The 72089-nt window shown below is 38.8% G+C and overlaps 4 protein-coding genes and 1 long non-coding RNA gene across 5 annotated transcripts; 2 read left to right on the forward strand and 3 right to left on the reverse strand.

Annotated features, from left to right (window-relative positions):
* Nucleotides 1-649: 649 nt before the first annotated feature.
* On the reverse strand, nt 650-10536 carry LOC109154746 (ATP-dependent DNA helicase pif1-like). Its single transcript, XM_019302474.1, has 2 exons — nt 9607-10536; nt 650-931 (listed from the first exon to the last, which is right to left on the reverse strand). The coding sequence occupies exons 1-2, from the start codon at nt 10534-10536 to the stop codon at nt 650-652; spliced, it is 1212 nt and encodes a 403-aa protein (XP_019158019.1).
* A 2-nt stretch (nt 10537-10538) lies between these two features.
* On the reverse strand, nt 10539-16101 carry LOC109154747. Its single transcript, XM_019302475.1, has 10 exons — nt 15960-16101; nt 15732-15866; nt 15081-15197; nt 14586-14702; nt 14094-14210; nt 13813-13984; nt 13606-13704; nt 12533-13458; nt 11212-12429; nt 10539-11128 (listed from the first exon to the last, which is right to left on the reverse strand). The coding sequence occupies exons 1-10, from the start codon at nt 16099-16101 to the stop codon at nt 10539-10541; spliced, it is 3633 nt and encodes a 1210-aa protein (XP_019158020.1).
* Nucleotides 16102-18622: 2521 nt separating this feature from the next.
* Nucleotides 18623-21676, forward strand: LOC109154836. The gene is made up of 3 exons (XR_002049800.1): nt 18623-18697; nt 18812-18923; nt 21594-21676. It is a non-coding gene; the product is annotated as an uncharacterized LOC109154836 (long non-coding RNA).
* A 775-nt stretch (nt 21677-22451) lies between these two features.
* On the reverse strand, nt 22452-27612 carry LOC109154835 (serine/threonine-protein phosphatase PP2A catalytic subunit). The gene is made up of 7 exons (XM_019302580.1): nt 27417-27612; nt 27006-27311; nt 25322-25436; nt 23515-23623; nt 23356-23433; nt 23033-23224; nt 22452-22933 (listed from the first exon to the last, which is right to left on the reverse strand). The coding sequence occupies exons 2-7, from the start codon at nt 27256-27258 to the stop codon at nt 22760-22762; spliced, it is 921 nt and encodes a 306-aa protein (XP_019158125.1). The 5' UTR covers nt 27259-27311; nt 27417-27612; the 3' UTR covers nt 22452-22759.
* Nucleotides 27613-70365: 42753 nt separating this feature from the next.
* LOC109154748 lies at nt 70366-71919 on the forward strand. The gene has a single exon (XM_019302476.1). It carries the CDS (start codon nt 70366-70368, stop codon nt 71917-71919), a length of 1554 nt encoding a protein of 517 aa, XP_019158021.1.
* The last annotated feature ends 170 nt before the right edge of the window (nt 71920-72089 follow it).

Below are 72089 nucleotides of genomic sequence, written 5' to 3' on the forward strand. Positions count from 1 at the left end.
GATCCCCAATAAGGGGACTATGCAGAGGTTTTAATAAAAAGTTGCCAACATGGAAAGGTAATAATGTGGAGAAAGAAGCCTAGAGTGCTTCCTGCAAATATGGAGATTTTGCAAAAAAAGTGGGACCCACTCATTTTAATGGCTTCCGTCTCTGTTCGTGTGAAGGTCACAATTGGCGCCCGTTAATGACACTCCTTAATTTTTTTATTTTTTTAAAAATCAGCATTTGTTTTTTTTTTTTTTTTCACTTTTCTACCATTTTTTCTTTCCTAATCACACTTACAAAAACTCCTTCAAACTCACACCAAAATCCCTACTATTAAGGATGTCCTTATTGGGGTTGCTCTTAGAGATTAGGATAATGTTGTCTATAAGCCTACCTTTGGGCTATTGGTCCCACAATCAAGGATTTAGCTTATAGGCCTAATTAATTTCCCAATTCGACTTGCCTACTCAATGCTTAGGTTGAAAGACTGAAATGGAAATAAAATTAAATTTGATTACAAAAATGGAAAGGTTTTGAAATTTGATTAGAATGGGAGAAGAGCGTTTGACACGTGTTTCATGTAAAAAATGCATGCCCACATGCATTTGTAATTTTTTTCTCAAAAATTGACCACAGACGCAAGTAGGGCTTGTGTCTGTTGTATTATACTTGCGAGCAGAGACGCAAGTAGGACTTGGGTCTCTGCTCGTCGGCCGCCATGAAAATGACAACGAAAACAAAAAAGCATAAAAGATCATACTTTTGGCTTGAGATCTTATTCAAAATTGAACTTCCAGTCCCTGCAGTAAGGAAAAGTCGCCAAATTCGGACGGCCAAGCAGGGAGCAATCCAAGGAGTGGCCAAAGACGACCTGTCCATTCCTGGAAACTTGCGCAACTCCTCGGGGAACCACTGCAAGATTGGATCATCGACTCTCCCGTCGCACTATTGGAGGACAAAGGCAAAGAGCGCAAGAGAGAGGGGAAATAGAGTGAGGAGGAGAAGTAACTTAGTGGCGAAGGAGTAGGCGGAAGACACTTTCATTTGTGGGAAGCACCTATGGCCATGAGACGCAAGTGGGACTTGCATCTCATGTATAATACATCCGACGCAAGTCCCACTTGCGTCTGTGGTCAATATTAGAGAAAAAAAAATTACAAACGCATGTCCCAAACACTCTTTTCTCATTCTAGTCCATGTTTCAAAACCTTCCGTTTTTGTCAACAAATTTAATTTTATTCTCAGTTCAGTCTTTGACCTGAATGCCTAGACCCTAGTTCAAGGTTCACGTAAAAGTCCCATGAGAACCATACTCCAAGTGAAGACCTGTAGACAAATTCACAAACTATTGATCTAGTAGATCTAACCATTCAAATTTCAAAATTGAAAAAATCAAAATCAAACCGAACTTGAAAAATGTCATATATATATATATATATATATATATATATATATATATATATATATATATATATATATATATATATATATATATAATTCGGATCAAATAAAAAATGTCAACAGGTAAAAAATGCAGATAGTTTCCAACTACCCTTAGATGCAATCTAAATCAACAGTGCAAAATGAATTTTAGTTAAAAAATATGTGGTGGCATATTTATAATTTTGAGTAAATAAATCAGCTTATCTTTTGTATCCGAGTGCACATTTGTCTTCTTTGATTGTACATTTGTCATGCTTCGAGTGTACATTTTTCCTTCTTCGAGTGCACTTTTTTCCTTCTTCGAGTGCACATTTTTCCTTCTTCAAGTGCATCATTTTTATTTCAGTACTTAGTTTCTCTTTTAAGTGCACATCTTTGTGCCTTTGAGTGCAAATTTTTTGACCTTCAAGTGCACGTTTATAGTCTTCAAATGCATGTTTTCATTTCGAAGAGTGCATAATTAATTTCCTTCAAATTTTCTCTTTTAGTGTCCTTTTTTTTTCTCTCTCTCTCTCATGCCTTCTAGTATCCTCTTTATGCTTTCAAGTGCTCAATTTAATTCCTACAAGTGTATGTGTGTCTTACTATTGTGTAAAAATTTTAAAAAACAAAAAAAAAAACAAAAAACAAAAAACTTAGCATTCAAGTGAACCCTTTTTTTCCTTCGGTGCAGATTTTTTATCTTTAAGTGCACAGTTTTATGCCTTCAAGTGCATGTTCTTTTGGGCCATCAAGTGCAAAACTTCTGGGCAGTATTTTTTTATATAACTAAATTTCTAATGAAATTTGTGAGATTTACAAACAATTTGTATGGGTAATTGGTTTAATAACACTTAAGTTGAATAACCTCCCTTTTTGGTACCATAAATTGCATCAATTGCATATCTATTTACCTTCAAATGCAATTTTTTTGCCTTCAAGTGCATGGTTTTGAGCCTTCAAGTGCAAGTGGCATGTACACCATATCCTAAACATATATATATATATATATATATATATATATATATATATATATATATATATATATATATTTATATATGGGCATGCTCTAATGCGAACGGACGCCCAGGAGAAAAATAAGAGCCACTCACAGTCGTTCATGTGTCCATATCAACAAAATAGATGTAATTTTAAAAACAAGATGCGGTGGTGTTTGTTTTATGACAGTTGTTATATTATAGACCGCGGTGCATAATCGATTATGCACCGCGGCCCATATACGGCGCCGTTTCTTTAAGTAAAGAAACGGCCCGCCGTTAGAGTTAACGGAGTCCGTTTGTTTGGTGTATTAAACACCAACTGACACTACAGTATATCCAAATCGACACTGCAGTTATATCAAAATGATACTGTAGTTATAGTGAAATGAAACTGCAGTGTATATAAACTGAAACTGAATAACATTTCACATATTTGAGTGTATATTGTACAATGAATCTGTAATTACATCAAAATGATCATGTAGTTGTGCTTTAATAAAACTATAGTGTATATAAAATAAAATTAAATAACATTTTCACATATTTGAGTCTATAAATATCGAATGAAACTATAGTTATATCGAAATGAAATTGTAGTTGTGTTCAACTGAAACTGCGGTGTATACAAAATGACACTGAATAACAGAGTTACTTTTTGTAAAAGAGTGCGAAACGACGGAAATAAACACTGTTAATTTTCATTTTAAAAAAAAAAAAAAAGACGCGCGGTGCATAATCGATTATGCACCGCGGTGCATAATATAATTTGCCGTTTTATGACCTTTGGGCCGTCAACGGCAGGCCAACACTATCATTAGAATAACCAGAATATAGGAGAAATATAGGGAAAATATATGGAGAAAATATAAGAAATTTATATTGATGAATATTGTTATGTGAATACTGAAGGTTGCCTACTCTCCTCTATGTGAAGGTCTATTTATACATATTTTGGGCCTGCAGCCCTTGAAAGAATATGAATTCTAGACTGCTTCATATTGGTAGTCTTATTTACATAATGAGACCTAATTCTATTGTACTAGAAATAATGAGGCCAATTCTAATTATATTGGGAATAACAGGCCCAATCCTTGACGAACTCTTAGGTTGCTCCGTGTCTTGTATCTTTCTTGGGCTTCCTTGATCCAATTACTTTCTTAGGCGGGTTCATGTGTCACAGGCCTAGTATACTATCCATCATCTTGTCCCCTACTTTCTTGAGATTTCGCGAAGTTGATGTCTGAGGAAAGTATATGAAAAATATTATCCAACCAGTTCTCCGCTTTCTTGAGATTTCATCAAGTTGTTGTCTCAAGAACTTAAGTTAACATGTAAATTCACAAAACGGCTGAGGTTTGTGATCTTTAAAAAGTTATTTATTTATTTATTTATTTTTGTTTTTATTCATTTGTTTTTTTTTTTGTTTTTTTTTTTGTACAACTAGGTGTTGTAATAGCAACTTCTATTTTGCTTATTTTGCTTTCTTTTTCCTTTTTTGCTCTTTTTTTTTTTTCGTTTTGTGCCTTCATTTTGGTTGCGCGTTTGATAATGCTTTAGTGATTCCTGAGAACGTATCCAGTTCTCAATTTAATCCCACATGTCTAGCATGTCGATCTGCCAAATATTTTTGACAACTTGTCCAGTTCTCAAGTTCGTCCCATTCATCCAGTACACATCTCCACCATGATTTTTGAGAACGTCGCTCATTCTGCTAGTAATGCCCAACCACCGAATGATTTTATTTTTTTTAAGAACGTCGCCCGTTCTCTGTCAGTATGCCAAACCGCCGAATGATTTTTTGAGAACGTCTCCCGTTCTTTGTCAGTATGTCACTCCGCCAATGGCTTTTGAGAACGTCTCTTGTTCTCTGCCAGTATGTCCAACCGCCGAATGATTTTTTAGAACGTCGCTCGTTCTCTGTCAATATGCCACTCCGCCAATGGCTTTTGAGAACGTCTCTCGTTCTCTGCCAGTCTGCCCAACCGCCGAATGATTTTTGAGAATGTCGCTCGTTCTCTGTCAGTATGTCACTCCGCCAATGGCTTTGAGAACGTCTCCCGTTCTCTGCTAGTATGCCCAACCGCTGAATGAATTTTGGGAACGTCGTCCGTTGTCTGTCAATATGCCACTCAGCCATTGGCTTTTGAGAACGTTGTCCGTTTTCTGCCAATATGCCCATCCGCCAAATATTTTTGAGAACGTCTCCCGTTCTCAGCCAGTATGCTCATCCCCCAAATATTTTTTGAGAACGTCTCCTATTCTCAGATTTATGATATCACATACTCCTTTTGACCACTCCCTGTCGATTATTGTTTATACCCTGATGACTCATAGACTCTGCCCTAGACTTTATACAGACTAGACTTCTCTCCCATAATTCCTAGACTCTACACTAGACCCCTCACCCATGACATCCTGTTATCTATTAGACTTTCCTTCACCTGATATCGTCAGCTTCCTTCTTCCGAAAATCATCTTTGTTTCAATATTAGTTTCAATTGAATAAGTTGAAAGTGGGAGACATTAAATAGTTGATAAAAATAACATTAAAAATAAATTAATAATAATAATAACAGAAATACTAATCTTTTATTTTGTCGGTGGTTCAGTCCCTTCCTTTGTCGTGGTATGACCAGCATTGATATTTCAATAATTGATTCCTACTGACTATCGCTTCCATGTAATTAATGATTTTTTACCGTTGTTGATACTTGATATCACATTTTCCATGTCCAGCCAGCCCACGGCTGTCGTCTCTACTTCGCGATGGTTGGCCACCTTGAGAAGCAGTCTGTCGTCTGGTCACCCTTTCGATTTTGTAAGATTTTTCTTCTTTTCACATAATTTGTGTGAACGTACTAGCGCAAGGAGGATAAGAGCTGTCATAGGATGGGATTATTAATTTCCAATCTCAATTTTCTTTGCCTTTGATAAAACTCATGCGCGTATGAAATGTCTCCATCTTCTTCTCGCTGGACACTCCCCACAGATTGCTGGCAGTTCATGTGCTGTTGCCGTGGACTAATCTGCTGCCATCAACGGTTAACTTGTTGACGATGACAAGAGCCTTTTCACCGCTTCAAAATCGAAATCACGTCTGCTGTCCAGTAATTCTGCTTGCCGGACGAAGAAAATCGCACCGGTTGTAAACTCTGCGCTGATGAAGAATTGTTGCTGCTGAGATGAAATTGCCACCATGGATTAATTTGTTGCCGCCGACTAGAGCTTGTTCACCGCCCGGAAACCAAAATTGCAGTTGAGATGAAACTCTGTTGCTGCTACTGCCAATTTTATATTGTTGTCGACTGCCAAGATTGTCTTTTATTCTTTGATTTCATGCGTGTCTACCCCTCAGAGTTTATTTGCGAATTGTTGTTTCTATAATATAAAATACCAAAGATATCTTTTAGATACATTTATGCTCCATATTTGTTTTGAACTGAGATCTACATGCTTTTGCCCATATTATTGCCACACATGAGGGATGCATGCAACGAAGAAATCACATGCAAGGCCTTAACCTCACGGTCAGTGTATACGTGTAGCTGGATTGATTCTGGATAGATGTACACTCGTTTGATGCGTGGTTGATGCCTCTGGCTGACTGCAAATCCAACTTTGGGGACTCGATGCAAGTTCGATTTGGGGACTCGACGCAAATCCGAGTCAGGGACTCGATGCATGTCCAAATCATTTTAGGAGAATTTTGTTTTCTAACGTAATGATCACGGGACCATTTGTATCGATCCCACGGACGACGTCAATGTTGGTTTTATGACTTTTAGACAGTCAACGGCAGGCCAACGAATAACCAGAATATAGGAGAAATATAGGAGAAATATAGGGAAAATATATGGAGAAAATATAGGAACTTTGTATTGATGAATATTGCTCTGTGAATACTAAAGGTTGCCCACTGTCCTCTATTGTGAGAGGTCTATTTATACATATTTTGGGCCTAGAGCCCTACAAGGAATAGGAATTCTAGACTACCTCATATCAGGAGTCTTAGTTACATAATGAGACCTAATTCTATTATACTAGAAATAATGAGGCCAATTCTAATTATATTGGGAATAACAGGTCCAATCCTTGACGAACTCTTGGGTTGCTCAGTTTCGTGTATCTTTCTTGGGCTTCCTTGATCCAATTACTTTCTTAGGCTTCCTTGATCCAATTAATTTCTTAGGCCGGTTCATGTGGTCCAAGCCTAGTATACTATCCATCAGGTGGTATTTTTGTAAATAACTTAAACTTTGGTGCAAGTAATTGTGTTATAAGTGCCAGTAGCTGGTGCACCTTTGCAAGTAAAATCACTTACAAGTGTACATATTTTCACGTACAAATGCAAATAATTTACCTTGTTAACATTCGTGCTCCTAAGTACAACTAATTATAATGTTAGGTGCACCTAATTATAACGTTAGGTGCACTTAGTATTGATGCTCACTTGCTCATAGGGCTGTTAACGAACCGAACATAAACGAACGGAGGTTGTTCGTGTTCGTTTGTTAAGGAATTTGGAGTGTTCGTGTTCGTTTGTTAAGGTTTTTGAAAATCCTGTTCGTATTCGTTTGTTAAGCGTTCGTTAGTGTTCGTTAACGTTCGCGAACACGTTCACGAACGTGTTCGTTAACGTTAACGAACATGTTCGCAAACGTGTTTGTTAACGTTCGTGAACACGTTCGCAAACGTGTTCGTTAACGTTAACAAACACGTTCACAAACATGTTCATTAACAAGCACGTTCACGAACATATTCATTTACGTTCATGGACACTTAATAAACAAACATCTTCACATGTTCATGATCACAATTCGTTCGTGAACAATAAATAATCTACGTTCACGAACAATAGTCAAACAGACAACACAACTACAAAACTAATATAATATATATATATATATATATATATATATATATATATATATATATATATATATATATATATATATATATATATATATATATATATTTGTGAACATGTTCGCGAAGATTATTAAACGAACACAAACGAGCTTGTTCACGAACATTATTAAACGAACATAAACGAGCTTGGTCACGAACATTAGTAAACGAACACAAACGATCTTGTTCACGATCTCTTAGCAAACAAGCTTGCAACTGTTCAAGCTCTATTCGTTTATTAACCGAGCTCTAAATTTTGTTTGTTAATGTTCGTTTACCTTAACAAACGAACATAAACGAATGCTTACCGAACACGAACACGAGTAGTTTGCCGAAAGCTCTGTTCGCTAACACCCCTACTTGCTCAGTGTAAATTTTACTTACACCTGTAATACATTTTACTTGTACTGAACTGCACTATATGAAACTGCTATTTGCACCTGTAATACATTCTACTTGCACTGAACTGCACTATATGAAACTGCTACTTGCATTTGTAATACATTTTACTTGCACTTCGATGTTCAATTATTTACAAGAATGTCATCGCATTTTTTAAAAAAAATAGTATTTTTCATCCATTAAATCTAGACACATGGACAAATGGCATGCGTTCTCATTTCTTTCCTGGGCGGGTAGTTCGCACCTAAACGCGCGCCGCTATATATATATATATATATATAGAGAGAGAGAGAGAGAGAGAGAGAGAGAAAATTTCAATTTTGGTCCACTGACTATTGGGGTTGTGTTAATTGCAACACTTGACTTTCAAAAATGTTAATTGAGTACCTTGACTATGCAATTTTCTTTCAATTTTGGTCACTCCGGCCAAATTACCGGTCAAATCTCACCGGAAATTTTTAATAGGTTAAATAATGAGGGCTTTTTTGGTCATTTTACTTTTTCCCTTTCTTCCCCGGCGAGCACCTCCATTTCCGGCGAGTATGCCGGCTCAAAAAAAATATTCTCATATGAATACACATGATGTGTTCTCACGTTCTCACCTGAGCACATGTTCTCATATGATCCTATATATATATATAGTCTAACCATTAGTTACCACTAATTACGTATTCCTAGTTACTTTGTAACTTATGCTCCTTCAAATACCATTTTTTTTATACATTAAGTTTCTCAATTTATGCTAAATTAATTTTAAACCCTCAAAACTCCTTCCAAAAAGAGTTGAAGAAGGTAAATCACAAATCGATAAATCAATCCTCAATTTCCACTCTTGCCTGTACATTCTGCCGCACAATATGTCTCCATAACCTCTAATTAATTTTTTGAGCTTTGAATCTCCTCGTAACCCCTCATATGTCTTTAGTGGGAATCAAACCTCCAGCCCATTTTGCACTTGGTGTGTAATGAATCTGCCACTTATGGCTTCATACTTGCGGCTTTATTAGACACACAAATCCATCATCTCAGAATAATTACAATCTGTTTTAGGCAAAAACCAAAAAAAAAAAAAAAAAAAAGTTGCAACATCCAAAACCAAAGCTATTAAACGCCTCAGATTAGCATTTTGGCACATCAACAATACTAGAGAGCCAATCATGCCTTTCTACTGTCACCACCACTATTATTTCTTTGCTTAATGGGGATCAAAACCCATAGAACACTGAACAAGAGAATCAACAATAACAAATGAATGGCTAACATAACCCTAATCAACAGAAAAAAGATAAATTCAAGTTTAATTTCATTATAATGTCGGAACATTATATTGCAATGTACTCAACATTTAGAATTCATTATTGCTTAAAATTGTGTGTAATCATTGCGAATTTGGTTATGCTTTCTCACACTCAAGGTTGCAAAACTCGGCCGCCTAGCCGCCTCACCGAGCCTTAGAGTTTTGGCCTAAAGGCGGCCAAAACTCGGCCGATTTCGACCAATTTTGACCCTTTTTGACTGATTTTGACCAATTTTGTTCGATTTTGACCGATGTCGTCTTTCATTAATTATTGATTTTAACTAGTATTTCACCCGTGCGATGCACGGACATATATTTGGCAATATTGCAATTATGTTAATAAATTAAAAGTAATTTTATTTGTTATTATAGTGGCTATATGCCCTGTTTTTCTTAATTGGCAGCATTTAATAATTTTTAAAAACTGTTACATATATACAAAATAATAATAAAATTATGATATGACATTGAATATCAGTATAAAATTACAAATTATTGAAAATTTCTTTGTACACTACATTTTCTGTAGTGTTCAAACCCACATTCGAGTCTCCACATATTAAGATTTTCAGCCCATCTGGATTACTTACCCGAGATGCTGCTACATACAACTGTCCATGGTTAAACACGGGTTTCTTTAATAGTAGTCCGACATTAGATAAAGTTTGTCCTTGACTCTTGTTTATTGTCATAGCATATGACAACATTATTGGAAATTGCTTCCTCTGAAATTTAAACGGTAGTCTTGGGTCAGAAGGAGTCAATCCCAATCTTGGTATTAATACCCTGGTGCCTGCATTGTTGCCACACAGAATTTGAGCTTCAATGACATGGTTTCCTAATTGTGTAATGATCAACCTTGTACCATTGCACAATCCCAATGAGTGGTCTATATTTCTGAGCAGCATAATTGGCGATCCAACCTTTAATGTTAAAGAATGGTTTGGAACACCGGAGCATCTCAAACTGTTAAGGAACTCTGTAGTGTGAACCTCCGATAACATATCAGAACTTGTATCTGACTTGCAAACTGAATCACAGCTCAAATATGTCTTGGAAGTTGCCTCATTCATACTGTTCATGTATTCATTCACCTTGTCCACAACATCTAATGTTGGAGCTAATATAGCTCGGGACTCTAAAAATTTATGATCAAATTGACCATGACCGTATGAAGGAAATGTGCTTTGGACAATTTCTGCTATGGGGTCAACTTCATTTCTTAAAACAAAATTATCTGGAATCCTTATATTGAAGACACCATTTTTCTCTTCTCCTAAATTTCCATCTCCTAGATCAGCAATCCATTTTGCAAAGCTGTTTAACTTAGCAACTTCTTCTGCACTTGAAATTCCACGCAACCTAAGATTCTTGGTTAAGCGTAGTACTTCGAAATTACTCCACAAGTATAATGAGTTTATACTTGCTTGTACTATTTCTTGTCTGCTGCATTTTGGTATAACTGGTAGTATTTGTCTAAAATCACCTCCAAGTACCACTGTTTTTCCACCAAAAGACATTTCTAAGCTTTTTGGATTGGTGAATCGCAATAATGTTTGTGCATCATCGGAGCTTCATCCCATATGATTAACTTAGCTTTTATAATCAATTCAGCAAGTGGACTACCTTGGCTAATGTTGCAAGTTGAGTCTTCATTCACTGCAATGGGGATAGAAAATCTTGAGTGTGCAGTCCTTCCACCCGGTAAAAGTAGCGAGGCTATACCGCTTGATGCTACATTCAAAACAACTTGTCCCTTTGACCTTAAAGCAGCCGACAGTGTCCTCCATAAAAATGTCTTGCCAGTTCCACCATATCCATAAACAAAGAACAAACCACCTTTATTAGATTCAACATCCACAATCGCTTTGTTGTATATGAGTAATTGTTCATCAGTTAGTTTAGAAAACAGAGATTCATGTTCTAGCTTTAAAGCTTCTTTGTCGTACGCCAATTCTTCGTACAACAACCGATTACCGAAATAGTATTCATGACTTTCCACTGGCATCGGCATTGGTGGATAATCACTTAGAGACTTGTTCCAAGCATTCAACAACTTTTCCACTTCCATTAGTGCCCCATTTTTCTTCTGTTCGTCATTGAGCATCAAATCTACATAATTTATAAACAAATTAGTTGAATATATAACTGCAAAAAGTACATTTAAGTATGTGTTTTGAAGAAGAATTGTTTACCTGGATTACTTGTATTTCTTTTAGCATTGAACTCAACATCATCAGCTAGGTATTGCCAAACAATATCCCACACTTTCTCTGGTTTCGCCATTGAATTTGATGTCAATAAGGTTACAAACAATTTACGTAAAGAATGTGCTGAGGACCATATCGCTGCTTCACTAATCGCGTCAACATACTCTTTATCATCCTCGATTAAACCATGTGCATAACAGGCATCTCTAAATGAAGTATACTGCACCCCCTCAAAATATTTAATTTCATCAAAGGACCTTGGTCCACGCACAATATTAAGTAAACATCTAAGATAGAAGATTTCTCCGCTATTTGGCGGAACATAAAAAATACGACCAATTGCAAACTTCCTTTGCCTTGGATGCCACTCTCTCTTATCTTTTTTCCATACAAATTTTGTTGGCATTTCAGCGTAAGTCAAGTTTCTTGCCTCGCTATATTTGCTGTTAGCATCAAACCATGCCGTGAACATACTTTGTCTCACAGTTGAACGGTTAACAACATCATTGACAACATCATCATCATTAAATATGATTGATTGCTCATTTGGTAGATGAAAGCTCAAGCGCTCTACAGACGGATCCCTCATCTGTATATCAAAGGCGAACATCCTCCATGCTGCCTCACAGGGTGAAATATACCTACAATCATAATACATCTTGATCTCATCGATTACCTTTCCATTAGCTTCATCAGCAACACTGTTGTAGAATTCAGTCGTAACCCGATCATTCCCCTTGTTCACATACTTAAATAAGTACTTAATTGATCTGGATTGATTGCACCACTCTACATTTATATGAGCCCTATACTTCACCAATAAATGCCTGTTGTGTGGAACGACATACCTGCTATCTAGATCAATACCATTTTTCTTTATGGTCCTACCGTTGTCACTCCTACGGTAAACAGGATAACCCTCTTCATCCATTGTTGATTTCTCTACAAATTTCTTTGGATAATATTTGGAGCATCTACCATTAACCATGCATGGTGAATTCTTCCTACACGTACCACACGGACCGTGCATCATAAATTCTTCTACTGCTTTGTGATACTCTGGGTCGCACAACTCACTTGGTATATCTGCTGAAATGAAGTTGTCTAAATCTGTTGCAGCCACAGACCCACGGTGATTTGCCAGAAACAACAATATGTGCGCATGCGGTAAACCTCTTTTCTGAAATTCAATGGTATAAATCACTACAATAAAAAAACATTAATAAATTCAGTATTCTGAAATATAGATCAAAGGACTTGTTAAAAAATAAATAATTTTTTAAACTTTAACATATAAATTCTTTACCTGCTAGAACAGAACCAAATATGTTTTCTTTACGAATCTCCTTGATTAGAGCATTTAACTTCATCTTAAAGACACGACATATTATATCTGGCCGATCTTCTGCCTTTAACCTTCTCTCTTCCAAAAATCTGACAATTTCAGGCCATTTTGGGTTACATGTGAATGTAATAAAGAGAGTTGGATACCCAATCCATCGACATATTGCCATCGCATCCTGGTAATTTTGGACCATATATCTTGCACCACCTGTAAAAGTTGAAGGCAAAATAATTCGACGGCCTTGGGCAGATGGATCAAGTTCACCACGGGTCAGAGCATCTGTCAAGCATTTATAAGACTCACATCTCAATGATCTTTGGTGGGTCCTAACATATACTAAACGCCCATATTCGATCATAGTGTATGCATCTACCAGGAATTGTTGTAACAACCTTCTTGCGAACAACAATGTTGACATCTCATTTTTTCTATCCTGAATATAATAGGAGAAGTATTCTCTAGGACTAATCCTAATACGACCAGGTCGGCCTTGTTGTTGAACACCTGAGAATTGAATATCCTCTCTATATCCGTCTTCACCAAATGGGAATAACAATGGGTACTGCAGTGGTAGATAGGCCGGGTTTAATTCACTAATCCTTTTAAAAATACCAGATCTTGATTCCACCAAGATATCACATTCTCCCATATTTGGATCTAAGTCTCCCACTATCAAAGCCGCCACTTCACTGACTTGTGGTAAATTATACGTTCGCGCATCCTTATTCCTCTTTCCTATTAATTTGATCTTAATCTCTGCCATCGGATTTGTTTCAATCTCTGTTCTTGCCATGCGAAAACTTTTTACTAAGACATTGTTTTGATCTAATGCGTCTTGTATGTCTTGTACTATCTCTGCATGTAGTTTATTGTGAACATCATCTTCTCTGTATATTTATGACAAAATATATTTAATTAGCATAATATAGTAAAAATCGAACAATGCAATTTCTATATAGAATGGAATTGACATACCTAATTGCATCGATGCGAGTATTTCGTTTTGAGTATCATATATGTACAATTGAGCAAACTTCGGTCGAGAGCCAAATTCAGGCATTAGGCTTCCCAAAAGGTAGAAATTCTGACCGTGTAAGCGGAAAACAGGTGGTGCAGTACCATTATTCAAAGTCCTATCAATTTTTCCACCCATTGAAGTGAAGCAAAACATATTGTTGTAGGACCTAATATTTTTTAAAAAATGACCACTCTTGTTGTCATTCTTAAAAAACAAATCAAACAATGCAGCAGGCAGAGTTGGTTTAGTAGGCAACTTGATTTTTCCATGAGTACAACAAAGCGAATACTTTGGTCTTGAAGTTCCCAAAATTTGGTTGATCATTTCTTCCATCCAAAACACCGCACCACAATGGTCACATGAATATATTGGATCACCAAAGTCTAAATATGTACCTATAAAATTTTTTGTGAATTAATGTTATGTTCTTAATTGAATATACACAATCAACAAATCAAACAACATATATATTGAATTCTACAAATTTGAAAATAATATACTAACCATTCTGCAAAGATGTAACATAAGTTGATCCTCTAGTGACCGTGTCAAACTCGGACATTAACAACCTATTCAACCGTACATTGCCTTGATTTAAGGTTGGATTCACAACACATGAACCTAAAATGTTTTAAATTGAGATTTGGAAACAAAGAAGATAAATGACATGAATGTAAAAATGATTAAAAATTCCAATTATTGAGTATTATGAGATTTACCGTTTCTATTGTCTTGAAAGGGATGACGAAGAATATTTTGATTAACATTCGGCACTTCCCCTATTGTCTGTTGGCATATTGTTGAATTTGTATAATAACTTGGGACCATTGGAAAATAAGAATTTGAACGATTAATTATAAAATTTTAAAACATAAAATTTTACAATTAATTACCTTTTAGCGGTATTTAACAATGGTATAGTCTTAAAAATCAATTAATCAAGCAATCAAACAACATATATATTTAATTCCTAAAATTGTAAAATAATATACTAACCATTCTGCAAAGATGTAACAGAACTTGATCCTCTATTGACATTGTCAAACTCAGGCATTAAGAACCGATTCAACCGTACATTGCCTTGAGTTAAGGTTGGATTAACAACACATGAACCTAAAAAATGTGAAATAGAAAAAATTAAAAAACTAAGATGAATTAAATGAATCTCAGAAATCATTAAAAACTGTCGAATTTTTGAGTTGTATGAGATTAACCGTTTATGTTGTCTTTAACGGTTTGACAAATAATATTACGGTATCCATTCGGCACTTCCCCTATTATCTGTTGGCATGTTGTAGAATTTGTATAATAACCTGGGACTATTGGCAAATAGGACTTTGTAACATTAATTACAAATTTTAAGAACATAACATTTTACAAATGATTACATTGTAGCGGTATTTAATAATGATCTAGTCTTTAAAATCAAGCAATCAAGCAATCAAACAACATATATATTTAATTACAACAATTTTAAAAGAAAATACTAACCATTTTGCAAAGATGTAAGAGAAGTTGATCCTCTAGTTACAGTGTTCAAATTTAGCATTAACAACCGATTAAACCGTAAATTGCCTTGAGTTAAGGTTTTATTAACAACACATGAACCTAAAATGTGTAAATTGAAAAAATTATAAAACTAAAATGAATGACATGAATGGAAAAAATCATTAAAAAAAATCAATTTTTTCTATTTTATTAGATGTACCGTTTATGTTGTTTTTGAATGGTTGACAAATAATATTTTGATTAACATTCGGCACTTCCCCTAATGACCGTGGCATGTTCAAGAATTTTTATATTAGCTAGTACTATTAAAATTTTTAACAACATTTAATTTTACAAATGATTACATTGTAGCGGTATTTAACAATGATATAGTCTTAAAAATCAAGCAATCAAGATATATATAATCCCTAAAATTTTAAAATAATATACTAATCATCCTGCCAATGGTTACATTTTAAAAATAAATGATTAATTACAACTTACAAATTATTAAAATATAACATTTGACAAAGGATTACATTGTATGAGTATTTAACAATGATATAGTCTTACAAATGTAAAAAAGATTTAACATAATATATAAAATGTTTAACGAACAATTGAAATAATAAATTAATAACAATACGCCAATACCATTAGTCACGGTGCTAGATGGGGTTTCCATATTGTTACGAAGAGGCCTAAGTACACGCCTCTTATTCGTTGTTAAAGTGTTGTTGCATGTCAAAATGGACTTTGAAGTGCTTGGCAAATGATTGTTTTGATTACCTGAACAAAATAGCAAGAAAAAGCAATACTTCAATCTTACACTAAAACTAAATTTCATTCTCCAAAAACACACTGAAAAGAAAAATTATTTACCATTCATTTGATTGCTTGACGGGGTGTTGAATTCTTGTAATGGTATTGAAGTGTCATGATCTCTAAAATTGATATGATTCTCTTTATCAAAATGGATTTCTAGATTGGTAGATTGATTTTGTCCAACTTCATCTTCTGCCATATCAAATACGCAATTAACACTTAGTTTAGCTAAATATATCAATATATATATATTATAATTGGAACTCTAAGTTAAGAAACATTCGATGAATACATCAATTTCTTTAGTACCAATTCAACATATTATGATTTATGCAAAAAATGACATTGTAAGCAGTTAAATGTTATAAAAACTAAATAAATAATTATTTAGTTATTGATCAAAGTGTAAACCCTATGTGATATACTAAATAAATAATTATTCTATATTTTTATTAATCAAAGTCTTCTCTGTACCAATATATAAAATTTAAAAAAAAAAAAAAAACAATATGCCAACCTCGGCATACACGTGTAATGTACCCATGATCCATTTAGCTAGGTAAGACTTCCTTTCTCAGAAATGAAGAAGAAATGTCGAGAAGAAGCATTCTAGACATTTCCGATCTTCTAGCTATCTGTGTTACCATGGACCTATCTAGACAAAGCACTGAATCCTTCTATATTTCTTCATCCTACTTCACTGACTGCACCTTACCTCTCTGTTCTACTGTTGTCAATTTCTATTTCTACGCATCAAGATTACATAGAGTATTAAGTTGTAATGTTTTCACAATCCAGATCTGGAAACGTAGAATGAGTATCTGGTTTTATTTTCCTTTGAGTTCTATTCTACCAAACAGTTGTAATGCTTCTCTTCCTAGATCTAGAGCTATTCATGGCCCAAAAGTTTTGGTTTTGAGATGGTATAAATTTTCGATCATCTCTAATAGTTTTCTACGGATCTACAGTGCTCTGTTGCTAGATCTGGATTTTAAGACAGCCGATCTCAAAGAAGGATATACAGATTTGCTTAAACAGGTAGTTTTAATTATATATATACAAATTGTTCTTATACAAACCATATGTTTTTGTTTTACTCTATAAATTCATCGCCGGGTTATAAACAAACTGTAATCTGATTTTTATTGTTGTCTTCCCTAAAATGTCGCAGCCAGAAGATTTACTCTGAATTTCTACGAAGAGAAGAATGCAGATAAAGCCTTATAGGTAACCAAATGTTTATTACCTAGTTGAGTTGTTATGTTCTTCCTTTTGCCGCGGATGACTGTGGATGCACTGATCTTCCTCATTGCGTGAGCAGTAGTATTCCTTTGTGTGTAATCTGGTAGGCTATGTGCAGAGCATGCTTGAATAAGTTTTTTTTCTGTCAGTACATTAGACTGCAATTACTTGATTTTTGAGTTGATATAGAGCAGGATTTGATTCCCATTAATGATTAGTCTTATTGGGAATAAGAAAAGTCTTTTACTATTCCACCATTGCCATTAATTTGACTTAAATATTTATTTCATACTAACCATTTACTTGCAGAAAATGGTATATGATGAACTTTGTTTCTAATGCCCATGTTGAATGTATCTCGATTGCTATACTTGAATGTAGTTATGTATCTAATACATATAAGTTGTTTGCAAAATAAGTTGCAGATGATTAATTATGATGTAGATGGTAGTGTATGTAGCTTTATGTTAGTTTAATATTACTGCTTATAGGATTACTGTTTTGCAATAAATTACTTTGTTTAGCGATTAGTGAATTTATCTTAACTTTTTATTCACTACTAACCTTTATTTTTCAGGATTTGGCAAGTGATGAAAGTACATTCTGATGCCACAATTTATTCCAACGTGATCAAACAATACCTATACATTCTGCTACACTCATTATAGACACAATAAGAGTTTAAATTTAGTGTTTTATGGTCCACCATTTTAATGCAGTACTCACTATTTGCTTATTTGGTTTAAAATCTCTTGTTCTTGGTTAACTGAATTAATAGTTGCTTATTTGGTTTAGTGTCTGTTTACAAAGTTAAAAAACCTCTGTGAATGTTGCATTATATTTCAGTCAGAGGTAAATGAAGACATAGGCTGCCAAGGGTATTTATTTTCACTAAAATATTCTTACATTTATAATTAGCATTAATGCAGTATTTTTTCAACATTCACAATTTTTCAATATCATTATATTTTTAAAACCTGATTTGGCTATATATATGTATCTATGTTCTAAAACTGAATTAATACTTGCTTATTTGGTTTACTGTCTGTTTAAAAAGTTAAATAACTTCTGTGAATGTTGTATTAATTCCAGTCATAGCTAAATGAAGACATAGGCTACCCAGGGAATTTATTTGCACTAAATTAATCTTAAATTGTAAGTTTACATGAATGCATTAATTGTAGCTCCATTATTTTAGTTTAGGTAATGTTTTTGACTTAAGTCTGGAAATTCCTTATATTGGATTCAGTGAAGTTGATGTAGCTCAATTCTTGTTATATGAAGACAAAGTCCCATTGATAGGTAATTTTATGCCATCCATTATTATTATTATTTTTCATATAGTTTAATTGAAGTAATTTAATCCATTTATAATAAGACTGTTCTATTTGTTTTAATGTCAGGAAAGTGCAAGCTTAAAACTATATAACACACATAAAGTGTTGTGAAATCAAGACTTAACTTTGAAAGGGATGAACCATTTGATGGTGAAAACAAAGGATTTACCTTTATGTGTGTTATATAGTTTTCTGAAGACAAAGTCCCATTGATAGGTAATTTTCTGCCAATCCTTTTTTTTTTTTTTTTTTTTTTTTTTTTTTGCATATAGTTTAAATGAAGTAAGAAAATCCATTTATAATAAGAATGTTCAATTTGTTTGAATGTAGGAAAGTGCAATCTTAAAACTATATAACACACATAAAGTGTTGTGAAATCAAGACTTCACTTTGAAAGGGATGAACCATTTGATGGTGAAACCAAAGGATAGAGCTTTTACAGGTAAAAATCCTTATATATTGCTATTTACACATTACATAGCATTGTAGATTACATAGAAAGGTAGTACAAATTGATGCTCTAAATCTATTTTCAATTCTAAATGTAGTACATAGAATTGTCCTTAAAGCTTCTTGGTGATCTTCAGTCTTCAATGTGCAATGTGTCATGAGCATTTATATAACCTGCATTAGAAAATAGATAGCAAACATAGAATAATAGACAATAAAATAAACATAGTTTAATATAGTTAGTCAAAACCACTAAGATATCACATGAATGTTGAAAGGCCATCCACCTTAAAGTTTAATAATGTCCATTGCAATGTTAACCAAAAAAAAAACGAAAGTCCTTGTCCCAAAAGAGCATAAAAACTGCGCAATGTCACCAAAACAGATAAAGTTGCAGAACCCTTAGTCAAACCGCATTACAACAACAAACTGATTGAGTTCATTTTTTTTCCTGCTTAATATCAATTGGTTTTGATTTTTTTGCATCTTGAGTTGATGAGAACTGGTCCATCAGATTTCTCTTGGTTGGACCTGGAGATATGTGTTCATCATTATCTGCCATCATAGGTTTCTGACTTTGCTGTACAGCAGGGCTACTGGCCTCATCAGATGAATCTCCAGATTCATAATCCTGAGTTAAAAAATAGCATGTTTTAAAAAAAAATCAATCAAATAAGCAACATAAAACGAAATGTCTAGAAGGTCAGTTACACACATTAGGATCATCCTCTTCTTCTTCTTTAGCAAGTAGTTTTGAGAGCTCATCCTTATCATCTTTAAGAGTACAGTGTGCTGCCACCAATTCATCATCATGCGTTATGTTCACCACAGGAATAGGTAAGAAAGGGTTTTTAATGTGGTCATTCTTTACTGATACTTTAAAAACCATAGCTTTGCCTCTGAGAGCATCAAATTCTGTTGAAATCTTTGTAGGATCCTGCAAATTACAATGAAAGTTTAATTTTTCATAATAGTAGGTTGTATTAACTATTAAAGCATATATAAAAAAAAAAGTTGAAAAAAAAAATCAAACCTCCAAGTATTTGTTTCTGAGATCATAAGCACTCAATCCTAATAACTCAGAACATTCATTATCCCATAGCAGAAAATGTGCATCCCCAGACTTGTCACCAACTCTAACACCCAACCTGTACCTAGGAATTCCCAGTTGCCAACTAATTTTGCAGGTGTCACACCAAAGTAATGCCTTTTTCTGCTCAAGTTTTCTAAAACATCCTTCTTTCTTGCAAGAAGAGTAATACCATTTTCTGGCACTCTCCAATCCATTGATTCTTGCAGGAACATGGTAATAGCCTGGCTGTTGTATTTTAGTCAAATAGAACAGAGAGTTAAATGTTCCAAATAGTAATCTAAAAAAATTATTTTGATAAAACTAAGAGACTGTAATGAATATTACCTCAGCCCTCCTATAAATGTCAGCTATGATGCTTACAATCATAGGTCTCTTGCTAGAATATTCCTGACTGTTAGGGTATGAAAATGTTGAAACATTTGTCATACTCCTAATAGGAGTCTGCTGATCATTCAAACTGGATAAAGTGTCAATGGTTAGATAGTGATACAAAATAAAATAGACCTTGATGGAAAAGTAAAATTTACCTATCCTTGAATACTTCAAACTCGGGACAATCATGATTTATCCAAACCTTGGTTGCATTATATGAACTTGATATTCTTACTTCAGCTGAAATAAAGAATTAATTTGTTAGATGTTTATTTTCATATAGGAAATGTGTATAAAATAATTGTGATAAGGAGATGAAACTTACTGTCTAAGTGCTTTGCTCTACACAGTTGCATCAGAATAATTATAGGGCCATCAACATTGTCAGTAAAATAGGGCAGTACATCATCCACATGTGAATCCCATACTGTGCATTTAATCCTATTGTTCCTAAAATATTGTAAAATATACTGTTAAATAAATGTTGATTGTTTTTAATGTATTGAATCTAGAATTTAAGATTTCTGAACTTACTTGGAGTCTTCAATAATAAAATCAACCAGCTTTGATGGATAACCTCCTATAGTAATTGACTTTAGAGGGTAAAACTCACCAACCCTGCCAATGACATCTAGAAGAAAATATTGGACAACAAACATTGAGTTTAGAGTAAAAAAAAAAAAAGTATAGCAAAGAAAAATTATTGTATACTAACTGAATAATAATTTCTCAGGAATATTTCTGCCTAGGATATCATCAAAACTGCGAAGCCTGAACATACACTTAGCAAAGTCTTTCCTACGGTGTCTTAGAACAGTAGTTTGATGGTTCAACTTAATCATGTATTTGTCCGGAGTGAGCTTGTACTGATAATAATTAGAAATTACCAAAAAGTTTTTGATACAATAAACTTTTCCCGCTGTGAAATGATTTGAGAATTTATCCAAGTATTCCTTTGGGATGTTGCAATGGAGATAGGTTCCCTAGACAGAATAGTTGAAACAAAAAAAAAAAAAAAAAATTTGATGTAAAACAATTTACTAAAAACTGTAAATAACAATATAGAAGGATTACAACATTAAAAAGCTTACCTCTTAATCGTGAAACAACAGCTCTTGACTTTTAATAATACTCGTATTTCTCCCTTCATGGACATCATAACTTCTTACTAATCTAAGCCTAATGGCTTTCGTGTAGCATTCTGTGTTGAGATCTTTGGCCAATACAAACAGAGATCCCATTTTAACCAAGAACAGGAGATTTTGGTTGAAGAAGGAGAAGGTGAGAGTGGTGTTTGCTATTCTATAGTATTTATAGAAGGATGATTCTGCCATTGGGTATCTCGAAGGATGAAACATTAATGAAGATTAATGATGATGTTTCACCGAAGACTGAAACGTCTTCTGAGTAGTCGGCTAATAGATTTCAAATGTTATTATTTATATTTATATTAAGAACTTAAAAAGATGTAATAATTGTTTTGATAACTGTTTTTATGCTTCTATTAACACCTGCTGATAAAAAGTTCTGATTTGGATCAACTTCCGATGAGGGAATTGTAGATATTTAAGTATTCTACCTTATGTAGAATACTAACAATTGATATATATTGTTATACGCAAAGTTTTATCGGAGAAAACAAAAACCAAAATAGCATGCAAAAAGAGAAAACAGAAAAAAAAAACGTAAAATGGATCAAACTAATAGTCAAAACGCTGTAGTTTTATATGGGCGGGAAAATACAGCCATTTGATTGGCCATGGCTATATGGCTTTAATATATAGAAGGATATTATTATGACATTATGACTTATAAATTATCATTATTTCATTTATTTAGATGTATTATTTGAGTGAACGTTGAAAACAACCTCATTAAAATTGTCGAACTACAAGTCTGTCACTATTTTTTTTAATTTTTTTAGTGCCCGCCTAGAATCCGCCTAGGCGCCGCCTAGACCGCCTAGACGCTGCCCGGCCGCCAGACTAGCGCCTAGCGCCTACTACAACCATGCTCACACTATAACTAGATTGGGTAGGATTAAGGAATAAATAAAAAACAAAGTTCTCCCAAACCCATTGGGGTTGTAATTTAAGCAAATACACATTTTTGGTGGTTAACAACATTTTGACAAGACTAAAAATTCCCAAAAAAAAAAAAACAAAAAAAAAGGCTATATGATTCATACAAAATACATCGTCCCTTCACCCAAATTTTGCACAAAAGATCCAAAAAATTGCACACATGTGATGTAGGCTGCATTGGCTAGTATGAATTAATAGTAGTACTCAAAAGAAAGTACAAATCTACAATGGCATAAACAGTGATGATTGGACTACACACCAGGATCACAAGCATCGCGATCACAAAAAATAATCGGGAGTCTTCCTCGTAGTGTCAGGCTCAATCTGTCGAGGGGCAGGGTCAAATTGGAGAAAATTTTGTTCCATGTTCTCCCCGATTTCTAGTATGGCTGCCATGTTACCACACCGGTAACAATAGTTTGGTGCACTAAATACAGTCACCACATTCTTCTCCTGTAATGAAAAGGAAAGGTTTTACTCCCAGTTGTAATCACGTGAAGGGGAAAATGAGAGTAAAAAGGATCAAGGAGAGGGTTCAATAAAGTCAGAAACCTGGCACCAGTTGTAACCCTCCATCACAAGCTGATGAGCTCTTGAAATCAGAGTGAGCCCATTGGTGTGGTTGAACTGAGCAGCTATATCCTGTCCGAAGGTGTAACCAGCCCCTCGAGGAGAAATCCCCCAACCACATCGATCATCCGGATCAGACCATAACAGGTCACACATTGGCCCTTCATGGGGAACCTACAATTGTTGAAATGTGATCAATTCAGTTTCCATGGCCTTTGTATGAGAGTGTGTCCCATTATGTCAGAGGGAGAGAATGTGTTTGCTAAAAGGATTCATGATTATTGACCATACGACTTATTCGATACCTCTTGTATACGATCCAGAGCTCGGATATTGTCAAGCGTATCCAAGGATGGTGAAAGTCCACCATGTAAACAGAATACCTATGATAACGAAACTTAATTCAGCAAAATACATTCAAATGAGATCATTAAAATGGTTCTCTGGACAGTAACCACTCGAACCTGACTCTCGATGAGTGCTGTTAGGGGCAAATAGTCAAACAGATCAGTGAAATACTTCCAAACATTTGCATTTCCGTACTTTCTCAAGCATTCATCATAGAAACCATACCTGGCAGCCAAAAAGGTATCAATATTTCCTTCACCAAGTCAAGAAAGAAGAAGCATAATTTTGACAAATTTCATTGCGGAATAATTATTTCCTAAAAGGAATAGGCAGATATCTCTGGCCAGTTAATCAGTGTATCTTATCATTACTTTTAGATATAGATGTTTTGCATCAAATCATTTCAAACTCAACTCAACTAAGCCTTGATCCTAAACTAGTTGTGGTTGGTTATGTGGATTATATTTCTCCATTCTGCTCTCCTTAATGCCGGTTAGGTCATAACCCCTTCCACTAGCCCAGTGTTTAAAAAGGTGTTTTTGAGGCGTGCCTCAGTATGATACGTTGCTGATACACCTGAACGTGTGCGCCTTGTTCCCAGAACAAAAGTCGCACACCTTGTGCAGGTGAGGGGCAAGCAAGACGTGCACCTCAAGGGCTGTTTTTGAGGTGAGCTTTGAGGCGATTTTAAATTTTTGGGCTGCAACTAGTAGGCCTAATTTTTTTAAAATTGACCCATACAATCCAAATCCTTCTTCCCCCAATACTAAAAGAAGGAAAAAGAAATAGAAAGAAAAAATCAACATCGCTCAGACCAGCGACATCTGCAGATCAGTTGTGATTTAGGCCCTTCACCGCTTCACGGCTCTTCAAGCAACGGCGGCATCAGTGGTGAGAGACCCAGGCCTTGGTGATGGCGAGTCGGTGACCTTCGTAGACCAGTTGTGACCTTCTTCCAGCCGTTTCAGTTTTTTTTTAATACCTTTTCCTCTCTCCTTCTCTTCCCATTGTTTCTTTTCTTGTTTTTATTCTAATATATATATTTGTTTACTATATAATGATGCTAGCTTCTTTTTTTTTTTTCTTTTTCTTTTTTATTGTTTGTTGAACTTCAATTGGTAGTTGAACTTTTAAAAGTATTTATTGATACTTTTTTGGTACACTTTCAGGCTTATTCCTCAAAGCGCCTTGAGGCTTACGCCTCGCCTCACCAAAACAGAACGCCTTGAGGCCCATTAAGTGTTTTTAAACCTTGCACTAGCCTGTCTTGCATAGTGATGTCTATGAAAGTAAGTTTTGGCTACCTCTCATCACATCCAATTTCCTACTACAACCACACATTATCACTCCCATCTAACTGGGGCCCTCATATGGCTAATTAAACACACAGAAAATGCACACCTCTGAAAAAAAATCCATACATTAAATAGAAAATAAAAATACAGAGTATTTTTTTAACAGAATAGGAATAGTACTTAGCATAATTAAATAGTTTAATTAGGTTCCACATTTCATTGGGGGGGAAGGGTCAACAACCTATCCATCTAGAAAAACAGTACGAACATCCACTTCTCAAATAGGCATGAAATATTATTGACATAGGGACAACATTAATTGTATATATCCAGTCATGAAATAGGCAAGTAAATACCCTCAATATAAGGAAACCAAATTATAGAGACATGATTGGCATATTACAAAATTGTAATAAGACACGCATTCAGGGGTAAAGTTCAGTTACTCATCACTAATAGATAGCCAAAAGTTAGTTAATATGCATATACACAATAAAGATGGGCAGATGGCTTAAAAGTTAATTCATTCACATCACTTATAACAATAAGATACATTGAATTCAGGTGTAAAGTTCCATTAGTCATCACAAAATTATTATAAGCACATTTGAGCAAGTATAAAACTTACACTTGGGTGATTTGCCGGCTTTCATGATTTCCTCTAAGAATTGTAATTCTATCTCTATAGCGGACTTTTAGAGCAACCAAAAGTGTTACTGTCTCAACTGAATAATAACCACGATCTGCATTTAATGAAAGTATTAACATGATAAAAACAACACTACTGCAAGAAAAACTAAAACTAAAAACATAGATATGCAGAAAATAAACAAGAAACTCATATATGCCAAGATATAATCAGGGTACTAAATTCCTTGGTACTACTGTACAAAGATTTTAGGGAAAATGGCACTTTACCCCCTGAGTTATATGCTTATAGCGTTTTTTCCCCATGAATTATTCATGTATCCATATTAACCCCTCCAATTATTTGAAAGTGGCGATTTGTTCCCCTCTCTATTAAATGGGCATTTGACTGTTAAAAATAAGGATAAACTAAGTATTTCATTTATTTTTCTTTTCCAAAAAATTATTGCTTATATGTTTGCAAATATTATTATAATTATAATTATAATCTAATGCTAGTAACATAATTAATACTTAAACACAAATAATTCATTATTGCTAATTTTGTGCTTAAATATTAATCCTGTTACTAGCATTAACTTAAAATTATAATTATGATATTTGCTAATGGTGTCTATTCTTTTTCCCATTTATTCTGATTCCCACAAATAAGCAATAATTTTTTGGAGAAGAAAAGTGACTTGAAATACCTATTTTGCCTTTACTTTTAACAGTCCAAAACCCGACTTAATAAAGGGGGAAAAATCGCCATTTTCTACATAATTGAGGGGGTAATGTGGATAAATGAGTAATTCAAGGGGGGAAAGGGCTATAAAAATATAATTCAAGGGGAAAAAGTGTCATTTTCACAAGATTTTACTTTAGGAGACTTCGTTTCCAAATGGATAATTTTGTACTGCATGCAAAATACCAGTTGTAAAAGATGAAAATAAGCCATGGATAGAGTTGTGAGATAAAACCCACTATCAAAACACTACATTTTGAGGAAACAAATAGGATCAATAATTTTACAGTGAATCCCCTATCCCGCATTGTTTTTTTAAATATGTTGCTAACAACTTTGTCCATCATCTCTAAAGTTCCTTGATCAGATTAACTTGTGCAAAAGGCAAAGCTCACATATTGCACGACACCATCTTCATAAGCCAGTTTGCATTAGAAACAGATGCTGCTTGGTGACAATGAACTCTTTTATATTGACCTTAGTAAACCCATCATAAACATAAAAAAATAACGAAGACCCATGCAAAGCCAAGCATAAAGCAAGGTTCTTTTTTATGAAGGCATGTCATTCGAACTCTTAACACAATAGCTCTGCCTATATCATGCCAATGGTATAATAATAATGATGTAAATGGGAATTGCAAAAGCATAGAACAACACAGGAAAAATATTTCTAAGCGTCCTCAACTCATAACAATAACCAGTTTCAACCAGGAAACATCACTCCACTCCATGCATTATTCAGCAGATTAGAGAAAGAGGTTCAAATGTCTTCCAATGCTTTTTTATTTTTTATTTTTCACAGAAACAAGTTAATATTGCATAGACTAAACATTATATTCGTAGAAAATCATTAGATCGTGGGGCAAATGTGCAATAAACTAAGCAAATACAAAAGTGAATACTCAATCCCGAGCTTGAAATAGGATATGCAAACTCACCAACATAATCTCCCATGAAAAGGTAATTAGTGTCAGGAGCGTTGCCGCCTATCCTAAATAGCTCGATCAGATCATAGAACTGGCCATGAATATCTCCGCATACTGTGACCGGACATTTTACCGGCTGTACATTCCACTCTTCTACTAGAATCGTCCTCGCCTGATCACACAGCGTTTTCACCTCCGATTCCGTCAGCGGCTTGCAATCCATAAGCTGCTCGATCTGCCGATCCAGATCCGCGTGCGCAGGCATTTTTACTTTTTATTTTATTCCAAAATTTTCACCTCTCCCCCTTTCCCTCCGATCTGAAAATTTCCACGCCAATTAATTAAACATTCAATAGAAAAAAATAATAATAAATAAAGCAGAAAAAAATACAAAAATAAATGAATCAATGAACTTTCACGTACCGGATATAGAAATTCAGCAAAAAGGATATCAAAATCGACTCAGCATCGGGAAAAAATTAGAATTTTAGGGTTTCTCTCTTCCAATCATTGCGTATGTGTGAGATTCATCTCCATTAACATGAATTCATTCTCTCTCTCTCTTTCTCCCCCCTCTCTCTAGAAAAAATCCAGCAAAACTTTTTAGGGAACAAAATTCTCCGTATTTATATATTTTAGAAAAATAAAGAAGGAAAAAATAGGTAAAAATGGGGAAATGAAACTCAAATTAAGCGAAATGAAATGGAAATGAATATCATTTTCTCTCTCTAAAACTTTCTCTCACTAACTAAAAAGCTTTGTCGAAGAAAACGATGGAAATTTCTCGCTCCGGTGGCTCCGCCGGGCGCCGGGTCAAGTTTTTTTTTCTTTTTTCTTTTTTCTTTTTTGGTTCTAAAACAAATGTAGAAGTAACACGTGTCGCGCTGTAGTTGCTTGTTATTCTGTGTACTTGCGACGCAGGATGGTGCTGTGGACCCTGCAAAACGATCAATGAGTCAACTGGTTCAAACTTCAGGAGTTTTTAATTTGGATTTTGTTTCGGTCCACACAGGTGTATAGCGGTGGGCCATCATCTTGATTTTAATGTTTTGTATGTACTCTTCCTTAAGGGAAAATGGTCAAATAAATTCTTAAATTTTGTAGAATAATTCAATTAGGTCTTTAAATTTTTAAATGTTTTAATTAAATTCACAAATATGCTATTTTGAAATAATGAAACTCACAAACATGTTGGTGACTTGTAATTACAATTCAACTAAGATTTGGCCAACTCCAGCAAACGTCCGACCAAATGTCGACCATCCATGTCGCCTTCTCCAACGACTAGATAAGGCGACTAATAACTTGGTCGCCTTATGGTATTTGAGATGCCCCCACAGGCCAACCACCCACAAACCACCTCATATCATGATAGCTCCGCAGTGCCATTCGCATGATCCGTACTTCTAGTACCAATACCAAGGGGTCAACGCATATAGCCCCGACATGGCACCGCAGCACTTATAACCTGATCCATGCCTAAAGCAAGCTAGTCAAAGGTGGGTTTGTGCCTTCAGCACAGTAACTGCTAGGTCTGTACCTTTAGTACAATGACCGGGCACTCGTTGTGCCATCCGCCAACAATTCATTTCCACCAATCACAATCTCATCATCATCATCATCATCATCATCAATCTCAGCCATCATTGCGCAATGATCACAACGCTCCTCATCATTCAACCAATCAACATATAATCATCAATAACAATCAGGATACAATAACCGACGATGCACACTACACATAAATTCCTAAAACGGTACTTAAGACATTATACGAGACACATAAACATCAAACGAGACTCATACACGTCAAACGGGGTACAATGGGACACAACGAAACGCGGGGAAACAACAAACGGGGAAAAACACCCCACTGCACCCCACCATTCCAGCGGGTGGGTGGTGGTACTATTCCAGCGGGTACCCGGCGGGCAGACGCCTGCCCGCTGGAATCGGGCAACATGGGCAGCGAGTAGGTGGTGGGGATTCGTCCCCCCACCTACCCCCCTCTGTACTAAGGTTGAAGATCCGGTTTCGGGTTCATTCGGGGAACTCGAAACCATGTCCAAACACATTCTGACACGTAACAACAATATCACGAATTCAATTAACGGAGACTAAACCAAGAATCATTCCAAATACGTTCTAACACGATTCCTAAACATGACAAGACCCAACAACAATCATATAACGGTTCAGGAGCATCCTGAACCTCAAGAACATCAAGAAATCTATATGCAAAGCCCTAAAGACAAGTCCTAGGCTAGACTCAACACCCGATCATGCATAACCCACCCAAATATACCAAGAACATGACAACAACGAGAATTCACGATTTAAACCCTAGGGACAAGCTCTAGACATAATTAAATACAAGATTACAAATATAATCAATCACAACATCAAGATCATCAAGATTATCAAATAAACACAACATAAACCCTAGGCAAAGCTCTATCAAGACTCAATCACAAAATCACACATACAATTATCAAAGGAGCCAATAAATAAGATATAGCAAGGAAAATAGGTTTTGTAAGACATGGATTACCTCTTAGCCCTAATCAATATCCTTGGCTACTAAGGTTCTTCTCTAAGATCTTCCTCCAATTGATCTTCCCAAGTTTGGTGGTGGGGAATTCCTTCGCTAGGTTTCCTCGGGGAATGTCTCGCGTGGTAGAATTAATTGTGGTAGGGTTTCTAAATGCTTTCTAACCCCCTATATATATATATATATATATATATATATATATATATATATATATATATATATATATATATATATATATATTGATAGTGTTAATTACCACGTAAGCAATAATTAAACAAACTCGAGACCAATTAAAGCAAGTAAATATCTTTATTGATCACGGTGAAGGCCCTAAGTACAATCTACTTGGTTGCTCTGAGTACCGACTGACTGCGGTCGAGATTCTCTAACAACAACCTATCGATCGTCCAAAAGTCCCCCACACTGTAGCTACTGTGGGTATTTATAGCCGCTGCGCCGGAGACACAAATCCGGTCGTTCGGCATGCTCTCCACGTAGCCACCACGTGTCATCCTCCCGGGTGCCCTGTCTGTCTTCGCAAGGAGCCGCCACGTGTCCTTTATCAGCTCTCTCGTCAAAGGGCTACCGCTCGGTGGTCGACACTGCCGCTCGGGCAACTCCCGGTCGGACCCCGACCAGGTTCTTCACAAAAAGCCCGACCTGTTACATGCAAAGACAAGAAGAAAAGACAAAGGCAAACTAGTCGGGGTAAAATTATGTCGGTCGGGATATTCCCTACCAAGAGCCCCCCAGCCCGGGCCTTTTTAACCGTCCGGGAAAAACGGGACGGGATGAAGAAGCCCAACCGTCAGCCATCAAACCGACCAGCCAGCTGTCATTCCTTCCCTCGCCACGTGTCGGCCACTGCTGGCCTCTGCGACTGCAACGGTCGCCTCGGAATCAGCGCGGGTCGTGTCATGCAAGTGGACTCGTTTCCCGCCTAAATGTCATCCTATAAATAGGCCCTTGAGGCCCTCATTTGAACTTTCTCCAACCTACTGCTTCGATCGGTACCCTCAGAGAGTCCCGAGCAGAGCACTTTAGCAAGGCAATCGAGCAAAAAACTTCAAGACTCTCTTCGCAAAGCACCTTCAACCGGTAAGTTCTCAGCCCCATCTCCTAGCATTTACATTCATACGTAGAACTGATAGGTCGCAACTAACTGTCCCAGACGTCTTGAGTCCTCTACTAACCCGACCGACCTTTAGGTAGATCGAAATGACGGACTCTGACAGCCAAAACGTCTCGATCGCGGACTACGACGAGGAAGTCGAGCATCTCAGTGATGAAGAAGTGGACATCATGTCCTACTCTCCCGAGGTCGTCCACCGACCGGTACAAGCCCCCGAGCGGGCCCCCGAGCGAAGAGAAGCCTCAAGCTCATCCGGGTCATCGAGCCCCAGCTCAAGCGGGTCGGGGAGTTCCAGCGAAGAAGAAGAAGGAACCTCGACAGGCGGACGAGATTCTCCGACCGAGGGCGTTAGGGAAACGCCAACCCGGGTGATTGGGGATCACCCGGAAGCCATTCCTCGAGGAGACGACCGAGAGAACATTCCCGAGCCGACCGAGGAAGATACAGCCGGGCCGGCCGCACCAGCAGCCGAGGAGTTCAAATTCTTGAACAGCGAGAATGTCGAACAGCAAATGAGCCGACTGACCAAAGGTGAGGCAGCCAGGATCGCCGAGAGGCTCAGGGGTCGGGTAGAGTTCGACACGAGCCGGAGGCTCGGGAATGTCATTGACCGGCATCGGGGCAAATGGATCGGGATGCACTATGACTCCCTGATGGCCCCGATTGCTATTCCCTTCCCCCCTCTCCTGACAGCCTTCTTGGGGTACTACCAGGTCGTTCCGGCCCAGATCTGCCCCAACTCGCACAGGATCATTGCTTGCTTCCCCCAAATCTGCGCTCGGCACGAAGCAGCTTGCACGATGGAGTTATTCAACTACATCTATCAAGTAAAGGTTCTCCCGGGCAGCTACGGAGGCGGCTTTCTGATGTTGCAATCCCGAGCAGACATGCGCGCGATCAAAGGGCTGCCTGGGAACAACAAGAGATGGAAGAACCGGATCTTCTCCATCAAGTATGATCCTTGGATCTTCCCGGTTGACCGTGCTTGGAGCACTCACTACCGGAAACAAGTTGTGTCGGCCGAGACGCAATCGCTCAAGGACACTGTCGCTCGGATCTCGAGCGAACTGCACGAGTATACGATTTTCCGGACAGCCGAAAGTCTCGAGGCAGCTAGGCTCCCGCCCCCTGTGTACGACTTGCCAGAGAAATACCTGCCCGTGCCGATGGGCGTGACGGTCGCCAAGCCGTCCAAACGGAAGAAGAAAGGTCTAACACCAGCTAACTTCTCCTGACCGTAACTCCCCAAGCATTGCTTTAATTTCCCGACCTAACTAACTTTCTTCTTTGTTTGCAGCCATGGCAGAGTTCGGAGATGACGATGCTCCTCTTCCCCCGCCCGCTAAAATCTCACTTGGCAAGAAGAAGCCAAAAACCAAACCAACCGGGCAGAAGGAAGTCCCGGTGGCCCGACCCATCGGGACCTCGACCATCACGACGGCCGAGGGCTTCGTGGTCGAGCCGAGCGACGTATTGGTCACCCGGGTAGAGGTCGCCCGGGGAAAGGAGAAAGTGCCCGAAAAGGGCGTGACCGAGGTGGGCGGCACGAAACGCCGCAGGGAGCAACGTAGCCCGAGCCCTTCAACCGGGGGAAGCAAGGATAGTTCGTCCGTCCTTGCCCAAATCGGCAATGCAGGGCCAGCTCGGGAAGATCTAAGCAAATTGACCCCGACTCAGGTGACCGAGAAGATCGGCCTTGACTTGGCCGAGGTAAGCTTATTCTCCACTTAACTTTTCATACAAGTGTCTTTGATCGGAGTATTCTGACCATCCTTGATTATTGCAGATCTCCTGAGCGGCTCAGCTCCTGCAGGGCCGAGCTATGCTGGCCGACGAAGCCGACCGGCACAAGAAGGCCGCTGCTCGATGCCTTCAAGAGGTCCGGGATGTCCAGGCGGAGCTGGAGAAGGTCCAAAAGGACCTTAAAAAGAGCGAGGAAGACCGGGTCCTGGCCGAGAAGGTCGCCCAACGGGCGATCGGGGAGGCCAAAGAGCTGAAAACCCGACTCGATAACCCGAACGAGCTGGTCCAGTCCGTCTTTAAGGACAACGAGACGGGCTCAGCATTCCTTACGGCAGCCCGGGGAACGAAGGTCGGGGAGGACCTGATCCTATCGTTCGGTCGGTGGGCCTTTAAAGCCAGGCAGAGGAAGATGCTTGAGCAGGCCCGGAATCGGATGGAGCAGGCCTTGGAAGGGGACGACCTCCAGCTGGTTGTTTCTGCGCTTCCTCCGGACTTGGCCGACCCCAGTCCCTCTCCCTTCGCCCCGAAAGACAAGGCGGCTGAGCCCAGCGGATCCACGGCGGCCACTTCAAGCGGAAAAGAGCCTTCCGAGAAGGGCGGAGCCCGGGAAGTGAAGAAGTAGAAAAAGTTGTACTTTTTTTTTTTGTAATGACCTTAATCGGGAGCCTAGTCCCAAATTTGTACCGGGCGCTCTCTTTTTTAATCAATGAAATTGATTTTTTGTCCAACTTGTTGTGCTCGTTCTCTTTTTTCACATTTTTATTTTTAGTCATGCATGTGCCGACCCTTGATGCTCGACCTCATGGCCTTCTGGCCCGGTCATGCACTGCTCGAGTCGTTCGACACCCGACCTTATGGCCTTATGGCCCGGTCGTGCATTCGAGATTTCGACATCAAACTGGCCTATCCGATCGAGTTTATCCGATCTCTTGGCATTGTCAAAATTTCGAAAATAAGTAAGCCTCCACGCTCGGGATTTTCCCGATCGATGGGCCTATAGATACTTGATGAATTGATCTACATGCAATGAAGGTAAAGAAAATAACCGATCGGGTCGCCGTATGCAAACGGTCGAGCAATCACCGATCGTATATACATTGAACCTTCTCGCTCGCAGGCGGTTAAATAAATATTTACAACAATAAATTTAATTACAAATGACGACCGGGACTAACTCGCAGGTCGAGCCCCCAATTCGTCCAAAAATTACAAAAAATAGGCTAGTGCCCAAACATAACGAGGTGCTCGGAAGTCCAAGTCCCCTCGATTGCCCGACCGGTTGTCGTCTCCAGTCGGTATGTCCCCGGCCGTATGATAGCGCTGATGATGTACGACCCTTCCCAATTTTGAGCTAGCTTCCCTCCTTCCAAAGGTTGACTGGCCTCCCTTCGTCGTAGAACGTAGTCTCCCACCTGAAAGTAACGAGGGTTGACCCGGACGTCCTTTGAACTCTTGACTCGCTTCTGATACTCGGCCATACGCCGAGCGGCTAGCTCTCTCTTCTCTTTGACCCCATCGAGATCCACGACCATCGCATGTTCGTTCTCTTCCGCATTATAAGTTCTCTCTCGATCGGTCGGAATCCAAGCCTCGATCGGGAGTCGGGCTTCTGCTCCATAAACCAGGGCGAAAGGGGTCTCCAAGGTAGCCTCCCTCGGGGTCGTCCGATAAGTCCATAATACATATGGCAACTCCTCGGCCCAACTACGACCAGCCGAGTGTAGCTTCTTTTTCAGACCTTCCAAAATCGTCCGGTTAGCATTTTCAACCTGCCCATTCCCCTGCGGGTAAGCCACCGACGACCGGACGTGGGTCGTCCCGATCGTGGCCAAGAAGTTCTGGAAATACTGGCTTACAAATTGGCGGCCGTTATCGCTGATGAGATGAACAGGCACGCCAAAGCGTGAAATCACATTGCGCCAAAGGAACCGAGCACACTGCTGAGAGGTGATCGTGGCTAAGGGCTCGGCTTCTATCCACTTGGAGAAGTAATCGATGGCGACAATCACGAACTTTCTCCGACCAGAGAGCTGTGGGAAGGGGCCCAAGATGTCTACCCCCCACCTAGCAAAGGGAATTGCAGTCGTGACTGGCTGATAGAAGGTTGCCGGTCGTCCAGGCATCCGGGCAAACAGTTGGCACGTTTCACATTCCCGAGCTAACTTTTCACAGTCTAGCTGGAGGGACGGCCAATAGTACCCGATCAGCATGATACGACGGGCTAACGATCGGCCTCCTTGGTGTGAAGAACAAATACCCGAATGCAATTCCTTCATAACTAAATCGGCCTCAAATGCGGTCAAGCAACGCATAAGAGGGCCTCCGTACGATCGCCTGTAAAGACGACCGTCCAAGACTTGGAACCTCGGGGCTCTAAGCTTGGCCTTCCGAGCACGTTGAGGGTCGTCCGGAAGCCGACCATGCTCGAGGAACTCCTTCAGATCGGTGATCCAATTGTCTTCTACCGGTTGGATTGGATTGACCGGTAGGCGATGGATGCTGTGTCTCGGGATCACCAGAATCCGAGCTATCTTTGACATGTGTTCCGGGGCGTCTTGATCCAACTTAGACAAGATGTCCGCGTCGGCATTATCCAATCGGGGTATATGCCGGACGGTATACCCCCGGAACTGAGCAAGCTTCTCCATGGCTAGGTCTCGGTATAGTTGCATACGCTCACCATTGACTTCATAGTCCCCGAGAACCTGACCGACCACGAGCGCGGAATCTGTTTGAGCATGAATGTATTCAGCCCCCAAGTCCCGAGCGCACTGTAAGCCATTGACAAAGGCTTCGTACTCGGCTTCATTGTTGGTCGGATGGAACAGATACATAAGAGCAAAATAAACTTTGAATCCTTCCGGGCTCATGACCACCACTCCTCCTCCTGCTCCTTTCTTGCTACACGACCCGTCAGTAGCCAACGACCACCACTCAGCCTCAGGATCCGCAACCTCAGGGGGTCGGGTATCCCGGGCAGTGCACTCGACCAAGAAATTAGCAAGGGCTTGACCTTTGATGGCTGGTCTCGGTCGGTATTCGATCGCGTACTGGGTCAGCATTAACGCCCACTTGACTAGGCGACCGGATGATGAAGCAGTTCGGAGGACTGGCCCGATCGGCTGATCGGTCAACACGCGAATTGCTCGACCCTGGAAATAGGGAGCCAACTTCTTCGCGGCAATGTACAAGGCGTAGACGACCTTCTCTAACCGGGAGTACCGGAGCTCGGGACCATGTAGCGCGTGGCTTACATAGTACACCGGTCGCTGGACCCCTTCCGGATCGGTTCGGCACAATACTGCGCTTACTGCACGATCGGAGACGGCGAGGTACACGTCTAGCTCTTCTCCGAGCTCGGGCTTTGAGAACACGATTGGTGACATGAGATACTCCTTCAGCTCATCAAAAGCCGCTCGGCATTCTTCGTCCCAGACGAATCCGTTGACTTTACGCAATACCTTGAAGAAAGGTAAAGCGCGCTCGACTAACTTAGAGAGGAACCGGCTGAGAGCTGCCAACCGACCGGTCAATTGCTGGACCTCCCGAACGGTAGAAGGTGGCTGCATGTCCAGAATCGCTTTTACTTTGGCCGGGTTGGGCTCGATTCCCCTCTTGGTCATCATGTAGCCGAGGAACTTGCCGGTCTGAACCGCAAATGTGCATTTGGTCGGGTTCAGCCGCAACTGGTACTTCCTCATGATCTGGAAGCACTCCCGGAGATCCCGAGTGTGGTCGGATCGGTCCCGACTCTTGACCAGCATATCATCAATGTAAGCTTCCATCGTTCGGCCCAGTAGATCATCGAAGAGCATATTGACCATCCTCTGGTAGGTCGCTCCTGCATTACGGAGGCCGAACGGCATCACTCAGTAGCAATACAGCCCGTCCGGGGTCACAAAGGCTGTCTTGCTCTCATCTTCATGGTGCATCATGATTTGATGATATCCCTTGAATGCATCCATGAAACTCATCAACTCGGCCCCGGCCGTCTCGTCGACCATCTGGTGGATACTCGGTAGAGGATACGGGTCGAGCGGACAGGCCTTATTGAGGTCGGTAAAATCAATGCACATCCTCCAAGCTGGGGGCTTAGGAACAAGGAAAATGTTGGCCACCCACTCGGGATAGATCACCGGTCGGATGTGCTCGATCCCCGCCATCTTTTTAACTTCTTCCCTGACGAACTCGCGGCGATCGGAAGAAAGGTGTCGGGTCTTCTGCACGACCGGCTTTGCTGCGGGATCGATGGCTAGCTTGTGACAAATTACCGATCGATCGATCCCGGGCATGTCTTCAGTCCCCCATGCAAAGATATCGGCATACTCCCGGAGTATGGCCAAGATTTCCGCTCGGAGCTCGGGGGTGAGGGCCCGACCAATCTTAATCTTCCTGTCCGGTCGGTTCTCGGACAGGGGAACTTCCTCTATCTCCTCGGAAGGCTCAGGTTGCTCCTTCCGATCTTTAGCCTCCTCCTTGGCTATGGTGTTCACCCGGGAAGACTGACCGGAGTCGCGTCTGTTGACCGCTCGGGTGTAACACTTCCGGGTGGATTGGACGTCGCCACGGACTACGCCGACCCCATTAGGGGTGGGGAATTTCATGCACAGGTGGGGCATAGAAATTATCCCACCGATCTTCATAATGGCGGGTCGGCCCAAGATAATGTTGTGGACGCAATGGAGGTTGACCACAACGAACTCTAGCTCCGTCTTGATCGACTTTGGGGATGTGCCGATCTCAACCGGGAGCGTTATTTTTCCCTCGGGGTAAACAAGAGCCCCGGTAAAACCAGACAGTGGTACACCGACCGGAGTCAGCTCCTTCCTGTCAAGTCCAAGTTTCTCGAACACGTCCAAATAAAGGACGTTCACACTGCTGCCAGTGTCCACCATAACCCTCTGGACGTCCGTCCCTTTCACATCAATCGTGACCACGAGCGCCTCCATGCCATGGTCACCGCTGCTGGGTTGATCCTCGAGGGTGAAGGTTATGGGCTCCATCTTTTGCCTCTTCCCGGTCTCCCGGGAATCCACTATGGCGACCGGGCAATTACTCCTCGGTCGGGAAGCATCTTCCAATCCACCAAAAATGACGTGGATGGTCGGCTTTCCTGCTGGTCGGCTGCTAGACGGAGGGTCAGGGTCCCGTCGGTCATCATGACGATCGTCTCTTCCGTCCCGACCTGACCGATCGGAGCGTCCATCATGATCAGAACGATCGGAGCGGTTATGGGAACGCCGGTGATCTCTCTGATCGGTATTCCTCTTGGTGTCCTCTCTCTTCCCCACACACTTGTCCAACTTCCCAAGATTGAGCAAATCCTCCAACAGTTGGCGCAAGTGGGTACACTCCTCAGTGTCATGCCCGGCACATCGATGGTAAGCGCAATGCTTACTCTTGTCAGGGCCATCTCGATCGGGATGGGGGAGTTTGATAAGATTGCAGGACTGAGCGTACTGCATGGCCTCTGCTGCGGATCGGTTCAAGGCCGTAAACTCACCAGGCCTGGTGCGGGATCGGGGATGGTCATCACCCGATCGGTGTTCCGCCCGGCCGGCCGGTTTACGGGACGAAGACCCGACCTCCTGCGAGCGCTTTACGGCATTCGCCTCGCCGGCGTTGGCATAATCTGTGACCCTTCGAAGGGCCTCCTCATAAGTGGCCGGGGGGTGTAGAATGAAATCCTGGTACAAATAACCCGCCCGGAGAGAAATGTGAAGCATGTGGGTGGCGGTCGCATCATCCATGGGCTCGACCTCCCCGACCGCCGCCTTCCATTTAACGAGGAAGTCGGTCAAGCTCTCCCCTTCAAGCTGCTTGGCCTTCTCCAAGTACATATAGGACTTCTTCACCACCTTGGAGGTGATGAATTTCCTCACGAACTTGATCGCCAAGGCATCAAAATTGTCGATCGAGCCCGGCTGCAACGTTCGGAACCATTCCGCCGCTCGACCGGTAAGCGTGGAATAAAAAACCCTACACATTACGGCGTCTGATACGCCCTTCAGCATCATATTGCCGTAGAAGTCATTGACATGGACCTCAGGGTCCGTACGGCCATCGTAACTTTTCTCCCCGGAGACATTTAAGTCGAGCGGGTAAGGCTGAGCCATCACTGCCGCCGTAAAGGGCGTCCGAAGTAAGGTCGATTGGTCGACTGGGGGTGTTGCAGGGTGCGCGTTTCTGAATTGCGCAAATTCCGCCTGGAGGTTGTAGAGCAATCCTCGGGTCTCGTTGAGCTCGGCGGCTTGGGCTGCGTCCCGAGCGCGTCGTCGTCGATGAGATCTCGACCCGCTATGTCCGGATGAAGCCTCCTGGCTGGCTTCCTGCATCTGTACGTCTTCCGGCTGGCGGTTCGGGTCTTGGGGGCCCAAACGTTGCCGCATCTCCGGTCGAAGACGATCAAAAGCTACCGCTCGGGCAGCTTCTTCGGGGTCCTCCACTTGGGTGGGAACCTCGGCTGCTTGCTGGGCCTGCCGTGGTGCCTCCATCGCATCAGCACCCCCCGACCCCAACCGCGAACGAGCCGAGCGTCGAGCCCGGGAAGCGGGCTGATGCTACGGCTCTACTTGTGCGGCCGGGTAGACTGGAGGGGCGGCGGCTGGAGCCGTGTACGCAGGTGTGTATGGTGGATAGCCAACCGGGGGCGTGTAATACATCGGTTGGCCAGGCCAATACCCGTACGGCTGAGGTGGGACCGGGTATGGATACTGGCCGGGAATCCGGGATACATCATCGGCTGTTGTGGATATGGCTGACCGGGTGTTGGGTACCCCGGTTGAATGTAGTTCACCGGCTGTTGGGCGGCCGGGTATGTGTTGGATGGATGTGGTGGTGAGAGATTGAGGTTGAGGTCCATCGTCTGACCTTGTTGTTGTGTCGCCTAGTGGTCGGATGAGCTCGCTGCATCCGCCTGGTCGTCGGCAAAGAGGTTTTGTGCCCACGGATACATTGTTGATGAAGGACCGGGTGCTCGTCAAGACGTTTGCTTTCTTGCACGGGTGCCCACAGACGGCGCCAAAATGATAGTGTTAATTACCACGTAAGCAATAATTAAACAAACTTGAGACCAATTAAAGCAAGTAAATATCTTTATTGATCACGGTGAAGGCCCTAAGTACAATCTACTTGGTTGCTCTGAGTACCGACTGACTGCGGTCGGGATTCTCTAACAACAACCTATCGATCGTCCAAAAGTCCCCCACACTGTAGCTACTGTGGGTATTTATAGCCGCTGCGCCGGAGACACAAATCCGGTTGTTCGGCATGCTCTCCACGTAGCCACCACGTGTCATCCTCCCGGGTGCCCTGTCTGTCTTCGCAAGGAACCGCCACGTGTCCTTTATCAGCTCTCTCGTCAAAGGGCTACCGCTCGGTGGTCGACACTGCCGCTCGGGCAACTCCCGGTCGGACCCCGACCGGGTTCTTCACAAAAAGCCCGACCTGTTACCTGCAAAGACAAGAAGAAAAGACAAAGGCAAACCAGTCGGGATAAAATTATGTCGGTCGGGATATTCCCTACTATATATATATATATATATATATATATATATATATATATATATATATATATATATATATATATATAGGAGTCCTAACTAGAATCTGAATAGTGAATGCCCACTTTCCCTATTCCTAATAGAATTAAAGACTTGATTAATGATAAGGTTCATGATCCATTATGGACCATACTAATTAATTAATGAGAATTCTAGTCTAATTAAATCCTTTTTAATTATACATTAATGGAATTAATTCCACAATTAGTCCGGATACGGAGGTCGTAACACGGGGTGTTACAAAAATCCCAGAACTTATACGGAATAGAGGCGCGGGCTAGAAGAGCCAAACCAGTTTCAACAATGTGTCTATGCTTTCTTTCGATACGACTATTTTGTTCATGAGTGTATGCACATGATTGTCTATGAAAGATGTCTAATTGAGTAAAGAAATGATGTAATTTTTTGTATTCGGCTCATAGATCAGACTGAATGGCTTTAGTTTTACTGTTAAAAAGCCGTTCAACCATTGTGCGAAATTTATCAAAGATGACATACAAATAGAGGTGCCAGGTATTTATGTTCCAAAGCTATGGTGTGACAATCTAGGTTCTACCTATATGTGTGCCAATCCAATCTTTCATGCACGCAAGCACGTAGAAATTGATTATCACTTTATACGAGATAGAATCGCCTAGGGTTACGGTACTACGGATTGAGAGAGATGCGGTTAGGTTTTGAAACTCTGGCCGTAAACCCCGAAGCACATAAAGATTCATCTCGTCTAACCCGACCGGCCTACCGGTCAAAGCAAGATCCTCCAAAATAACTCGGGCACGACCAATATAATCAGCAACCGTGGAATCTCCCTGGCTCATAGACTTGAGTTGGCCAAGGAGATTTAATGAGCGGGCGAGAAATGCGGAAGCCAAAGACTGTTCAATTAACTCCCAAACCTCCCGTGACGCCCGGCGTCCAACAGCGAGGTGCATGACTTCTTCACTAGAGAAGAGATCAACATAGACATAAGAGCCCGATCATGCCGAAACCACGTGACATGCTCGGGATTTGGGGCCGGCGAGGCACCGACGACGGCTGGGAGGAAGGGCGCCAGACTTGGATGAGATCCATCTACGAACGGCATGAGACCATGTTCGTCAAGAAACAGAACGAATTGAGTTCTCCAAAACAGATAATTTTTATGGGTAAGCTTAATACTGATAAAGTGATGAGCAGTAGAAAGCGAAGTAACAGCAGAGCTAGCGGAAGACGTGACAGCTGCATTGGAAACAGTCCGTTCGGAGGAGTTAGCAGATTCGTCAGCCTTAGGGATAAAGGAAAAAACCCTAGCTTAACTGATACCAGATGAAAACTGTATATTATGAACAGTAATTACAACTATACGGAATATATACAAGAGGAATAATAGGGAGACTAGAATAGGAAGTCATATTATGACTCAAACACAAGAATCCTAATACTAGTCCTAATAATTATAATATTTGAAAGTGTACATTTATTTAACTATAAGATCAATACAAAAGTATCAATAATATATGACTCATTTTATTGTATTTATTTTAGAAAAATCAATATGTAATATGATTTATAAAATTATATTATTATTAAAATAGATATGGGAAAAGGTGAAATGATTTTAAAAAGCATTAATATGATTTTTTGATTATAAAGATAATTTTATAACCATTTAAGTACACTGTAACTACTTTCAATTCCTTAATTTCTTATTTACTATTATTAACTTAACTAGTATTTTTTATGCGTGATGCGCAAAAAATAGGTGCCCAATATTTAATACATTATATTAAAATTTTAAATTTATTTAGATTTTAGATATTTAAATTATTCTAAATAATAATAATAATAATGTAAATCATTTTTATAAATTTGATATTTATATTTATGTAATAATTAACATATAACTCAAATATTTAATGTGTAAATAATAATAATAATAATAATAATAATAATAATAATAATAATAATAATAATAATAATAATAATAATAATAATAATAATAATAATAATAATAATAATAATTGTTGGTCCCGGTAGGGTTAGAGCGAGAGTCTAGAGGGGGGGGGGGGGGGGGGGGTGAATAGACTCTTTTCAATTTTTGCAAAATAGCAACCTCTCAGGGTTTTAACGCAGCAGATAACTTAACTCGATTTTAGTTGCTTTGCACAGTTTGAGGTTATATGATGACTTTTGGTTTGGACGAATGATAATGCAATGCTGAAAAGTAAGGCACGAAAGTAAAGAGATAAGGAGACGAGAGTTTTTATAGTGGTTCGGCCAACTTTGCCTACTCCACTCTTCTTCCACAACTTATAGAAGGATTGCACTATCACTCGTTAGTACAAATACACGAAAGCTTCCGTGATCACTAAGCCGGACAACTTCCTGTAGGTTTTTCAACTCCGCGAGTTTACTCCGCCTCTATCAACGTCTTCTTCACAGTTGAGGTTGGTAGAAAGTATTTTCTGATTTCTCCAACACGGTGAAGTCTTGACTGAATGAAGGATGACTACTTCGTACAGAATGCAAGACTTCTTCAAGGTGGAAGATGAGGATTGATGAATTTCTTTAAGAAATCTTCACGCCCTGAAACTGGTTCGCAAAAGCTTGATAGGAGTATGAGCTTATACAAATTCTTTTGCTTTGAGAATAATGATCGAGTGAAAAGAACCAGCACCTTCTAAGTTGATGAAGGTGGGTATTTATAGGTGTGGAAAATTTCATCCGTTGGAGGGAGATGAAATTTCAAACCTATTGTCCAGTGGGTAAGGACCGGGGAGCTTGGCGCAATAAATGCTCCATTAATGCGGTTTGTACCATGTAGCCGTTGTAGACATGAACAACCTTGGGGTTTTTATCCTTTAGCTTCTGAAATATAGTACAACATCATTTAATGCTCCTAAGTATGTGTGTCCCACACTTTAAGGTCCTTTTGTCCTCATGAAGGTTAATCAACTCAGACAGTAGAGACATTCTTCTCGTTATTGAAGAGAATGAGTGTCTTGATGAACCGTCATAAAGATAACTGTCTTGTCGAGATGGTTGATAACCTGAGGGTGTCTTTCGTTGTTGAAGCCTCTGATCTCGTGCTCTTTGTCTCTTTTCGCTTTGGCATACCTAACTAATGAACATAACTCGTTTTTCATGTGTTTGTCTAACTTAACACGAATTACAAGATGAGTTATGGCATCTTTCGTCTAGAACGAAAGCAGCGATGGAAAGTTAGGGGTCTACATTCTAAGTTACATTGGTATCACCAAAATCCTAATACAAGTGTTCCTAACAATTTCCCCCTTTTTGATGATGCCAAAACCTATACTCTTCTCATAAGGCTGGTAAATGTCCCATAAAGGATTCTTTATTCCAAAACAGCCATTATCGAGAGTTTACAAGTCAATTCTAAAAGCAATACAAATTATTAACAAGACACTGACAAGTAACTTAGACATAGGACACGAAAGTTATAACAACGAAGAATTCATATATGGATAAAAGCACTTATAAAAAGTTTTAAGGAGAGCAGAATGTAAAGTATCTTACATTTCTAACAGTTTCTCCTTCTGTAGCTTGGCCTCCTTGTATTCACGAATGTCTCTTTCTCTTTGCTCATTGAGTATTCTGTCGCAGTCAATCTCTTCATTGATACGTTCTCTAAAAACCTTGATTGGATTTGTCTTGACTAGATCTTCATATTTTCTTTGATGTTGAGGCTTATGTAGTTGTTGTAAGCCTCGAGAATGTTTTCTCCTTCTACAATGCCTAATTTCCACCATGAAATCAGCTCGAAGGATTGCCATCCCTTCTGTGTAGCTTTTTCCAGATTCGGCATGAACTTTAAAAGCTGCATTGTAGATGACTCCAGGTTCAGAGTTCTTGGTCACTTTTGTGACATCTTTGATTAGCTCCTTTACTCGTTCTCTTTCCCGAAGTTTATGCTCTCTTTCTAGAGCTTCCTTTTCATGCTTATCCCATAGCTCTCTGTTATTTCTCTTGATCCTTTCGTTTTGAGAGCTTATGTGGTATTGCCTTGTATGGTTATCTTTTGTCACGTTGTGTATCCTTATGATGATCATCATCCTTATCATCAGGATTCCTCTTTTCCCCCTTTTTGGCATCAGCAGCACATGTAGTAGGAGCTGGGGGAGACAGATTGCTAATAGCAATCAAGATGTCTTGCACATATCCAAGGATTTGGTGCGAATATTCGCCCATCTGATATGAGTTATCATGTGCAGTTTCAATCTTCGTGCATGCTAAATCAACTCTTTCTTTGAGACTGAAATGAGAGTGTTTTAGTTCATGTTGTTGTCGTGCCACCTTGTTCACAGCAGTTTGAAGCTCATTGAGTTCTTTCGCCATCTGAGCTTTATAAGACCTTCTTGGTTGAGCTGACGGTTGTGGTTGAGGTTGAGCTTGAGGTGGAGGACGAGATTGAGCTTGAGCAGCCATAAGTTGATCAACCTTCTTGGACAATTCTTCCAAGGTTTGGGAATCTTTGTGGCGAAGGGACAGATATTCTTTGTGAATAACTTCAGCTGTATGAATAGTGCCCATCATTAGGTTCATGACGCTGCGTGGAGACATTAGTGGAGAATCGACTTCGATGTTTGTGGGCGAAGTATCCATTGGTTCCTCTCGAGGTGGTGCTTCCTTTTTGCCACCACTAGCTGAGCTGATCAGAATAGGTGAGGCATCCAGATTTCCCTCACGAATTGTAGCATCTTCTCGCTTGATTGGAGTTTCGTCCATGTGATCAATGTGGGGGACGATAGCACGAGATAAGTACTCAATGGGTGCATTTGAAATTTCTTCATCATGAGGAACTCCAATCCGAGGGGAGGCTTCAACCGATCCTTTTGGCGTTGAGTTCTCAGGCTTAAGTGATGCTTCCCTTTTGTCATCACTTTTTGAGGATGAATGTTGAGATGAGGTTCTTTCGGGTAAGGGGTCATCATTGATTAAGAGAGGAGATTCACTGTCATAGTCCGAGTTACCCTTATTGTTGTCATCATCATCATTATTATCATCGTCATCATCATCTTCGTTATCATCTGCAGCATCATCAACATCTTCTTTTTCATCATCAGCATCTTCTTCTAGATTGTGTTCATCTTCGGGATCAATTTCTTTTCCTTCTTCATCTTTCGATCCACTTGCATTGCATCCCGGATCATTTTGATGTGTCTTTTCCAATTCAGTCTTAATCTTGGACAGAAGAAGTGCATATCGGAGTTCCTTAATTTCTTCAACAAAAGCTGGATCCAAAGGTGGTTTGTTGAGCTCTATGCAAATAGGTGCCTTATCTTTCCCGAGAGTGCGATTGGTCACTTTATAGGAATACACTCGTCGAATCGTCTCAAGACGCAGTGCTTCATATACATCTTTCGTGCCGATCCACTCCAAGTCAAATTCTTCTTCTCCCTTCATTGCTTCAGCTGTGTCAAGGAGAGTATCTAATGGAGATGTGCGCCACTTTTGCCATTGCATGACCCTATTATAATCATTCTCCATAGATTCTCGAAGCAGTTGATCTCTGGATGGAGGGATTGGTGCAGCTTCTGGTAGTGTCACAACAGCTTTCGGGTCAACAGCCTTTTCAGTGATCACTCTTTCCTCTTCAACTACCGATGTAGGTTCTTGTGTAAGAATATTCGGTACCTGCTCTGCAAGGGTAGGTTCTTGTGGGAGGGAACTTTCGGTGGGAAGAGCAGCAACAGCAATCGGGTTGGCAATCACTTCTCTCGTCTCTTCTGGCAAGCCAGGTTCTTGTGGGAGACTTAAGTGATTGACCTCTGTTTCCATAACAGCAGGTTCTTGTGTCGAACATGGGGGTATTCGCTCTGCTGAAACGGGTTCTTGTGGATGGAGGCTTTTTGGAGAGCTTGCATCTGAGGAAGATCTATGCTTTCTTTTCTTGGAAGATTTCGACTTTGCTTCCCCCTTTGAAGATGCGTCTTTCGCCTTATCTTTCTTCTTTGAAGATGCTTCTTTTGTCTTCGTCTTTTCTTCTTTCTGTGAAGGAGCTTCTTTCATCTTATCTTCCCCCTGGGAAGATACTTCTTTCGTCCTCGTCTTATCTTCCTTCTGTGAAGGAGCTTCTTTCGTCGTATCTTCCCCCTGAGAAGATACTTTTGTCGTTCTTTCATCCAACTTCGACGAAGGAGGGGGAACGGATCTTTCTTTTACAGGAGAGCGAAATCGTCCTGTTGCTCTTTGCCCAAGATTAGAGAGAATGAGATTGTCATCATCAGAAGAAGAATCCTCCACAATGACTGGATTCTTGGATGGAACAAGTGGTGTTTGGGTAGATCTTTCGGCTAGAGGCTCTGGTGTTGTCTTTGGTGTAGATGTCGGTTGCTCTTCAGGTACCTCTTTCGTCTTTATATGAGACGAACTCTTTTCTGTCTTCCTTCGTTTGGGCTTTGGTTGGTCTTCTTCTGAATCTTTCGCCTTTTTGGTCTTGCGTTGAGAGTTGACCAATTCCAAAGGTATCTCCAATTCCAGAGCTTTTTGCTTGTCATAACCCGTGGGTTTGTACTTCATATGGCATGCCTTCTAGCTAGGTCTTCTTCCTCCTCTGAGAGGGACATTCTTTGTGGTAAGGAGATGACTTACCATAAATTTGAACCCCATCTTCTTTGAAATGTCGCCAGGGGATGTTCTTTGATATGTGATGACATGGATAAGATTGTTGAAGATGACCTTTGACCAATCTACCTTGTGTTCATTGAGAAATGCGTGCAGCATTTTTAACTTATCCTTTGTCACGTCGTCTATGCCCGACGTCTTGTGCTCTACGATTTTGTTGAAGATATCCACTGTGAACTCATAGTCCAGGCGGAACCATTTCTTCTTTAAGGGCCACGTGATTACACTGGGAGCCTGCTTGTTTTTTATAAAGCGGTAGAAGTCATTCTGATCATAATGGTAGAAGGCGAAGTTCGACTTGTATGACTCATCTCGCTGAGGAAATTCATATGCTGCTCGAATATCCTCCGATGTGATTGTCACATCAGTTTTGTTGACCCTCGAAGATATGGTGAGTCCATCCGCAGATACTCTTGCATTCAGATAAAACTGAGCAACATCTATGGGAAACCAAAACGTATAGAGATGAACTGCAAACCTGTACAAACCAGTTTCCTGTAGAAGGGCGATCACTTTGTCACCAAAGCTTCGATCGATTACATATTCTAAGAAACCATGTGCATCCCACATACTACCACCAGCGATGAAGTCAGCTCTTGATTTAATGAAGTTGGTGTCATCCGTTGGAAAGGTGGGTATCTCCATTGTAGATGGTGCTTCAGGTTCGTCATCAGAGGGTGTGGTTTTGGATTTCTTAGCTATTTGAGAGAAGTTTGAGAGAATTTTGGTGAGAGGATGGATTTGAGAGTGAAGATGAAGGAAAAAGATGAAAGATGGTATAAGGCGGGATTATGTAGGGTTGACGTGGGTCTAGGGTATAGGGAAAAACGGGTGACCCATGTGAATTGTGGATGGTTTGAATTTCGAAATTCAATCGGTTCTGCTTCCACTAAAAGAGTAACTGATCTGGTGATAAAAATCTGATAAGATCAATTGCAGATCAATTTCGATCATTCCTCATTAAAGAGGAGAGAGAAACCCACTTGAGTACCCTTATATGCATTAAATGCGGGTCAGATCAATCTGACAGAGATCATGGGGTAGTGGACCGGTTTTCTCGGCCACACGATGCCTACTGAGAATGTGCATTAACGGTTCAGATGAGCTAGATAAGATGTATCTTCTTGAGCACGCTTCACATCCGAAACATAACATATTTTACTTCTCATGAAGAGACGAGTTCAAGAAACAAATAAAGTTTCGTGAACTCAAATAGAACATACAACGAAAGTACATGACACAGTCCGAGATATGATTATTACACGAAACATAGATATAAGACACTTGACTGCATCTCTCGTGATTCAAATTGCACGAGCTTTCATTCTTCTTCATTCCTCTTCTTTCGTGCATTTTCAGCATTTTCCTTCTTGATGATCTTGAGAGCGAACATTTCATCCACGATCTTCTCGTGATCAGTTCCCATAACATCTCTGGAGAGTCCTCTCTTTTCCATGGCATCCATTTCAGCCTTGACTCTTGCTTGAGCTGCAACGTATAGTGCTGTGTATTTCTCCTCAATTTTGAGCTGAGGTGCTAGTTCCACAAGAGTGTAAAACCGAGAGGGGCTCGAGACTTTGGCGAATCCTTCCCCAGAGGATGATCCTTATTTTGGAGAATTGTGGAGTTCATGAGATGGATTGATTGCAAAACGAACTTTCTTTGTCAGATCCTTGTTTGGAAAGAACATTTTCTTCCCTTTGTCCATAATGATAGGTAGAACACCGAACTTGATAGATTGTGAGATGAGTGATTCTATTTCGCACAAGATATCCCTTCTTATAGAAGATGAGTTCATCAAAAGGCATAGCCATGAATGACCAGTCACTAAGATAATTTTCACGCTTCATCTAGAGTAGAAGGAATATAATCATTTCCAAGAGAGTACGGCTTGATCAGAGATATTCGTTTAGGAACGAGATTCGTGCAAAACAAATAAAGTTTTGTTAAGCACTTATGTAAACTCGGGTAAGAACCATTAAAACTGAAATAATATTATTTCTTAGAAAGGAAGGTTGATACAAGATAGGAAATTTAAAAATTAGATCAATTTCTCTTCCTTCCTTCTTTCTCATGCTCGCTTGGCTCGGCTTTTGGTTTCTTAAGTTCTCCCCACATCTTTTTGTACCACTTCCCAGTTCTCAGGAAATTAGAATCTGAAGACGAAGCAGGTCCATCTTCGTTCGAGTTTGGCTCAGACTTGGGTTGTTCCTTCAGATAGTCAGAGTAGTCTTTGACTCTTTGTCAATGTATTTATTGGGCAGATCAGTAGGGATTTCCTCTTTTGGAGGATCTTCTACTGGGGGAGTTTCTTCAGGTTCTTCAACAATGTAGGCAACCATCTCATCGTAAAGGGATGATTCATTGTCAGAAGAGACTTCTAGAGGAGCTTGAAGATTGTTTCCAGTGTAGAGGTATCCTTGCTCTTCCCTGATTTTCCTAGAAATTTCTCTTTGCTTTTGAGAATCTCCTCTGGTGAAGGGCTTTATAGGATACATATTGGAGATTGAGATGGTAAAATAGAGAAGGATATGTCCTCTTTTTATAGTCACGATGAGCAGAGGTGTTGATGCGAAACTGCATGCAGCATTCAATGCTGTAATTAATAGCCATAAATTTCTTCAACTGACCATTAATTTTGTAAAGGACCTTGACCAGATATTTTCAAGAAGGTGATGATTCCAAGGTTAGAGTTTAGATTCCAAAGCGTACAGATAACAGATAGTTATCATTTCATATGGGAGCCTATGCATTCATTATCAGAATTGAAACTTTACGAAATGGTGCATATGTAATAATTCCATCTTTGACCAGACAAGAAATATTCTGACATAATAGAAACATAGTCAAGAAGACAATCAGTAACGGCAAATAAGAACAGAGAGTTGCATTAAACAAGATCAGGAAGAGGCACCCAGGCCTTACAGATAATAATAAACAACATTTAAAGAAAACGATAAGGCATGTGAAGCTCCAGACGAGTCGACTCATCAGTCACATCTGGCAAGTTTTATGTTTTCGCGTATTCGTCCAGTTCCTCTAAAGAGAGGGTGGGCATAGTCGAGTTAATTGGTGACTGAGAGTGAACTAGAGTATAATCTTCATAAGATTTCTCACTCTTTTGTGGAGCTTCAGGAACGGGATACCAACGAAAGGTGGGTGGATGGGATGAATGCTTGTTTGCACTTTTCAAAACCATTATCCTTTCGTTTGCCAAACGTTTGGCTTGTTCCAGATAAAAAGCTTTCTTGGCCTGAGATTCGTTGACAGTGTTGTCCAGAATCTCTTTTTCTTTCAGGGTAGCCGAGCTTGGCATGGAGTATGTGACGTTGACCCTATCACCATCTTCCTCTAGTTTTATGATTGTGGCATTTGTGAGTTTGCTTGCTTCCAGAAGATGGTGATCACGCCGAATGGCTCGTTTCTCGGCTTCGTCCATCTTTCCGTTGCCCTTATCCATACCTGCAATTGTTACTCACTAAAATACTAGATTTGTGAGAAAAGTTCGTTGAAGGAGGCTCTGATTTATAGGTGCAAAGGTTGCGTGCAGATATGTTCAAAAGACTTTAGATGACAGTGCTAGGTTTCGTGTTAAAGACTCAATCAGAAAATTCAAGACATTGGATATTAATGATAAATCTAGACCATAGAAACACGAAATTTATTTAAGATAAACATAACCACAACTTATCAAAGTGACCTAAGATGATTCGTTAGGTCTTTTTCTTCTTGCTGCTAGTTGTGGACCTGAGAGGGGAGGGCATTTTTGGAGGAGTGCTTGATGGTGAGTAGTCGAAACTGTCACTCCTTTCTAGCACACTGTCCACCTTGGCATATCCTATGGTGTTCCCGACAGAGTGAAATGATTCATGTGATTCGTGTTCCGTTGGATCACGAAGGAGATTTTGCAGATATTATGAGCTTGCTAGAAATTTATTTAGGACGCCCTCGTCTTCAAGAGGATCGTGAGAGATTTTAGTTTCTTCTTGTTTCTTCTCTGTGATTGTCGTTTTTGCTTCATTTTCTGTGCTCATACCTGTAATCACAGATTACTCAAACAGAATTAATTAGAATAAAAGGTTAGGGTGAGTTCATTGTACCATCCCTTGTCCGTTTATATAGCTCGAGATTTATTGCGTGACATAATGGATAAGTTGATGCCTTATAGAATCTTTTCAGGAATCTCTGGTCTTTTAGATTTCTTAACACGCCAACGAGTTATGTCAGCTCAATCATTCCAATTTCATGTCGAAGTGTAGCAAATCTATTCTCACATAGTGGTTTCGTGAGTATATCTGCCAATTGATCATCAGTGTTAACATATACGAGAGATATGTTCTTCTTCTCAACATGATCACGAATAAAGTGAAACTTGATGTCAATATGTTTTGTGCGAGAGTGCAAAACAGGATTGTGCGTGATTGCAATTGCACTTGTATTGTCACACTTAATTTGCACTTCTCGTGCTGTTACTCCATAATCTTTTAACTGATGGATCATCCACAATATTTGAGCACAACAGCTGCCAGCTGCAATGATTCGGCCTCAGCAGTGCTAGTGGCAATGGAGTTTTGCTTTTTGCTAAACCAAGATACAAGTCTTCCCCCTAGGAACTGGCAGGTTCCTGAGGTATTCTTTTGATCAATTCTACAACCAGCAAAATCAGCATCTGAATAGCCAATCAGATCAAAAGAATTTCCTTTCGGGTACCAAAGTCCTACACTTTGGGTTCCCTTTAGCTATCTTAAGATCTTCTTAGCAGCACTTAGATGACTATCTTTCGGTTTGGATTGAAATCGTGCACATACGCCAACTGCAAAAGAAATATCGGGCCTGCTGGCTGTAAGATAGAGAAGTGACCCGATGATTCCACGAAAGTTCTTTTGATCAAAATCTTTTCCCTCATTATCAACATCCATTCTCAGGGATGTGCTCATAGGGATTTTGACAGAGGACTTTCCATCAATTCCGAATTTACGAATTAAGTCCTTTGTATACTTAGCTTGATTGATGAATATTCCTTCCGGACATTGCTTAACTTGCAAACCGAGAAAGTAGTTCAATTCTCCGATCATGCTCATCTCAAATTTGCCTTGCATAAGGTTGGAGAATTTTTCACATAAATCTGGATTTGTACTTCCAAATATGATATCATCAACATAGATTTGAACTAGTAGGATATGATCATTGTTTTTGATACGAAAGAGCGTTTTATCAACAGCTCCTTTCGTGAAACCACAGTTGATAAGAAAATATGAGTGTATCATACCAAACTCGTGGAGCTTGTTTTAATCCATATAGGGCCTTTTTGAGATGATAGACTTTTTCTTGTCCACAATCAATAGCAAAACCTGGTGGTTGCTCGACATATACTTCTTCTTCAAGAAGTCCATTTAAGAAAGCACTTTTGACGTCCATTTGATAGACTTTGAAATCTTTCTATGCTGCATATGCTAGAAACATTTGTATGGCTTCAAGTCTAGCTACGGGGCGAAGGTTTCATCAAAATCAATTCCTTCTTCTTGACAGTAGCTTTTAGCAACAAGACGAGCTTTGTTCCTAACAATGAGTCCATCTTCACTCATTTTGTTTCTAAAACCCATTTAGTTTCGATAACATTTTGATGTGTTGGTCTCGAAACAAGTTCCTATACATTGTTTCGTTCAAATTGATGTAGCTCTTCTTGCATGGCCATCACCCAGTCAGGATCACTCAGAGCTTCTTCTATGGATTTTGGTTCTATTTGAGATAAGAAACATGCCATCATATTCTCATGAACGTTAGCCCGAGTTCTTACTCCTTCTTGGATATTTCCTGTGACTTGATCAGGAGGATGATCGCTTAACCATCAAAGATCGGGTTCAAACGAACTTTGCTGATTTTGTACGTCCATCTCAGGAATATAGGGTAGCTCAACGTAAATCATGGGTTCAGATGTTGCTTGGATATCAGGAGTATTCTGTTGCATGCTATCACCTTCTTGAGCTAAAGCTTCGGGTTCAGATGGCTTCAACTGATATCTCGTGTAGGAGGATAGAATATCTTCATCGTCTGAAATTTCTCCTTCATTTGGTTCTTGAGAGCTTTGATTCGGATTGATAGATGATTTAATGCCAGTAGGATTTTTCTCAGATTTCTTGTCGAACTTGACATATATAGATTCCTCGATAACCATTGTTCTTTTGTTCAGAATTTTGAAGGCCTTACTTACTGAGGAATAGCCCATGAACAATCCTTCGTCCACTCTTTCGTCGAAAGCTTTCAGATGATTCTTCCCATTGTTGTGAATGAAACACCTGCAACCAAAAACATGAAAATAACCAACACTAGGTGTCTTACCTTTCCATAGTTCGTATGGAGTTTTGTTGTGTGACTTGTTTATCAAGGATCGATTCTGTGTGTAGCATGCTGTGTTTACAACTTCGGCCCAAAACCGCTTTGGTAAGCCCAAATGTGCAATCATTGTTCGTGCAGCTTCTTTCAAAGTTTTGTTCCTTCTTTCGGCTACTTCGTTTTGTTGGGGAGTTCGTGCTGCCGATAGTTGATGAAAGATGCCGTTTTGTCCACAGAAATCTTTGATAACTTTGTTAACGAACTCAGTTCCTTGATCCGATCTTATTCGGATAATCTTGACTTCCTTTTCTGTTTGAAGCTGTCTCAAGAGGTTTGGTAGAACAATTTCTGTTTCATTCTTTTTCTTCAAGAAGAATACCCAGGTATATCTCGTGTGATCATCTACTACCACGAGAGTATACCTTCTTCCACTTAGGCTAGCTGGATCAACTGGTCCGAAGAGATCCATATGTAGAAGATTTAAAGGTCGAGAGTTTGCATCCATGTTTTTGGATTTGAAGGATGATTTGATTTGTTTCCCTTTTTGACACGATGCACATATCTTGTCTTTCACGTAAGTTGCTTTCGGTAAACCTTTCACGAGATCTTTCTTGGCAAGCTTGTTGATTGTCTTCAGATTTAGATGACTCAATTTGTTGTGCTATTCTTGACTTAAATCTGCATTATTCTTAGCAACGAGATAAACGTTAGTGTTAGAAGAATTCCAAGATACTACGTACATGTTTTTCTTCCGATGTCCTGTTAGGGCAGTTTCACCATCTCTCGTGCTGATTAAACTGCATTTGTCTTTTGAGAATTCAACTTTGTAGCCTTTGTCACAAAATTGACTTGTGCTTAGAAGATTGAATTTTAGCCCTTCAACGTATGATACATCTTGAATGGTTATTCCCGCTTTAATGATGGCTCCTGTTCCACGAGTTTTGCACTAGTTTCACCTCCAAAGATGACTTTAGGTCCGTCAACTTCTTTGAAATTGCTTAATATTGCTTTGTCACCAGTCATATGTCTTGAGCATCCACTATCAACATACCATATGACTTGTTTATCCTCATCTTCATCGGCCATAATGCATAGCTTATCTGACTCTTGGCTGAACAGACACAACAACCCTTTTTCCTCTTTAGTACTATCATCATCTGAACTTGAGCTTGAGGAACTGCTTTCGGCTTCAATATTGTCAGATGTTTCGTTTACTACCATAGCTTTCCTTCTTCTTTCGTTTCTGGAGTTCGATGATTCTGGCTATTCATTTCTCTTGTAGTTTTCTCCAGCTTCTTTGGATGGGCTTTTGGTAGTATTGCTATCTTGATGCTTACTGACAATTGGATGAGGACAGTTCGCTTTGAAATGTCCTGGCTTCCGACAGTTGTAGCATAGCAATTGCGAGTCTAATGTCTCTTGCTTTGAGGTTTGAGGTGAACTCTCGTGTTGCCTTCGGTGTCCCGAGCGATGAGAATCTTGGAAGTTGTTCTTCCTCATGAACCTCTTCATTTTCCTAACAAATAGGGCATATTGTTCATTAGATAAAAAATCACAAGAGTTAGATTTTGACCTGTTTGATGTTGATGCTTGCTGGTTGGCCACAAGAGCCACATTTCTTGTTTAGGGTTCATCAGCATCCTTTGGCTCATGCTCAAACTCGTAGGCTTTAAGATCACTAAAGATCTTGGTTGTGCTTGTGGTCTTCATGTCTCGGTGATCTCTCATTGCTGTGACCTTCATCTCCCAAGACTTCGGTAGGCCACGAAGGATTTTCAGGTTCTTTTTCTTTTCGGATAATTCCTTCCCAAGATCAGATAGATCACCCATGAGCCTGGCGAACCTTAGTTCCATGTCTGTGACAGCTTCATTCGACAACGTCTTGAAGTCCTCGAACTTCTTCATGGCCACTGTCAGTTTGTTGTCCTTCTCCTGTTCGTCTCCTTCACCCAGGTTCATGAGAACATTCCAGATCTCCATAGCATTTTTGCATTTTCAGACTCTGGGGAACAAGGAGTCATCGAGAGAGTTGTAGAGAATGTTTCGTGTTACATTGTCCAGGTTCGCTCTTGTTCTTTCCTCCGAGGTGAGTTGATACTTCGGTTTTGGTATCATCTGATCAGCACCTACTCCTTGTGCTGTAGCTTGTGTATTCGCCATCATGATGGTGATTGGTCCTGTGGTTATTACATCCCACATTTCGTCATGTATTGCTGAGAGAAGAGCCTGCATCCTGATTTTCTAGTCATCAAACTTGGAAAGGTTAAAGGAAAGCTTCTTTGTATGATTAGCATGATCCTTTTCCATTTTTACTAAAAATGTGCAAAGCTGAAAATATGCAACTTTTCAGAAAACTTTTGATAAGGGATCTACCAGGCAGTAAATGCAAAGCCTTTACCGATCAAGGTATTGGCTCTGATACCACTTGTTGGTCCCGGTAGGGTAAGAGCGAGAGTCTAGAGGGGGGGGGGGTGAATAGACTCTTTTCGATTTTTGCAGAATAGCAACCTCTCGGGGTTTTAACGCAGCGGATAACTTAACTCGATTTTAGTTGCTTTGCACAGTTTGAGGTTATAAGATGACTTTTGGTTTGGACGAATGATAATGCAATGCTGAAAAGTAAGGCACGAAAGTAAAGAGATAAGGAGACGAGAGTTTTTTTAGTGGTTTGGCCAACTTTGCCTACTCCACTCTTCTTCCACAACTTATGGAAGGATTGCACTATCACTCGTTAGTACAAATACACGAAAGCTTCCTTGATCACTAAGCCGGACGGCTTCCTGTAAGTTTTTCAACTCCGCGAGTTTACTCCGCCTCTATCAACGTCTTCTTCAGAGTTGAGGTTGGTAGAAAGTATTTTCTGATTTCTCCAACACGGTGAAGTCTTGACTGAATGAAGGATGACTGCTTCGTACAAAATGCAAGACTTCTTCAAGGTGGAAGATGAGGATTGATGAATTTCTTTAAGAAATCTTCACGCCTTGAAACTGGTTCGCAAAAGCTTGATAGGAGTATGAGCTTATACCAAAACTTTTGCTTTGAGAATAATGGTCGAGTGAAAAGAACCAGCACCTTCTAAGTTGATGAAGGTGGGTGTTTATAGGTGTGGAAAATTTCATCTGTTAGAGGGAGATGAAATTTCAAACCTATTGTCCAGTGGGTAAGGACCGGGGAGCTTGGCGCAATAAATGCTCAATTAATGCGGTTTGTACCATGTAGCCGTTGTAGACATGAACAACCTTGGGTTTTTGTCCTTTAGCTTATGAAATATAGTACAACATCATTTAATGCTCCTAGGTATGTGTGTCCCACGCTTTAAGGTCCTTTTGTCCTCATGAAGGTTAATCAACTCAGACAGTAGAGACATTCTTCTCGTTATTGAAGAGAATGAGTGTCTTGATGAACCGTCATGAAGATAAATGTCTTGTCGAGATGGTTGATAACCTGAGGGTGTCTTTCGTTGTTGAAGCCTCTGATCTCGTGCTCTTTGTCTCTTTTCGCTTTGGCAGACCTAACTAATGAACATAACTCGTTTTTCGTGTGTTTGTCTAACTTAACACGAATTACAAGATGAGTTATGGCATCTTTCGTCTAGAACGAAAGCAGCGATGGAATGTTAGGGGTCTACATTCTAAGTTACATTGGTATCATCAAAATCCTAATACAAGTGTTCCTAACAATAATAATAATAATAATAATAATAATAATAATAATAATAATAATAATAATAATAATAATAATGTTTATATATGGTGGATGCATGTGCATGGTAACAATAGTGGAAAAGATAACAGAAGTTATAACGGTAGGGGTATGTTTGTCCAAAATATTTTAATGTACAACCTTTATAGCATAATGTACAAAAAAAAAATTTAACGAAAAAAATGGACATAAATCAGAGGTATAACTTTAATTCACACTTATTATGTTTTTAGAATTAAAATTATTTTCTTATTTTACTTAATTCCTTAAATCCATTATTAGTTTAATTACAATTAATTCCTTAATTCCTTAATTAGTATTAGTATAATAATAAAGGGAAGGAAATCACTACCTAATAATAATAATAATAATAATAATAATAATAATAATAATAATACCAACCGCTTTCAAAAGAAAAACAATAGCAATAATAAAAAAAATGAATAACAATAATAATAATAATAATAATAATAATAATAATAATAATAATAATAATAATAATAATACAAAGCAAAATAATCTATATATATATATATATATATATATATATATATATATATATATATATATATATATATATATAAAGACATAACTGATGTTGAATCAACTTTGATCCAATATCGTTACTGAATGAAGATGAACTCAAACAGCTCCTCTATATAAGAGGAGCATTGCTACCTTAATGACTTACGAAACAATTTAATTGCCCATCACTGCTGGGCAAGCATGGATAGCCTAAAAGACTCCTTCATTTAAGGAACCTTTAATGGTTTTAGTTATAATATTTTTTTAGAAAAATAAATATAATTCAAGGGTGTTTTGAGAAAATGTTATTCTTTCCCAAAATGCCAAATTGAAATGTTTCAAAATGTGGCATTTCAGTTTTCAGCGATTTGGAACAAACCGTTGCTTCAAACTACCAAACGACTTTTTTGGCATTTTGTCTCTGGTCAAAATGTTAAAATGACGGATCTGTCAAATAAATATAAATAAATATATATATAATTTTCTTTCATTATATTTAAAAATAGCATATGCAGTAATTATGATAACCATTAAATAGATTGAGTACTTATTTGTTTATATTTTATCTTTCTTTTTTTTTTTAAATTTTTTTTGTCCTATTCATATTTAACTGCAAATTTAATCGGTAATTTTATTATTATAATTATAGATTAATTATTTATGACAAAAAAAGATATGAATTGAGACAAATTAACTAATATCTAATGGATTGGTACAACAAATGACTATTACAACAAATTTTATGAATGGTAAGTAATATATTAGAATCCCATTTGTATTACAAAATTAATAGTATATAACTATATACAGACTAAAAGTTTATATGAAAAATTAACTAATATATTAGAACTGAGTTGAAATTTTTCATATAAAATTTTGTAATATATTAATATGTATTTAAAACGGGAAAATGAAAAATTCCAACGAAATTCTTTTTCCAATTCATTAGATATTAGTTAATTTCTATATAAAACTTTGTTACCAATCTAGCTTTATTAATTTTTTACTAATTAATCAATATTCATATTAGTATAGATTACTGTACGGTAAGTAATATATTAGAATCCCATTGAGCCTCATTTTACTAATTTTTTTTTTTAATACAAAGAAGATGATGATTGCTTTGATGAGGTGCAATATTGTTTACATTTGTGATTACTTATTTGTCACTAACATTTTTTTTGTGTAACTTTATTTAGTTATTTGACTTTTCGTGCCTTTTAGTACTTTCTGGATGGAGAGGTGACTGAAAGTCCTATTGGAAGTTTGGAGCGAAACAAGTAATATGATGCAAAGGATGGTGGATCTGTTAAGAGTTGTGAATGTTGAGAAGCTGGATTGAAATGGTTAATAAAATGTTTTCCTATTGAGAGTCCAGCCACTTATGCCTTTGGGCATTAAACATTGTTCCTATGATTGATGGTTGACATTTTACAGGCATTTATCCTGGGTCATTTCAATATTTTTTTTATGTTTTATATTTATAATTTTAAATTTGTGTATTTTGTTTAAATTCTAAGATTTCATGGTTTTACATTACTTTGAATATACATTTGTTTTATTTGTTTATTAACACTATGTTCATATGTGAAATTATAGTTTAAAAATGAATATTACAAAAAATAATTATTAATTGAGAATAAAAATGACACAAAATTTAGGTCAGTTGAAATAGGAAATGAATATTAATGATTGATTGAAAATTAATAATGATTCCAAACTGACTCAACTGCAAAAAAAAAAAAAAAAATGGTCAGACTGTCCAAACAATAGTATATGTAAATTGGTAAAGTATTTTGTTATTAATAATTTACTAGAAATATTTCAAAAAGAATCTGTTGTTAATAATTAACTAATTGACTAATTGATATGTATTTAAAAAGAATAATTGATTAAGAATAAAAATTGCACGGAAATTAGGTCAATTGAAAGATGAAGGGCCCTGTTTGGTAAAAAATTGGCCTATAGGCCAATTTTGGCTTATTTGATCACTATTAATTTTTGATTTAGTTAAAATATCAATATAAATGTTTGGTTAATTAGCATTTTGCAACTCCAAAAGGCTAAATTCAAAATGCTACTCCAAACAACTTTTTCAATTAGCTTTTTGAGAAAAGAAATTATACTAAACAGCTATCAGCTAACAGCTAATTTACCAAACACTTTTCTACAATCAGCTAATGTTATCAACTATTTATACCCTCTAATTAACACAATCAACTAACAGTTAACAGCTATAAGCTAACGGCCATTTTACCAAACAGGGCCGAAGTGAATATTAATACTGGACTGAAATTAAAAATGATCCCAAATTAACCAAAATGAAAAAGGAAATGACAGATTGTCCAAACAATAGTATATGTAAATTGAAAAAGGAATCTATTATTAATATTTGACTGAAAATATTAAAAAAAGATATGTTATTCATAATTAATTAATTGATATTTATTGCAAAAAAAAAATTGACTGAGAATATAAAAGACACAGAAATTAGGCCAATTAAAAAATGAAATAAAGATTAATAATTGTCTGAAAATTAAAAAAGATCTCCATATTAACTATTTCGAAAAGAAAACGGATTAACTATAGTATAAGTAAATTGGAAAAAGTATCTGTTATTAATAATTGACTGGAAATATTAAAAATAAATCTGTTACTAATAATTAACTAACTAATTAATATGTATTAAAAAATAATTGGCGAAAATAAAAATGGCACATAAATTAGACCAATTGGAAAAAATGAATATTAATACTTGATTAAAAATAAAAAAAATGATCACAAATTGATTCAAATGAAAAAAGAAATGGCCAGACCGCCTAAACAATAGTATAGATAAATTGGAAAATGAATCTGTTATTAATAATTGACTGGAAATATTAAAAAATAATTTTTTATTAATAATTAATTAATTGATATGTAGTAAAAAAATAATAATTGACCGAGATAAAAAAAAATGACACGAAAATTATGCCAATTGAAAAAAGGAATGAATATTAATAATTGGCTGAAAATTAAAAATGATCCCTAATTAACTATTTCGAACAGGAAACAGATTAACTATAATATAGGTATTATATGGGATACATCTGAACTCATTGATTTTCAGAGGAAATAGTCATGCAATGGGCAAATTATTTTCAGAATACTTTGCACAGAGAAGATTGTTACTACGTTATTGCATGACTATGTTAATTATATGGTAATTAAAAAAAGAATTGAATATTAATAATTGACTGAAAATTAAAAATGATTTCGATTAACTATTTCGAAAAGGAAACGGATTAACAATAGTATAGGTAAATTGGAAAAATAATCTATTATTAATAACTAGTATTTTCGTCCGTGCGATGCACGGAATGGATTTGTTGTAATATGTTAAGAATATTTGGATCGATATATAATTATTTAAATTAGAACATTAAATATTATATAGTGCAATTGAAGATGTGGTTTGGATCATTTATGTGTTTTGATGTTACCATGAATTTGAGCAGATAATTGCTCAAATTAATTGCTAATGTGTAGATGTACACATGTGGTGCTGTAACTTTAGAGATTTTATTTATCATTGTTTAGTACTTTTTTTTTTTATATAAATTAGGCAAATGTGCTCGTTCTCTAGCAACTCAATTATAAGAATGAATTACTATTTTAATTCATTTGTATGGAAGATTTTTTTTTTTTTATTTTTTTTTTTAAGAAATATAGAAATTTTGTCATTTAAAAAAAAAACATAATATCAATGATTGTATTTACATGTTATTGAAACCTCTTTGTAGACGACATTGGAGTAGCAACACAATCTTGTCCATTTATCATCGTCTAGAGCTAACACCTTCAGTCCACCAGAATGTGTGACTCGGGTGAAAATATATAATTGTAGAATATTAGTCAATTAGCGATCATTTTATATTTTAAGTCAATTAGTAATATCAGATTCATTTTCAACCAATTATTCTTTTTTAGTCAATTAGAATATCATATGCAGTGATATTTTTACCTAATTTTCGTTCCATTTTTAATTGATGATGTATAATATTAATATTGAAATATTTCCGTTCCATTTTTAATTTACCTTTACTATTGTTTAAAATATATATTTACTATTTATGATGTAAAATATTATTATTTAAATATTTCCGTCTAATTTTATTTTCCGTTCCATTTTTAATTAATATGCAATGATCTAGCCATTTATTTTTTTCAAATTAGTCAATTATGAATCATTTTTTATTTGTAGTCAACTATTAATATTAATTTCCTTTTATAATTTCAGTCAATTAGTAATATCATATTCACTTTCAGACAATTATTCTTTTTTTTTTTCAGTCAATTAGCCAATTAGAATATCACGTAGTGATATTTTTATTCCATTTTTAATTAATGATGTAAAATATTATTATTGAAATATTTCCGTTTCATTTTGAATTTTCGTTGCATTTTTAATTTACCTTTACTAATAGTTTAAAGTATTTCTTACTATTGATGATGTAAAATATTATGATTGAAATATTTCCTTTTCATTTTTAATTTATCTTTAGTTGAAGATGTAGAATATTATTACCGAAATATTTCCTTTTCAATGTTTAAAAGATTTATGACATAATTATGATTTGAAGTATTATACTGTGTAATATTATTGTGAAAAATTAAAATGTAATGATCTGACCATTTTCTTTTCCATTTTAGTCAATTATGGATCACTTTATATTTTCAGTCAATTATTAATATTCAATGTATTGTACAATCGTATACATATTAATGTATTGTATAAAAACATCATATTAATAGAGATATTGTTGGTCCCGATAGGGTGGTAGAAAGTTTAGAGGGGAGAGGGGGGGGGGGGGGGGGGGGGGGGTGAATAGACTTTCTAAGCTTTTTCACAATAAATAACTCTTTGGTAATTTCAACTCTAAATAACAAGTAAATAGAGAAGTGTTTAACTTGAACTGCACAGCGAAATAAATATGTGTAATTAAGAGTTATGCCTAATCAATAAATTGAATCACATGCACATGTTAGATAAGTTCAGATGATGTGTAAAGTAACATATATGAATATCTTAAATATTTAAAGGAGATGGTGCACTCAATATTTTACAATAATATTCAAGATTATAAACAAGATTTCGTGTTACGTCAACCGTATGATAAATGTCACATGCAACACGTCAAACTTGCTTAGAATAATTCAAATGTTAAGCTTGGAAAGTTTGAGTTACATGCATACGTGAAAACACACTAAACCCGAAAGATTAAGATAGACAGTGAATAGTAAACGAGTTAGTCAAATAAGATAAATAGATAAAACTAATTATGTAAGTGCGGTATGTAAATGAGAGAGGCAATTTATAGTGGTTCGGAAGTGGCGTAATTTTCCTAGTCCACTTTACTCCATTCACTTCTAGGAGTAATTCATTATTTTCCACACACAGTTACAATAATGAATAAGCGCTACACAAGCACTTCTTTCGAATGTCTTGCACACAACTACACCCAACTTCGAGTGTCTCGCACACAACTACACTCAACTATGAGTATTTCGCACACAGCTATACTCAACGCCAACTAAGTGTTTTGCACACAGCTACACTCACTAGAGTATTTTGCACACAGCTATACTCTTTTTACAATTACAAATACAAGGGTAATTTTATCTCCCTCCAACTAATTTTAAGACTATTCAGACTAAGTCTCTCTTCTAGATATTTCAATGAATATTTGAGCACTTTGTATTTCTAGAATTCAGACTTGTTCATCCGTGTTGTATCTTCAAGTCTTCATGGCCTTTTATAGAAAATCAAATATATCCATTGGAGTGGGATAATTTGATTTTTGAAATTTGAATCTTTATAGCCTGATATTGTTGACAATGGTAGGTCTTCAATTTTGATTTGGTTGTCAACTTGCCTGACAAGATAATATTTTATCTCAACTTGATTTTCAAGTTGTTTCTAAAATATTATTACTTTTGTTAATTTTGAATTTCAAATGTCTCTTTGCAATAAATCCTTGTGATAGAATTTATTTTTAGGATAAGATTTTTTATCCATGCCTTCATAAATTTTCCACCGTTTTGGTCATATCTTCAGGCAATTTGGATTCTTGTGGCATGTGGGATGAATCAAAATAAATTCCTTCGAATTTATCTATTTTTTGATCATCTTGCTTCTTTGCCATATTTTGCTCCTTAAAGGACACATTGTGCTCCTTTGGATACATCTTGCTTGTTACATCGTGCTTTTCTGATAAGGCCACATTGTGCTTCTTGACATTGTGCTCTTTTAAGATATCGTGCTCCTTGGGCACATCTTGCTTCTAGACATTGTGCCATCTTGCTTGTTACATCGTACTTTTCTGATTAGGCCACATTGTGCTTCTTGACATTGTGCTCTTTTAAGATATCGTGCTCCTATTTTAAGATTACGAATTCTTGACTTGTAAAAAATAAGTCCTTTGGGAGAAATCGATCTTAGGTGTAATCGTTATGAATAAAGACTTCTACCATTTCGCTGTTAGGCTCATCCGGTTATTTGTTGTAACGCCACTCCTTAATACTTCTTTCCCGGATGTATACTCGTAGGACCAAAATCAATTCTCCAAATTAATTTTGTTCTTCATACGGTAGATTTCCTTTGACTTGATATTCTGGATTATGATGCTTGTACTAGAGACCTAAATTCTAAGGGGATCTAAAGTACATTTGGCTCATCAAAACTTTATTACAAAAATATTCCTATAAGATATATGCAATTTGTATTGAACGACTCATTTTTGCAGGTCTTATTACTCTAGGTGCGTGAATCTATCTTTGCAGATCTGGAAAGTTTCATACCCCATGTGTGTTTTTCGTTGTGTAAGTCGAGTTCATGTTGGATATTGGGGTATAGCAATGATGGTAACAGTATAAATTGTTAGGAATATATTGTATAAGTTTTGATGAGCCAAATGTATTTTGAAGACCCCAATTTTATTTTATTTGAGTTAGTTCTGGTTCACAAAGTATAGTGCACCACTGCCATGAAGCCTACATGAAGTCTACGTAAAAGCAGTTTGAACGAAGAATAAATGAAAGCGGGATCATAGCTTAACACATTTATGAAGCATCAAGTCACCAAAGGTTAAGATGGACGAGACGGTAGAAAACTTGTTAAAGCATGCTTAATGCAAGATGATCCACAGTTTGATTCTCATTAGAAGCAATTTTAGTGTAAAGATGAATTGCTATCGTGAAGTAGCAATATCAGGAGATGATGTCATCATGGTAGTAATATCAGGTAATACTATCATGAAAGAGAACAATTTTTATCGTGATAGTTGAGAATTATCGGATGATGACGTCACGACTATCGGGTAATGACATCACAATGTGATAAAGCTAGTGGAGAACACGTGGGAGAGATAAGTCAAAAGAATTTAAGTCTTGAATTTTATCAATTGGATACCCAGCTGAGATGGAAGAAGCCTTGCCAAGCAAAGTAAATGGTCCATAGTTTAATTCCCACTCAAAGTGATTTTATGAATTCATGATATACAATGGAACGTGATACATGGTCCATGATACAAGGTGGAACATGATATGAAATGGAACATGATATATATGGTCCATGATACAAGGTGGAACATGATAGCTAGCTCATGATATGAAATGGAACATGATATATATGGTCCATGATACAAGGTGGAACATGATATATAGTCCATGATACAAGGTGGAACATGATATACTATTGGGACATGACTTCATCAAAAGGAGCTATGATAGAATTAGATAGAAACATTATTTTGAAACTCTGTTTCTGCAGAAGAAGTCGAAGAAGAAGAAGAAGCTGATATACGAAGGAGATCTTTTTAATACTCAAGCAAGAATCAGCAGATAAATTATTCGATCAACTTGGCACATCAGATCAATAATTCAACAAAAGTCATGCCAGAGAAATTCAAATTTGGAGGCTACCCATGCCAAGGAAAAAGCTTTGTCAGATTAAAGAGGAGCAACGGCAAATTTATTTAAATCTTCTGACAGACGGCGAAATGATTTTTGCAGACCAAGTTGGCAAAATTAATTGATCAACTACATTTCAAATTGGACGATCAAGATCGAAAGTTGATCAACGGGCAAATAGCTTTCTTTGGCTATAAAATGCCCAAGCAGACTTGAAGACTAATCAACACTTGAAGAGATTCACAATACACTTGAACAACGAAGAAAATTATCCAATCAATCATCAAGTGATATATTGAGCTATACACGATTAAATTCAAGTCTGAGTGAGAGAAAAATTGTATTTCATTGTAAATCTTCTACTGAGTGTAGAAAAGGGGTAGAGTAACTGGAGAGAGTGAAAAACCCAGTTGGAGTGTAGCTTTGTGCATAGCACTCGGTTGTAACGGACAAAGTAACAAGGGGAGCTTGTGAAAACCCGGTGAGAGCGTAGCTTTGTGCGTAGTTCTCGTGGTGTAGGAGTACAGCTTGGTGCGAAGTACTCGGGAAGGCGGAGTAACAAGAGGAGCTTGCGAAAAACCTTGGTGGAGTGTAGCTTTGTGCGAAGCACTCGGAGAAGTGTCGCTGGGCACTTATTCACTATTGTATCTGGGTGATCCAAGAATAGTGAATTTCCTCATTGGAGTGAAAGGAGAAGAGTGGACTAGGAGGATTACACCACCTCTGAACCACTATAAATCTCTCTCTCTATTTACTTACTGCTCATATATATTTCGTGCATGCTTATATTATCTGTGAACTAACCCGTTACGGTTTATTGCGTATCTTTATCTGTCTGGGTTTGATAGTTCCCTCGTTTGCATGCAAGTGAAATTTTATATACATCATCCTACATCTATATTAAGTGTTTCTAACGTGATGCATGTATAAAATCTCTCCTGAGCACGACACAATTTAAAGCATAACACTTTGCCGTTACAATTCCGCTGTGCACACTCTAAGTTATTATACTTGTTTATGCTTGTTACTTAGAGTTGAAGTTACCAAAGTGTTGTTTGCTAAAGAAGTTTGAAAAGTTAGAGAAGTCTATTCACCCCCCCCCCCCCTCTAGACTTCTCGCCACCCTTTCGGGACCAACATAAATCCTTTTGTTTCCTGTATAAACTTCATAAACTTCTTGTTTTATATTTGGCAATTTATTGCATTAATGTGATATCAATATTCATCTCTAAATTTTCGGCTTATGTTGGTGTAAAAATGTGCGATAAAAGAAGTGTTTTTTAATTTAATCTCTAGTCTGGACTTAACTGGCACTTGAGCATCATATTAGTCGTATATAATTGTATCTTAACTAAGCATGAAGAAAATAGAGATAAAAAACATTTTTTTTAAAAAAAGAAGATACATTGTGATGTTACCTTTGTTCTCCAATCAATGTTTCCTCTTGTTGACTTCTTCATGGTTGGTGAACTGTTTATTTCCTATTTAATCTGCTGGGATCTTAGTGCATCCATAATAGTTATTTTTTTTTTGTGTGTGATTTTTGAGGAGTTTTTGTAAGTGTCATTAATCAAAGATTTGACCCATTAATTAAACATCCGACTCGCCTCACATCTTGAGACCCGTGAGACAATCTCATACAAGTGTTACCCTCCTTATTATTATTATTATTATTATTATTATTATTATTATTATTATTATTATTGTTGTTGTTGTTGTTGTTGTTGTTATAATACATTCTATCATATATGCTAATATTAATTATGCTTTAACTAATACATGTAATGACTTGGTACACGGATATCATAATTATGTTTGACAGCTAAAGAACTTCATTTGGTGTTGGACATGGAGGCTAGCAATTTGGGCTCAAAGGAGTCTATAAAATTTTAGGTATGTATACTACTGGCAATGTACAATGTATCTATGATATTATTCATTGATCATAGTTGATCTCACATATTTACATAACCAAGTGAAAAAAACACTACACATATAAGAGAACAACATGGAATTGAATATACCTACATAAGACAGTGATTACATTATAGTACTAAGAAACTTACTAATGAATTTATTAAATGTGTTCGCAAAAGACAAACTTGATATTGTATTTATACTCCATATATGAAGGTTTGAATAAGAATGTATTATTGAAAGAGAATAATACAACATAATATATAGAGCTATACACCAGGATTCTAAGGGAAGTTACAACAGATTGCATGCTCAGTTTAAGACTAACAAAATAGAGAAAGAGTAGGACAACATCAATAAATAATACTAATTATAATTAGTCCTTAATACGCCCCCGCAAGATGGTGGATCCGTTGGAGACACCCAGCTTGGACCGAAAAGGAAGAAACATGGCACGACCCAATGATTTGGTAAGAACATCTGCAATTTGTGACTTTGAAGGAATATGACAAACATACAAAGAACCATCAGCCACTTATTCACGCACAAAAAATAATCCAAAGCAAGATGTTTCATCGTAGAATGAAACACCAGATTGCGGCAAACATAAGTGGCTCCTATATTATCACAGAACAGAGTAAAAGGCCGAGGTTGCGGAATGCCCAACTCAGTTAGTAAATTACAAACCCAATACAACTCTGCCGCACCATTAGCCAGCGCCCTGTATTCAGCCCCCGTAGAAGAACGGAAGACCATTTTCTGACGAGTAGACTTCTACGAGATGATATTTGGACCGCAATATATAACGTACGCTGTAGTAGAACGACCCCCATCGGACACACCACCCCAATCAGAATCAACAAAAGCTGTTAACTAGAGACCTGTAGAGCGTCGTAACACCAATACATAATGACAGGTACCCTTCAAATATCGCAGCAAATGCTTCGCAGCCTGCTTAGTGCACTGCACCAGGGGCATGTATAAATTGAGATAGACGGTTAACCGCATACGCAACGTGTAGACACGTGATGGACAAGTATTGCAACAAGCCAACGAGCTTCCTAAACTGAGTGACATCCAAAACTTCAACAGAGCTAGCTGCGGGTAACACAACATCCTTACTCATAGGTGTTGAAACCGGCTTAGCACCATCCATATTAAACCGTGAAAGAATATCTGAAAGATATTGGCTTTGAGAGAGAAACAACCCAGATTCCACATTTATTAATTCAACACCCAGCAAATGATGAAGTGCACCCAAGTCCTTTAGTGAGAACCGAGAGGCTAAAGACGAAACAAATGAATCCAAAGAGACATTATTATTTCCTGTGAGTATTATATCGTCAACATAGATGAGAAAGTAAACAACAACACCATTTATATCATATATAAAGAGAGAAGCATATGCCAATGCCTTGCGAAAACCAATACCAACCAATACTCAACAGATAATTGGAGAGCTCCAAATACCAAGCCCGGAGGGCCTGTTTGAGGCCATAAATAGCCTTTTTCAATTTGCAAATGTACCGAGGATGATTTGGATCAAGATAGCCCATGGGCTTCTCCATGTACACTTCTTCATGCAAAGTGCCATGAAGAAATGCATTATTGATATCAAGCTACCGCAGCACCCAGCTGCAGCTCAAAGCAATAGAAAGAACAAGTCGGATCGTCACAGGTTTCATGACTGGGCTGAATGTTTCAAAATAATCACGCCCGGGCTCTTGCAGGAACCCCTTAGCCACCAAACGAGTTTTATACCTATCAACCGCACCGTTTGGCTTCCGCTTAACCCGAAACACCCATTTGTAACGAATGGGAACATGGTTATCACGCGGTACGAGCTCCCAAGTATTATTCCGAATTAGAGCTGTGTATTCATCATCCATAGCTTGCCGCCATAATGGGTCCTTAAGAGCTTACGGGACCGTCGACGGCTCAACAGAAGAAGGTAGAGGATGAACAGTGGAATGATTACAAACTTGTCGTTATAATATTTTGGATTTGGCCGACGAGTCCGGACTGGACGAGAACAATCCTGCAATTCATGTGATGGTACAACAGATACTGGACCAAAACATTCCTGTGAAGGATTAGTAGGACTTGAACGGGAATAAACAGTACATGACTGTGAGCCTGAGGTGTCTGTATAGGGAGCACATGGAGAACCGCGTGGTGATAACGGAGCTGTTGGTGGTGGTGAAGGCAGAAGACCTTGAGGAGGAGTTACATGTGGAGAATGAGCAGACAAGACCTGTGAAGATGCTGAAGAGCTTGTCACAGTGGGTGTTGGAACAACAGGATGTAACACCACTGGTGGACTCAAAATGACAGGAGCCTGCTCATTCCCTGACACTATATGACCTGAAGAACTAGTAGCAACAGGGTGGTAATATGGAAAAACATTATCAACAAATTTATGCCGGGAAATATATACACGGCGAGTCACTGGATCAAGACACTTAAAAGCCGACTGAGTTGTAGAGTATCCAACAAAAATACAAGACACAGACTGAGGCTGCAGCTTAGTTTTCATATATGGCCTGAGCCAGGGATAACACAGACAACCGAAAGGTGTTATTTTCTGGTAGTTAGGAGAAGACTGAAACAATACCTGGAATGGAGACTGATTGGCTAGGACAGGAGTAGGCAACCGGTTGATCAGATAGACTGCACATTGGAAAGCATATGATTAGAATGTTAGAGGTAAATTTAAGCGATGAAGCAATGAGAGATCTGTTTCGATGATGGCACTACGGTGCCCCGGTTTACACAGCCGCCAGGGACGCCACATATTCACCACCTGGCCTACGCGGACGATGTTATTATCTTTAGTACGGCCAGGTTGGGAGCTATTGAGGTCGTAATTGGGGCATTAAAGGAGTACGAGGAGATCTCGGGACAGTTGGTGAGCTTTCAGAAGAGTGCGTTTTACATGCACCCTCGTACTCCGGCCCACGAGATTGAGCAGATTTGCCGGGCAACGGGTTGTGTGCATAAACAGTTTCCTTTCACATATTTGGGTTGCCCGGTGTATATAGGCCGTAAAAAGTGTATCTATTTTACCTCGGTGATTGATAAAGTTAAGGCTAGATGCTTGAGTTGGCAGCGTCGACTGCTCTCGAAGGGCGGGAAGGCAATCTTGATCTCTTCAGTCTTGCAGGCCATACCGTTGCACTTATTCTCGGCCTGCGCACCGCCTAAGCAGGTCATACGGGATTTGGAGAGATGTTATGCGAGTTTTTTCTGGAAACAGTCAGGGGCGCCCGGTACCATTGGAGTTCGTGGAAAACCCTCTCTCGTCCTAAGAAGGAAGGGGGGGCGGGGTTCATGGATTTGGACTTGATGGTAAGGGCGGCCAGTGCTAAATTGTGGTGGAACTTCCGGACAGATCATACCTTATGGTCGGACTTTATGAGGGCGAAATATTGCAGTCGGGTTCACCCGGTTGCTAAGTTGGTTCAGAATAGAGATTCGCACACCTGGAAGAGGATGCTGGCGGTACGCGATGAGGTTGAGGGGGTTCTGACTTGGCGGTTGTTCCAAGGCCGGGTTAATTTCTGGTGGGACAACTGGTCGGGTCTGGGCCCACTTGGCAGGCTCTATCCACACCGGAGGGTTTCCTACTCCCGGGAGTTGCTTCTAGACTATGTGCGGGATGGCCAGCTTGATCTGACAGACCACGATGACTTGGCATATGCAGGGATTAGGGCGGACCTGTCCCGCTTGGGGCAGGGCCCGCGTGATATCCCACTCTGGACCGTGGCGTCCGACGGTATGTTCTCTTATTCCTCTGCTAAGGCCTTTCTTAGGCCTGCTTTGCCCACTGCACCGGACCCGCTCTTAGCTAAGTGTTGGCGCAAGCACCTTCCTTTTAAGGTGTCCTTCCTGGTTTGGAGGGTGTTCCGAGGGCGGCTTCCCACGGATGACATCTTGGCCCATTTCGGTCATGCGATCGTCTCGAGGTGTCGGTGTTGTCCATCCCCGGTCCCCGAGTCTATTGATCACATTTTTTATTCTGGGGAAACAGCAAGAGCTGTTTGGAGATATGTTTTGGCGTCCCTCGGCCTCTACTCGCGGCACCGGAGTCTTAGGACTTTGATTGCGGGATGGGGTCGGGCGGGGGCGCGTAACCCTCTTTTGTCTTTTGTTGTTTGCAGGTTGCCGTATCTGGTGTTGTGGGAGCTGTGGAAGCACCGTAATGGGTGCATGTACGGCCGAGACACACCCAGCGTTGCACGGGTGATGCATGGGGTGGCAAAGGGAGTGGCGGAATGTCTGTTTAGGCGTTGGCCCATGCAGCATATCCTGCCCTCTAACTGGAGGACTATTGTGGCATACTTGGAGGCACATGTGCCGAGGCGTGTTATTAGGTCGGTCAGGTGGTCCCCCCCGGCTGCCGGGGCGTTAAAGATCAATCTTTCTCGGTCTTCGGCGGCTGGGGGGGCTGCGGCCGTGGTGCGCAACCAGGAGGGTGGCTTTTGCTACGGGGTTGCGTGGTCTGGCCACGGGGAGCACGCCCGGGGCATGTTCCGGGTCCTTTTCTCTTGCCTGGAATGGTGCCTGGCCGGGGGAACTACTTTGATTGATATAGAGTCCACTTGGGCGGAGTTGGCCAGCTACGTTGATATCTCTGCGCGTCCGCCGTGGATTCTAGATGATGTGGTGACCAGACTTCGTTTCCTGTGTTCTTGTGGAGTGGTTACTGCTGCTGTGTGTCCGTCTAGGGCCAATATGCCTGCACAGGCGCTAGCTGACTGGGCGGTGGATAGGCCGGGGGAGGCCATCTTTCGGAGCCTCAATGATCTGCCACGTAGGGTCCGTGCTTTACTGATACATGATGATGTGCCCTATGTGTTTTTTGATATTGATGATCCCCCGTGATTGTACTTGTACTTTTTGCTCAGATGGAAATATGGAAAAAAGAAAAAACAGAAAAAAGAAAAAGAAAAAAAAAAAGAAAGAAGGGAAAATAAATAAAAAATAAAAAATAATAAAAAAAGAGAGAAGAAGGCAAAAAAGAAAAAGATAAAGAATGGAGTGAAAAGAATTGG

Source organism: Ipomoea nil, unplaced genomic scaffold, assembly GCF_001879475.1.
Source record: "Ipomoea nil cultivar Tokyo-kokei standard unplaced genomic scaffold, Asagao_1.1 scaffold2653, whole genome shotgun sequence".
Lineage (NCBI taxonomy): Eukaryota > Viridiplantae > Streptophyta > Magnoliopsida > Solanales > Convolvulaceae > Ipomoea > Ipomoea nil.

Excerpts from the sequence above, each read along its gene's own strand:
- LOC109154748 (XM_019302476.1), top strand. The coding sequence starts at position 70,366 with ATGGATTTGGACTTGATGGTAAGGGCGGCCAGTGCTAAATTGTGGTGG.
- LOC109154746 (XM_019302474.1), bottom strand. The coding sequence starts at position 10,536 with ATGTCTTTTGGTGGAAAAACAGTGGTACTTGGAGGTGATTTTAGACAA. Across the intron at positions 932-9,606 it reads TGTATGTAGCAGCATCTCGG|TGCGACGGGAGAGTCGATGA; the intron begins GTAAGTAATCCA and ends GTCCTCCAATAG.
- LOC109154747 (XM_019302475.1), bottom strand. The coding sequence starts at position 16,101 with ATGGCAGAAGATGAAGTTGGACAAAATCAATCTACCAATCTAGAAATC. Across the intron at positions 14,211-14,585 it reads TGTTACATCTTTGCAGAATG|GTTCATGTGTTGTGAATCCA; the intron begins GTTAGTATATTA and ends AAAACATTTTAG. Across the intron at positions 13,459-13,605 it reads GAATTTGGCTCTCGACCGAA|AGAAGATGATGTTCACAATA; the intron begins GTTTGCTCAATT and ends ATAAATATACAG.
- LOC109154835 (XM_019302580.1), bottom strand. The coding sequence starts at position 27,258 with ATGCCTGCGCACGCGGATCTGGATCGGCAGATCGAGCAGCTTATGGAT. Across the intron at positions 25,437-27,005 it reads TTTCATGGGAGATTATGTTG|ATCGTGGTTATTATTCAGTT; the intron begins GTGAGTTTGCAT and ends CATTAAATGCAG. Across the intron at positions 22,934-23,032 it reads AGGGTTACAACTGGTGCCAG|GAGAAGAATGTGGTGACTGT; the intron begins GTTTCTGACTTT and ends TTTTCATTACAG.